Source organism: Haliotis cracherodii, unplaced genomic scaffold (genome assembly GCF_022045235.1).
Source record: "Haliotis cracherodii isolate W230 unplaced genomic scaffold, xgHalCrac1.p SCAF_3, whole genome shotgun sequence".
Lineage (NCBI taxonomy): Eukaryota > Metazoa > Mollusca > Gastropoda > Lepetellida > Haliotidae > Haliotis > Haliotis cracherodii.
This window is the reverse complement of record NW_027266286.1, coordinates 871,226-943,314: the sequence shown is the minus strand read 5'-3', so window position 1 is coordinate 943,314 and position 72,089 is coordinate 871,226. Positions and strand designations below refer to the sequence as shown.

Below are 72,089 nucleotides of genomic sequence, written 5' to 3'. Positions count from 1 at the left end.
AAACTCGTTGAGGACAGGCGCCCAGTCAAATCGCTTTGTGAAGCGACACTCTCATTACTCTCACGCGGCAGTGATCTAACTGCACAACCGCCCACTTCCTCTGCGCAGCGTGCGAACACGAGATATCTGTTTGAGAATTAATCATCTGACTATGGGGTCCCCTGATAACTGTTGGTATCAAGAGGCTGCCTGGGGTTTACAATTGCCATCATGATAAACACATTGCGGTTGTCAGTCTACGTGGCCATTTATTAATTTCATTACGGTACTGTTTCAAAGAAACTCAGTTCTCGCAACATCGAACTGTCGATAAAGAAAACGTTGCAGCAACACAAAAACAGGAGCTAATGTTAGGATATAAAGCACGTGGTGAATAATGCAATACCGGCGACAGAGTGTCCCAGCAAGTTGTGCTTGATGTGCATGAGATGTGCTCGGAAGCCTATCTGTATGCCAGCAGGGCTGTTTATATCCGTCGGAAATGACGGAGGCGACTACGCCGAACTAATTAACAACGCTTGTACAAACACTTGGCATTAACTAGTTCGATATCTTTGTCACCACCTCTCCGTCTTTCAAAGCAACCATTGCTGATAATGCATGTGTGTTAAGTTCTATTGTGAGCGCATTCGGTCAACATCGGCAACAGTCCGTGATTTAAATGAGTCACGGTATGCGCGGATTGTCGTCAACACTCTCTCGGGGAAATTGACATCACAAAATCAATCTTAACGCAATACACAGCGTTTAAAGTGTTAAAGGGCACAGAAAACAAAATATTTGCCAGGCCAAGTGCTTGACATCCAATTACTAGTATTATTTTATGAAGCGTTTCTCGAGTATCTTATAACCAGCCGATCGATGCTAGAGCCACGCGCCCGTTACAACAGAGTTCGGACCATGGAAAAAAGAAATCCAATGTGTAACTAAACCTCCACAAAGCCTCGATTATGCTCATCTTGTTATACACTCCTACTTTTCTAAATCGATGCAGAATGAAGGCATAGCTCTCCGCTCTCTACCCAGTGCAGGTCTAAGTCTGTGTTACTGGGAGCGAGGCCAGGGCGAGAGTAGTACAGTTAATTTAATAAACACTTGAGTTATAAAATGAAACATATCAGCCGCCGGGTAAAATAGTAATTATCTGTATCCGTTTATTGATAAACTGAGTTATTTCCCAGACAACTGGTGCGTGTGTTTGCAGAGGATGATGTTTCAGACGTCCAACATTCAGTTCACAGACCAGCGGAGTATCTGCAACGTGAAGTGAGATCCAAATCTACGTGTTTTAAAACAGCACGAACAATGGGACGAGGGGGTGGTTTGATCTGGGGCATGTGTTCCACGAGGTCATGAGACAAAGCCCGAAGTGATGCAGGTCTCAGACGTTTACCACTTCGGTGAAACCCACGAACACGGCTATGGTGCTGACAAACCTAGAAAACATAATCGGGGCGAACCGGGATTCGAACCTACAATCATAGGTTTCTTGCGTGCCCAAGAGACGCAACTCTGCACAGCGAATCGCGACGCCTTAGACGACTAGGCCACCTTATAAATATGTACCCCAGGTACGTTTCTGTATACACACAACCACCACTACCAATCACACTACCACTACTACCACTCACACAACCACTACCACTACCACTCCCAATGCAAATACAAAGAAAACATTCCATTTCTCATTTTGCTGAGAAAACTTAAAAAAACAGTGCCGCCAAGCTCTATTGTTTATTCCCAGCTTAGGATCACGGGTTTGTCAGCACCACACCCGTGGTAACGTCTCAGCCCTGCGTCACATCGGCACTTACCTCACGTACCAACCATTCAGAGGACACCGAATATATATCTACATCTGGGTTTGTAACCTTGAAGATTGTAGCCCTCAGTTCCATTGTATTGGGAACAAAATGGTTTGGTTTTTTTCATGTTTTTTTATTTGTTGCATTGAGAAAATAATGTTGTAATATATTCCCGATGGCATATATGCAAATAAATCATCTCTAATTCTAAATCTACATCTCAAATATGGCACCTGGCCAAGAAGATTCCATTTTTTGTTCCGTGGAATTGCAAACCGTACGTCTCTATATATTACTCAGAAAAGTCCAATTCAAGTCTTAATATATGTGAATAACGCATAGTCAAACAGTTTCTTGAAATATAAGATAAACACAAGTAGAGTTTTCTTGCATATCATTTCAGACGTAATTTGTAGTCGTTAAAATATTTATTACAATCCACTCACATCTGATACCCAACTCCGGACTAACGAGCAGTAATTATTCTCAACATAACATGCGCTTCTGTAAACGGAAATAGTATTGAAAAGTGATTATTCCTCGGATAAAATTACATCGCGGCTTTCAGTCTTGTTACATGATATTAAAATAATTGAAACGAACAGTTGTGGTAATGTTGCCCCGTGATATGAGCACGGCAGACCGACTGGGTGTGGAGGATGCGAGTCTCCCGGGGAGAGTTCAGGGAAGGGGGAGTTTTGCTTAGAAACAAACCTCTTGGGCGAACACAGTTTGTTGTCCGTGAAGACAGCCATGACAAAACAGATCGACCATCAGATCCCTTTGGATAATGATAAAACGTGTCGGTTAAAGAACACACCCGTAGGGCTTGAGCCGTCTTACACAGAACATACAGATACAACGTCACATGCACTTCCAATACTAGATTATGCTCGATCTTCAAACGAAAGAAATCATTCACCGAAGTCCGAGTCACTTCCTCCGCCGGGAATATCGCATGTCCGTTCCAAACAAATTTTAATTTCCTGAGTGTACAAATATGCAAAACACGCCGAAAGCGAATTATATTTTTGCCGACTGTTTAATAAGTAGTCAGCGCTCCGGGAAAGAGGCATGGCATGAAGTATGGGCCTTGTCTTAAACTGGTTTTCATATGAAAGAGAGGTGCTTTACCCCAGTACTGTCCGTCATCCCACAAATCACAGTTCTAAATGGATTCCTAACCTTTATGGTGTTATTAATTAGTTTGGGCAGCGCAGTTTGCAAGCGGTGTAATGGATACAGAGGACATTGTTCTCCGACTCATGCATATTCTTTCCATTTCCTTCTCCAGGCCAGGATCACATGGTCTCTCCGCTGTGGAATTGCTCCCAGAGCCTTTCAAATACACGTCCGCGCTTCCGTTTGTTGCCAAGACGCTGCGTAGCCAATGAGAGGGGAATGGGGCGCTTTGTGAGGAGAGTGTGTTCTACTTGGTCTTGTCCGGTAGTCGATAACATACAGAATACGACCCAATAAACCATGTTCTCTAAGTTTATAAGGCAAATGTGGCAAAAAAACCATATTACTTTGGCCTTTGAAACAAAGACTGGTAGCGATGGCACCAGATAGGGATGCAGGTCGGGGTTAGGGAGGGACTGCTATTAAAGCAATCTTTATTTAATTCCTCACTTTGATAGGACGTACGGTGTAGACAGAACACTGTGACTGGTTCTATGTCGTGACAGTAACAAGAGCGTCTAAGCGGACACAAAGTGGCTTCGAGAAACGTACAGGACGCTAATGCCGGTTTAAGAGCGTGAACTGGGTACTGGACTTCTTCAACAGGGCAGCATGGTGTCCGAAATAGTGGACAATGTTGTTAGCCTGGTCATACATTCATGATCGCTTCACTTATATTACAGCGTGCTACATTGATAATCCCTTTGAATAATCTATGGTAATACATTCATAATCCCTTTTACGTATATTACCCTGTAAATACAATGGTAATGCCTTTAAATATATTACTGTGGTAATACATTGATAATCCCTTTTACGTGTATTGCCCTGGTAATATGTGGATTATCCCTTAACGTATATTACCCTGGTAATGCATTGATTATCCCTTTACGTACATTAACCTGGTAATACATTGATAATCCCCTTACGTGTATTACCCTGGTAATATGTGGATAACCCCTTAACGTATATTACCCTGGTAATGCATTGATTATCCCTTTACGTACATTAACCTGGTAATACATTGATAATCCCTTTACATGTATTACCCTGGTAATATGTGGATATTCCTTTACGCATATTACCCTGGTAATGCATTGATTATCCTTTTACGTACATTACCCTGGTAATGCATTTATTATCCTTTTACGTACATTACCCTGGTAATACATTGATTATTCCTTTATCAAGCACGGTGTTTCAACCTCCACAGAAACGGCTCTCCTCCGGTGTTCATCCATACATATCCTTTCTGAGTACTCCAACTTCTAAATACCTCTCAAAGATATCATGTACTACTTGTGCTGCACTTTGTGTAGCGCATCCTGGAGATAGCACCAGTTAGCATCACTTGTTGCGTTCAGCTGTGACAGCTGAAGCTTATGTTGTCATCCATTGTATTATGACATTATATAATTCCAGAGTGACAATATACTACCCTGGAACCCCTCGATGTGACACACAATTTACTACACTGAAATCCCTCGATGTGACACACAATTTACTACCTTAAAATGCCTTGATGTGACACAATTTACTACTTTAAAATGCCTTGATGTGACACAATTTACCACACTGAAATCCCTCCATGTGACACACAATTTACCACACTGAAATCCCTCGATGTGAAACACAATTTACTACTTTAAAATGCCTTGATGTGACACAATTTACTACCCTGCAATCCCTCGATGCGACACTCAATTTACTACCCTGAAATCCCTTGATGTGACACACAATTTACTACCCTGAAATCCCTCGATGCGACACACAATTTACTACCCTGAAAACCCTTGATGTGACACACAATTTACTACCCTCAAATCCCTCGATGCGACACAATTTACTACCCTGAAACCCCTTGATGTGACACACAATTTACTACCCTGAAATCCCTCGATGCGACACACAATATACTACCCTGAAAACCCTTGATGTGACACACAATTTACTACCCTGAAATCCCTTGATGTGACACACAATTTACTACCCTGAAATTCCTCGATGCGACACACAATTTACTACCCTGAAAACCCTTGATGTGACTCACAATTTACTACCCTGAAATCCCTTGATGTGACACACAATTTACTACCTTGGAACCCCTCGATGCGACACAATATTCTCGCCCGGAAACCCCTTTATGTGACGCACAATATGCTGTTGTGGGGTACTGTTGTGAACACTGTTGCGAGGTACTGGTTGAGGTAATGTTGTGAACACTGTTGTGAACACTGTTGTGAGATACTGGTTGAGGTAATGTTGTAAACACTGCTGTAATTTTGGTCGCGGAATTGATACTCGTGCCCATGAAACCGATTCAATGGGAACTTTAAGACTTGCAGCGTGAGTGAGGGTCAACCCCCTCCCCCCTCCTCCCCCCCCCCCCCCCCTTGCAGGCGTGCTCCGTCCCCACACATCCCACAGAGTTCACAGCACATCAGAAACCATTTCCTGAGAAAACCTAAAAATGCAAGCAAGAAGCTCAACAAATGAATATGGACCTGAAAAAAACTACTGCGGTTTCGCCATCTCAACTGGACACTTAAAGTCAGACAGTCTTCTGTCACTGACGTTCACAAATTGTCCTCACCATCGACAACATAAAGGATTGCCGTCCAACCAGGCGTCTTAACCCTTCGCGTAACACCTTCCCGGTCAGGATTGTGGACGTGCTATTTCGGGCAAGATCTTTTCAAAATGTCATTCCTTATCGTCACAGTTACCACTTCGGAGATTTGACGCTATTCAAATTATTTCAATGCCTGTCGAAACTGTTGGAAAACACTTTAGAACGCGGGATTTGGGAATCGACTATTTATGACAAGAAACAAGTTGGTCTGGAAACAAAATGTCATCCTACTAAAAGGGGCGATTTCCATTATCTTACATCGATTTCATGTCTGGTATTGTACATTTTAATCACAATCGTTATTTGGGTGGTGTCTCATCTGTTGTTCAATGGCGTTCCTTAATACATAGAATCCCCTCTACAGGAAAATGTTAAATCTATAATATCCCGTCTCAACTTGGTGGCAGTGGGTTATCGGACTTGTGCTCTAGTCGACAGTATCTGGAATTTATCCTGCCAGCTTGTCCGGTGTGGTCAGATCTGGACGCGGGTTAGAATAGGTCTTTAGCATCCATTCTTGCACATCTTCCCGAGGCAAGGGAGTTAACAGACAGTAAAAGTCCAGTTTCCAACCTTGCCGAACTAGGCTCCAATTATGGAATTATATTTTGGCTGGACTAACGAGTCTGTGCATAGTCCAATAAAAATTTCAACGTGCAGATTTCGTTCGACTGCAGTACCGTCATCTTGGAGTCGACAAATATTGTCCAAATATTTTCATGTTTTTAATCAAGGTGCTCACATGATTTGATGCACTTCGCGAAGTAAGACCCGTTTTATTACAATATACGCTCTTCAAAAAAAGAAACGCACAGGTAGATTTTTTAGTACATTCATTGTACCTAACAAAATCGATATATTTAATCTAATATCATAGATTCAAATGTGAAATTTTGGAGCTCGATAGTCACATGTTGTCGTTGTAAAAAGGCATTGAAAATTGTTCATTGTCATGTCACATAAGTCCACGAGGTTGTGCTGAACTCAGTATCTCGTGTGACCGCCCCGGGCAGCAATCACGGCTCTGTATCTCCTCGGCACTTACGTACGAATTCTGTCCTGCTGAATTCTGCGCCATTCTGCTTGTAATGCGTTGGCCAGTTGTGGGAGTGTCTACGGCGTGTTCTGACCTTGACGAACACGTCGATCGAGTTCATCCCAGAGGTGTTCGAATTGGTTGAAATCTGGAGATCTCGGCGGCCAGGGCATTGCGTTGATGTTGTCATTATGCAGGTAGTCTATCGTGACACGAGCTGTATGCTGTGGAGCGTTCTCCAGTTGAAACAGCTCCCTCTGGCGGTAAATGATTGGAAGAAGTTGAGGTTGACAATGTAGAGATCTCGTGGTGTAGGATATGGCCCCCACACCATGACACTACCGCCACCGAAATATTCGAATTCACGTAAACAATGTGGGGCAAAACGCCCATTTTTACGACGATAAACACGTTGTCTTCAATCTCTCCGGTGAAGAAGAAATCGTGATTCATCGCTAAACCACACTCGTTTCCAGTTTCTCAAATTTCAAGGCTGTAAGGTATGACACCAACGCAAGCGGCTTCGCTGTCGATGGAATTGTTGCAAAACAGGGACGATAACTGGTCTTCTGGGTCAGATTCCAGATTCGCGAAGATGGGTCCTAAAAGTCTGGTCCTATATCATCTTCAAACCAGGGATGCGGCCTGCAGTCTCCGAAGCTGTGGCATTCCCACGACGTAGGTGGAATGTAACGATCCTGTGCAGGGGTGGTAACTCTTGGTCGATCGGTCTGCAGTTGAATTAAACTGTGTGTACCGGTCCCAGAGGCGGCAAATGGTGCTGTGGTGGACGTTGAAGTGGCGTGCAACAGAAGACTGAAATTCCCCTTTTTAACACGTCCTATGGCGATTTTCCGATCGGCCACGCGGAGTCTCGGCATTTTCGAACTTGAAAAATGTTGAGAATTGAATGACAAATTATTTGTTTATGCTTGCCATTACCACGAGTTACGAAGGTCATAACTTGCACGTGCATTTTGCTTAACTGTTTTCCTCCATGACATTTTTGAACAAGTGTGAAAACAATGCCGTTTATGACAGTGCAAGTCGACAATGGCTGCGTTTTGACGCACCGTTTGTCGAATATCAGGCCACCAACATTTTTCAATAACATATATCTAATTTATATACCGGAATTTTTGTGTAGTCAGGTTCCATGAACTACATGCTACCTGTGCGTTTCTTTTCTTAAAGAGTGTATATCTTGATCATGGATCAGATCGTCTTGACTGTTTGAAGCAAATGCAAGTGATATGAGAGGTGGAATCTGAATGGTCAATAGCAGGGGCATAGAAGGGACATAATTTGTAAGAGCCACTGGTTCGAGCCTGGTTCGGCAAGGGTGGAAACTGAACTTTTACAGTCAGTTAACTCCCTTGCCACGGGAAGATGATTCTTGTCGTAAGAGGCGACTAACGGGATCGGGTGGTCAGGCTCGCTGACTTGGTTGATGCATGACATCGTATCCCAATTGTGTGGATCGATGCTGATGATGTCAAGCACTGGATTATCTGGCCCAGACTCGCTTATTTACAGACCGCCGTCATATAACTGGAATATTGCTGAGTTAAACAACAAAAAACAAACAAACAGACAAACAAGCAAATACATTTGGACCAGGCAAAACACTGATCGACATAGCATCACACACTAACAATGGTACAATCATTAGAGGGTTATATCCACTTCTCCACATAGCATCACACACTAACAGTGGTACAATCATTAGAGGGTTATACTGACCGACATAGCATCACACACTAACAGTGGTACAATCATTAGAGGGTTATACTGACCGACATAGCATCACACACTAACAGTGGTACAATCATTAGAGGGTTATATCCACTGACCGACATAGCATCACACACTAACAGTGGTACAATCTTTAGAGGGTTATATCCACTGACCGACATAGCATCACACACTAACAGTGGTACAATCTTTAGAGGGTTATATCCACTGACCGACATAGCCGTGGAGGCATACTGAGATCATGCGTGCAAAATTTCAGTTTCACAGGTCTTGTTGTTTCAGAGGAGATGTCGAGTTGACAAACGACACACAATAACCAACGCTATAAGCTCAAAGGACTAAAAACAGGATTTAACAAAAGGTTGATACTCCTCTTGTTAATGCACGTTTTCCTTGTTAAAAACGGCTCGTGTCGTCAAACATATGTGTAACCCATCCAGTAAACAACAACCCAGGAACAAGTTGTCGTTCCCCAAGCTGCAAAAAGTTGTGAAGATTTATCACATCTGGTAAACTACACAGTTGTGAGAAGTAGTACATTTTATCCTGTCCTTGTTCCCCAGGAGTCACCATCAATCACCCCCCCCCCCCACCCCCCACCCCCCCCCCCCAATCGTATATACAGAGTTGGAACACAGTCACTCGGCACTCCCCGGTGCTACTGCCTCGTCGCTGCTCGTTCAGAGGGGGAAATGAAGATATCACAAAGCACAATGAGACAAATTTATTCATTACAATTTGGCTGATCAGTTTGGAAGAGAAATGACTGATGCAACTATGGTTATGATGCTCTGTGTGGCTCTGAATCACAGATTGGGATGAGTCACAGATCATGTTCATTATCTGTACTATGTGTGTGCAGTTTTTAATCTGTGACTCGTCCCACTCTGACGAGCCGCTTGTTAGTGCCACCAGCTCCCGTCAGTAAGCTAACGCCGTGCAATCCCCCTCCCCCCTCCCCGCGGCTTACCAACTTTTTATTACCCAGAGTGAAGTTACAGACAGCACATGACACGTAATCTATGAAATGACATGTGAAATAAGGTCCCGGATTATTTTCCGATGCGTAAAACTACATGTGTAAAACAGAGAGGAATCAAGTCTGAACAGATGTTCGTGTGCCAGTAGATTCTTTGTAAACAGTTTTTTTACCAGTTAGATCTGAATCAGTTATAAAACAGGAGCACGATGTCAGATTTGTGACAAATAAAAACACCATGTAAGTAGGTGAATGTGTGAGTGAGTGAGTGAATGCGTGAGTGCGTGAATGCGTGAGTGCGTGAGTGAAAGTGAGTGAGTGAGTGAGTGAGTGAGTGAGTAACCCAGGCCTTCACGAGCGAAACCTTTCATCACAAGGCTATTCCAGTGTCCTGTAACTTCACAGGTCTTGCAATCTAATGAAAATCCAGTCTTTTACGTCTAGGAAATCTCGACACGTGAACATCAGGTGACATTTCCGTACACGTCCGCAACTGAGCGAACTATGGCCGCCCAGTCTTAAAGAAATATCAGTGGGTTCTTCAGCCAATAATGTCCACCTCAATTCGGAAACTGATTCCTGTGGAGGTGTCCTCGCGTCTCCACACAGAGACCGGGGATTTCAGCCTGTTCACCTCACCTGCCGGACAAAAGCACGCATACAACCACTTTTGATGGTGGCTAAAATGAAGAAACCAACAAGAAATGGTTATTCGATGGTTAAATAAATAATAAGGACATTTATATAACGCTTATTTCCACGCCACCCAGGGGCATGCTCAAAGCGCTATTAATACCCCAGTTACTGGATCAGTGTGCACTCATTCTCAGCTCCCTGAGGAGTATACAGCTCCATCTGCCTGTTAGGTGCATGAATGCTAACAACCACATTGTCACACCATCCTACCGGGTACCCATTCATGATATATATGCATATAATTCGTGTTGTGTTTTGTCGTGTCGTGTCGTGTCGTGTCGTGTCGTGTCGTGTCGTGTCGTGTTGTGTCGTGTCGTGTCGTGTCGTGTCGTGTCGTGTCGTGTCGTGTCGTGTTGTGTTGTGTCGTGTCGGGTTGTGTCGTGTCGTGTCGTGTTGTGTCGTGTCGTGTCTTGTTGTGTCGTGTCGTGTCGTGTTGTGTCGGGTTGTGTCGTGTCGTGTTGTGTCGTGTCGTGTCGTGTCGTGTCGTGTCGTGTCGTGTCGTGTTGTGTCGTGTCGTGTTGTGTCGTGTCGTGTTGTGGACCTCGGTTGTCCGTTTCTCACACGTTTCTTATTTGCAGTTTATGTTACAGGGTGATTGAGTGAATGAGTGGTGCAGCAATATTCTGACAACTATATATATCTGTGGGTCTTATCGTTCAGAAAAATAATTAAGAAGGTGAAACATTTTGTCGACAATGGTAATTCTTCCTACATCCGTCCTGTCAGGGGCGGTGGGGTAGCCTAGTGGTTAAAGCGTCGGCTCGCCACGCCGAACACCCGGGTTCGATTCCCGAGATGAGCACAATGTGTGAAGCCCAATTTCCGGTATCCTCTAGCCGTGATGTTACTGGAATGTTGCTAAAAGCGGCGTAAAACTATACTCACTCACTCACTCTGCCAGCACAATGACTGGTTGCCTGTACAGGAGTTATTGGGGCATGGGGTGGTAGATAGGAGCAATTCCTACTTACCGGGACTAAAACCTAATCTGGAAACAAACATGGGACTACAATTCAGTGCCTTATTGTTTTTGAAAATTATATTCATGTTTTCCTTTTAAATGTCGATTTTCAATTTTGGACAAACTTGCAACATTATCTTCAGCAGTTCCGTGCCATTAGAGAACAGTTTGTTGAGTGATGGAGACCCGGAAATAATGAAGTCTTCACTTGACCGAGTGGTTGATATCATGAGCAGTATCCACGCAATGAACTAGATCACCATGGTAAACCATCTGAACCTAGTGTTATAGTGCAAACCATTTCAATACTTTCAGTTGGAATTTGATGTATCCAAAATACCTCATTGTTTCAAATGTTTCCAAAGTACGCCTAAATTGTATCTCCTTTGTCTGTTTAATGTATATAACAAACATTCGGCGTATCCCCTCTATTCATTCATTAGCCCCCTCCGTGCAGGACCCTGAATTCCCAGCGCAATCTATTAACGTCAGGCCACACCTCCTCATGTCGCCGGATCTTACGTACATACATGCACGTGGGTCGCTGAGCTCGCCCCACGTTATGTAATACCTCTGTCTACACAAGCTGACCTACTTACATGGTCAGCCAGGGAGACGGGCAGAAGCTGTATGTATGTGACAGAGCGGATCTCCCCGGGAACATTGGCCACTCGGTCCCGGTGTGCGTTCTGTCAAGTTATTATCAACCCGTACCCTTTCGAGTTATTTCAACCTGCAACAATAAACATAGTTGCTGCTATATTAAACATCCCCCCTGACTTTTGTCTTCCGTCACTACACTGAGCTACCATTTGAGGGCACAACTAATAACACTTGCATGGCAGTGGTCAACCAGGTGAGCGTGTCCTACCAACGACCGCGCGCACCAGTAGCACATACATGTTCACCTGACCAACATCAGGTGTTCACCTGAACGAAAAAAATGTTCACCTGACCAAAATCAAGTGTTCTCCTAAACAAAATCAAATGTTCACCTTGTCAAAACCAAATGTTCACCTGATCAAATTCAAATACTCACCTGAACAAAATCAAGTGCTCACCTGAATAAACACGGAATATGGTTCATGTAGTAAAAGTAAACAGGGAATTGCATCCGGCATCATTTTGGTCACTGAAACGTCAAGTTTGAAAATGTCCTCCACGTTTAAAAGGCCTTGAATTTTGAACCCTTATCAAATAATTATTTCAGCAATGACGTTCTATCGTATTGTTCGAAGTGAATCTTGTCCTGGTCTCGTGTATACTGTATTGTTCGATATAAAGGGGAAGCTGAAGTGAATCTTGTCCTGGTCTCGTGTATACTGTATTGTTCGATATAAAGGGGAAGCTGAAGTGAATCTTGTCCTGGTCTCGTGTATACTTGTCCTGGTCTCGTGTATACTTGTCCTGGTCTCGTGTATACTGTATTGTTCGATATAAAGGGAAAGCTGAAGTGAATCTTGTCCTGGTCTCGTGTATACTGTATTGTTCGATATAAAGGGGAAGCTGAAGTGAATCTTGTCCTGGTCTCGTGTATACTGTATTGTTCGATATAAAGGGGAAGCTGAAGTGAATCTTGTCCTGGTCTCGTGTATACTGTATTGTTCGATATAAAGGGGAAGCTGAAGTGAATCTTGTCCTGGTCTCGTGTATACTGTATTGTTCGATATAAAGGGGAAGCTGAAGTGAATCTTGTTCTGGTCTCGTGTATACTGTATTGTTCGATATAAAGGGGAAGCTGAAGTGAATCTTGTCCTGGTCTCGTGTATACTGTATTGTTCGATATAAAGGGGAAGCTGAAGTGAATCTTGTCCTGGTCTCGTGTATACTTGTCCTGGTCTCGTGTATACTGTATTGTTCGATATAAAGGGGAAGCTGAAGTGAATCTTGTCCTGGTCTCGTGTATACTGTATTGTTCGATAAAAAGGGGAAGCTGAAGTGAATCTTGTCCTGGTCTCGTGTATACTTGTCCTGGTCTCGTGTATACTTGTCCTGGTCTCGTGTATACTGTATTGTTCGATATAAAGGGACAGCTGAAGTGAATCTTGTCTTGGTCTCGTGTATACTGTATTGTTCGATATAAAGGGGAAGCTGAAGTGAATCTTGTCCTGGTCTCGTGTATACTTGTCCTGGTCTCGTGTATACTGTATTGTTCGATATAAAGGGGAAGCTGAAGTGAATCTTGTTCTGGTCTCGTGTATACTTGTCCTGGTCTCGTGTATACTGTATTGTTCGATATAAAGGGGAAGCTGAAGTGAATCTTGTCCTGGTCTCGTGTATACTGTATTGTTCGATATAAAGGGGAAGCTGAAGTGAATCTTGTTCTGGTCTCGTGTATACTGTATTGTTCGATATAAAGGGGAAGCTGAAGTGAATCTTGTCCTGGTCTCGTGTATACTTGTCCTGGTCTCGTGTATACTGTATTGTTCGATATAAAGGGGAAGCTGAAGTGAATCTTGTCCTGGTTTCGTGTATACTGTATTGTTCGATATAAAGGGGAAGCTGAAGTGAATCTTGTCCTGGTCTCGTGTATACTGTATTGTTCGATATAAAGGGAAAGCTGAAGTGAATCTTGTCCTGGTCTCGTGTATACTGTATTGTTCGATATCAAGGGGAAGCTGAAGTGAATCTTGTCCTGGTCTCGTGTATACTGTATTGTTCGATATAAAGGGGAAGCTGAAGTGAATCTTGTCCTGGTCTCGTGTATACTGTATTGTTCGATATAAAGGGGAAGCTGAAGTGAATCTTGTCCTGGTCTCGTGTATACTTGTCCTGGTCTCGTGTATACTTGTCCTGGTCTCGTGTATACTGTTTTCTTCAATATAAAGGGGAAGCTGAAGTGAATCTTGTTCTGGTCTCGTGTATACTGTATTGTTCGATATAAAGGGGAAGCTGAAGTGAATCTTGTCCTGGTCTCGTGTATACTGTATTGTTCAATATAAAGGGGAAGCTGAAGTGAATCTTGTCCTGGTCTCGTGTATACTGTATTGTTCAATATAAAGGGGAAGCTGAAGTGAATCTTGTCCTGGTCTCGTGTATACTGTATTGTTCGATATAAAGGGGAAGCTGAAGTGAATCTTGTCCTGGTCTCGTGTATACTGTATTGTTCGAAATAAAGGGGAAGCTGAAGTGAATCTTGTCCTGGTCTCGTGTATACTGTTTTCTTCAATATAAAGGGACAGCTGAAGTGAATCTTGTCCTGGTCTCGTGTATACTTGTCCTGGTCTCGTGTATACTGTATTGTTCGATATAAAGGGGAAGCTGAAGTGAATCTTGTCCTGGTCTCGTGTATACTGTATTGTTCAATATAAAGGGAAAGCTGAAGTGAATCTTGTCCTGGTCTCGTGTATACTGTATTGTTCGATATAAAGGGGAAGCTGAAGTGAATCTTGTCCTGGTCTCGTGTATACTGTATTGTTCGATAAAAAGGGAAAGCTGAAGTGAATCTTGTCCTGGTCTCGTGTATACTGTATTGTTCGATAAAAAGGGAAAGCTGAAGTGAATCTTGTCCTGGTCTCGTGTATACTGTATTGTTCGATAAAAAGGGAAAGCTGAAGTGAATCTTGTCCTGGTCTCGTGTATACTTGTCCTGGTCTCGTGTATACTGTATTGTTCGATATAAAGGGAAAGCTGAAGTGAATCTTGTCCTGGTCTCGTGTATACTGTATTGTTCGATATAAAGGGAAAGCTGAAGTGAATCTTGTCCTGGTCTCGTGTATACTGTTTTCTTCAATATAAAGGGGAAGCTGAAGTGAATCTTGTCCTGGTCTCGTGTATACTGTATTGTTCAATATAAAGGGAAAGCTGAAGTGAATCTTGTCCTGGTCTCGTGTATACTGTATTGTTCGATATAAAGGGGAAGCTGAAGTGAATCTTGTCCTGGTCTCGTGTATACTGTTTTCTTCAATATAAAGGGGAAGCTGAAGTGAATCTTGTCCTGGTCTCGTGTATACTGTATTGTTCAATATAAAGGGAAAGCTGAAGTGAATCTTGTCCTGGTCTCGTGTATACTGTATTGTTCGATATAAAGGGGAAGCTGAAGTGAATCTTGTCCTGGTCTCGTGTATACTGTATTGTTCGATAAAAAGGGAAAGCTGAAGTGAATCTTGTCCTGGTCTCGTGTATACTGTATTGTTCGATAAAAAGGGAAAGCTGAAGTGAATCTTGTCCTGGTCTCGTGTATACTGTATTGTTCGATAAAAAGGGAAAGCTGAAGTGAATCTTGTCCTGGTCTCGTGTATACTTGTCCTGGTCTCGTGTATACTGTATTGTTCGATATAAAGGGAAAGCTGAAGTGAATCTTGTCCTGGTCTCGTGTATACTGTATTGTTCGATATAAAGGGAAAGCTGAAGTGAATCTTGTCCTGGTCTCGTGTATACTGTTTTCTTCAATATAAAGGGGAAGCTGAAGTGAATCTTGTCCTGGTCTCGTGTATACTGTATTGTTCAATATAAAGGGAAAGCTGAAGTGAATCTTGTCCTGGTCTCGTGTATACTGTATTGTTCGATATAAAGGGAAAGCTGAAGTGAATCTTGTCCTGGTCTCGTGTATACTGTATTGGTCGATAAAAAGGGAAAGCTGAAGTGAATCTTGTCCTGGTCTCGTGTATACTGTATTGTTCGATAAAAAGGGAAAGCTGAAGTGAATCTTGTCCTGGTCTCGTGTATACTTGTCCTGGTCTCGTGTATACTGTATTGTTCGATAAAAAGGGAAAGCTGAAGTGAATCTTGTCCTGGTCTCGTGTATACTTGTCCTGGTCTCGTGTATACTGTATTGTTCGATATAAAGGGAAAGCTGAAGTGAATCTTGTCCTGGTCTCGTGTATACTGTATTGTTCGATATAAAGGGAAAGCTGAAGTGAATCTTGTCCTGGTCTCGTGTATACTGTATTGTTCGATATAAAGGGAAAGCTGAAGTGAATCTTGTTCTGGTCTCGTGTATACTGTATTGTTCGATATAAAGGGAAAGCTGAAGTGAATCTTGTTCTGGTCTCGTGTATTCTGTGTTGTCACTGTGGATGCGAATGAACTCATACACCTGACAAATTGATCTGTATTGTTTTATGAATGTACACATGTTGACAATATGTATCAAAGATTGCATGCTTTTGTAACACAATGTATTCCATCCAAAACTGTATGTATACTTCCCACAAACATCTGTATTATGAAAGTGGACGGGAAACGTTAATAGAACGAAGGTCTTCAGCAAACCATTCTTGCCGTGAGAGGCGACCATGCTTCTCTTAAGAGGCGACCAACGGGATCGGGTGGTGCGGCTCGCTGACTTGGTTGATGCATGTCATCGTACCTCATTTGCCACTTACATTATGATTGATACAGAATAGAGATACAAAGTGGTAATCTCACTGAAAACTCATTTTGTTCTTCTTTTAGTGTCTATTGTAAGACAATCTGTCAATAATTATTCGGGACATTTTACAGAACGCCGGGAACAATGTGATATTAGATTTCAGTTTGACGGAAACGAATTTTTGTCCATTTGCGAAAATCAACATATCTCTGAGGCAGTGCAAGTGTTTATGAGTCATACAAAGAGATTCGGTTGACTCATAAATGTAAATACTCGTCTTTCTTTACTTTCCTCGTGTATCTTCTTGTCTGTCTTTCCTGTAAACATTTACTCTACAAGTTTTTGTTAATACCATAGAGAGGTAGTCCTTGTCGGATAACTTGTTCCTAATCCATCTGAATAAAATATGTTTTAACCAAAATCGCACCCTGAATCTAAATATATGTTACTGGCACTGTGTACAATGAATTGCGACGGCTCGGTTACACTGTACACTGTACACCCGGCCCAACCCCCGCCCCAACCACCACCTCACTGACACATGTGAGACGACAGTTTCCACTGTAAAAACTTACATAAAGTTAGATAATTCAGTTACCTTTGAAATATTAACTGTCAAAGAAAATAAAAAGATCTCGTCCAATAATTAAATTAGCTGAAACGTGAAAATTCCATATAGAATGAAATCGACATAATTTCTCGAGATTGACAGAGACAGTGGTCGGTTTTATTACTTTTGTTGCACGTCTTCTCCCAGTTGGGTGTCATCTCAACTGCCATTATGTCGGAATCAACACCAGATCTGATTAATCACACAACTCCCAAGAGCCTGGCACAAACACTCACTGACAGTGACACCTTGGACATTCGCTTGACCTTTCCATTGTGTTTTCTGACCAACGGCTCTCATTCCTTCTGACAGTGGAGAGGTGTCTGTGACACATGACAGACTCACAGCGCCCTCTAGGGAGTGTCGGATGACCAGTGGGTATCACTGAAACTATATTCAGTCAGGGCAGACGTGATACAAACAAAGACGAGTGCTGGAGAAGTCCAGCAGGGGACCGAGAGCCCCTTGTAACCCCGACATGTCGCGATCAAGGGCTGTTGTCTGTGATGATGTGCAGGCGTGTGTGTCAGGGTGTGTTAGCATCCAGGCCGGTGTGTCGTTACTGCTGGGACAGGAGTCTTGTTTAAATGCAAATGGTTATTTGCTTAATGTAAATCAGGGGTTTCGATGATTACTGTCGGTGACGGGGATTATTGCTTTGAACACTCTTAGAAGAAGGAATGTTACTGACATTTTAGAAGGGTGTTCCCGAAAAACATGAAACTATTTCTATAGGAGGTGAACTCAATTGTCAATTTTATCAGTCCCATATACGACACGTTACAGACACGGAATCCCCATTCAAACACACAACACAATCAGAAGACATTCTGTTAGCTGCAAACAAAACAAAGGCAAATGTTCACGAACGCAAGTAATCTAGCGAGATTGCACCTTCATACTACAGTAGTTCATTTCTCTATCCATGTTGCAGACACAACAGAGTAAGGTACAAATTGATACCTTGTCTGGGACTGCCTTGCACGGTGTCAGGGTGAAAGTTCTTGAATGGCACTTAGGAGTGATATACATTGTATTGTCAACGTCTTTATTATGAGGAACACAACGTTTCGGAATAAAAAGTACTCCTTTATTCACCTAACAAGGACGGAGGTAAGTACAACACCTCGGCTGGTTTGGGCGGAGGCGGGTGGGGTGTGTATCTAACTGTGGCGTAGCTAAGACATTTTACAAGTTTTGGCAAGTTTGGAGATACAAATTGCGATCAATTTACTCTAGCGAGGACACTAGTCTAGCGGGAACAGTTTCCATATTTGTGCTTGTAGACCTCTGTGGCTTTGACCTCTGTTACCTCGACCCCAAATACCTTTTCCCCAAATAAAAACAGTTGCATTTGGTCGAAATATGTCCTAATTTTAACCTTGTTCTGCCTGTCTTGTCTGGCCATTGCCCAAGGATACCGGCGGAATTAGTGCTTCCAGCCATTGTCCATGGATGCCGGCGTAATAAGTGCTTCGAGTCATTGTCCATGGGTGCCTGCGGAATAAGTGCTTCCAGCCATTGTCCATTGATGCCGGTGGGATTAGTGCTTCCAGCCATCGTCCATGGGTGCCGGTGGGATTAGTGCTTCCAGCCATTGTCCATGGTTGCCGGCAGGATTAGTGCTTCCAGCCATTGTCGATGGGTGCTGGTGGGAGGGGTGCTTCCAGCCATTGTCCATGGGTGCCGGTGGGAGGGGTGCTTCCAGCCATTGTCCATGGGCGCCGGTGGGATTAGTGCTTCCAGCCATTGTCCATGGGTGCCGGTGGGATTAGTGCTTCCAGCCATTGTCCATGGGTGCCGGTGGGAGGGGTGCTTCCAGGCATTGTCCATGGGCGCCGGTGGGATTAGTGCTTCCAGCCATTGTCCATGGGTGCCGGTGGGATTAGTGCTTCCAGCCATTGTCCATGGGTGCCGGTGGGATTAGTGCTTCCAGCCATTGTCCATGGGTGCCGGTGGGATTAGTGCTTCCAGCCATTGTCCATGGGTGCCGATGGGTGCCACTGTCCACGGATACCGGCTGTAGGAGGGCAGATAATGTGATGCTCACAGCGCTCTGTCAGAGTCAGCAGACCAACTCGGATTTATTGGTGATTCTCACCACAACTGTACCTGTAATCTCATCAACAGACATCAGACATATGGCAGGCATAGCCCGGAAGCTATTTCAAGCAAAATGGAAACTTTATCATTATTATTGATCGGAAGTGACTGGTAAAGTGCATTATCTCAACCATTTAGTATGTACACTGTGTTCTCCATTAGCGTCTCAAATACACTTATATATTACCAGTAATATGGCAAGAACAGGATAGATTCACTGGGATGAGGGGCTTATTTGAGAATCAATATGTTGGTGAGTGTCTGTGTATGTCTCCATATTATACTGGGGAGGTATAAGAACAAATGTTGGGAATTTAGAATTACCACAATTTTGACGATAAGTCAAAACAAATAAAAATGATAGTGTTTGAAGTCTAAAATTTGACAAATTCGTATACAAGGAAGAAACCGTAGTTTATATTTGAATGTGTTGCTATTTCAATCCTTCAACCTTTATGACAGTAACAAGGTGAGCACATCCTGCCCAACGTTGTCACCCACCACAAACACAGGCAGAGGCAAGTCAATTGTTCTCCTGAAAAACAAAAAAAAGGGAACATGATACAAATTATATGAGGAAATTGCGGACACCATTTGTGTCACTAATGTGTCAAACAAATGGGCGTGACCAGTGAACGCTTTAACCACTGGGCTACCCTACCGTCCCTCCCTCCTGAGTGAGTGAGTTAAAAATAATCCAGCAACATCACTCCGGAAAATACCGGAAATTGGCTTCACACATTGTACCCTTTTGAAGAATAGAACTTGGGTCCTCAGAATGACGGACGAACGCTGTAACCCCAAGGCTACCCCACCGACCACCACGTTATGAGGGAGAGTGTTTTATCCAACCTATGACCCTCTCAATGCCCTAGGCTACCCCACCGACCACCACGTTATGAGGGAGAGTTTTTTATCCAACCTATGACCCTCTCAATGCAAAAAATACCATAAAAAGTACACCTCATAGTATAACAATACAATTTTTCGAGGTATAGAAGGAATTCGACCAAAGGGTAGTTTTTCAGTTCAAATGTAAAAACTCTGAACTCACTTGAAAGTACTATCTCTTACAAGGTTACTATGAGACAGGAAGATTCCAACAATACTATAGGCAAAAGTGGCAGTATGTTTATAAGTCTGCACAACGAACAGCGACGAAATCACTTGGTCTGCTCTGCCCCGAAGCAAACATCATTATCTAAACACATGGAGTCGACACATGAGGTGTGGGTGTAGATGCTGATGGAGGGGAGGATCATGGCAACTAAAGAATACCCAATCATGGTGGAGAGACACCAGTGAACCTATCGGAGAGATATGGCAAATTACTCCCAGACAAGGGAGATCACTCTTCCAGGGAGGTCACCTTCACTTGATGGGTTATCAACCTTGATGGGCATGCCAAGCAGCGGGATTCCCCTGGGCTGGGATAACCATGTTATAATGTAGACACATTACATATTTGTGACAGTTGTTTTTCGGTCTGCGTCGCGTGTAATCCCCCTCGCGGGACGCTACCATTACTGAAGTTGCTCTCATCAGTTAAACGATGTCAACTTTTTCACATTTCTCTGGAGCGGTGGAGTTGATCACTGTCTGTCGGAACAAGCCTACTTACTTTCAGTCTGTAATTGATGAACAACTTATTTCTCAAACTGGCTTTATTATTCAAGGAGTGAAATATTATTGGTGTCGACCACAGTATTAGCCTGGACGCTGGGTGAGTGATAGGTCCTGAACCTCGCATTGAAAGACTTGGCCTGACGATATGTGCCAACCATGTTGCAGGAATTTTAGCCAGGTTTCGTAAATGTCCTTCTCTTGGCTGTCTACAAGCTTTTCCAAGGTTGCTATGACGTCATTGTACGAGTCGAAATGGAAACCTGGAAGTCTGACGGAGCCAGGCCAGCAGTGAAATGTAACAATCATAGCAATTATGGGATGTTGTTTGGAGACTCGATTGTTTAACCTACGGATGCATAACCAGATATTTTTTAAATAGGATATTGGCCACACCCACCCAAACCTTGTAACAATTTCATTTCTCTGCCAGAATAATGTTTTTCAAACAGTCTGATGCATAATGCTTTTTTTCACAGAATTTTGTTTTTCGATCTGATTTTTCTCTCCCCCTCACTTCCCCTTCCCCTGACGCAATCCTTCAACGTGAGGCTCACAACTCTGCCTCGTAAAGAAGATATCAGAGAATTTCAAGATTCTGTTCATCAAGATTACTTTTCAAATTTTCATAGAGAATAATATCTAGTATATTTTGTTCAGGATGCAGAAATTCTGCTGTCACCATTCTGTCCCATAAACCTCCGATATAAAGGGACACGGAAACAGTCTTGTTTTGTTTGAGATAAGAATATCTTTTAGTCAGCGCTTGAAAACATACAATTGTTTTCTATTTCCTTTACAAGAACACATTATTTTTCATGCAGCATGCGCAGTGAAATTGCACAGTTACATTTTTCACTGACCCCGGGCACAAGTAGCCAGCATTTTCGGGAAGAGTAAAACTTTGGAGAAACAGTCCCTTGTCCCCTTGTCCCAGAATACCACAAGGTCGGCCACAGGATCTGGGAGCAGTCTTAGGGGCCTGGAGCGGTTGTACCTCGTACAGGGGAATCACGTCAAAACCTAGATACTGTCTTCAGGGCCTGGAGCGGTTGTATAGAGTACAGGGGAATCAAGTCAAAACCTAGGTACTGTCTTCAGGGCCTGGAGTGGCTGTACCTCGTACAGGGGAATCACGTCAAAACCTAGATACTGTCTTCAGGGCCTGGAGTGGTTGTATCTAGTACAGGGGAATCAAGTCAAAACTTAGGTACTATCTTCAGGGCCTGGAGCGTTTGTACCTAGTATAGGGGAATCACGTCAAAACCTAGATACTGTCTTCAGGGCCTGGAGTGGTTGTATCTAGTACAGGGGAATCAAGTCAAAACCTAAGTACTATCTTCAGGGCCTGGAGTGGCTGTACCTCGTACAGGGTAATCAAGTCAAAACCTAGATACTGTCTTCAGGGCCTGGAGAGGTTGTACCTAGTACAGGGGAATCAAGTCAAAACCTAGATACTGTCTTCAGGCCCTGGAGCGGTTGTATCTAGTACAGGGGAATCACGTCAAAACCTAGATACTGTCTTCAGGGCCTGGAGCGGTTGTATCTAGTATAGGTGAATCACGTCAAAACCTAGATACTGTCTTCAGGGCCTGGAGCGTTTGTACCTTGTATAGGGGAATCATGTAAAACCTAGGTACTGTCTTCAGGGCCTGGAGTGGCTGTACCTCGTACAGGGTAATCACGTCAAAACCTAGATACTGTCTTCAGGGCCTGGAGTGGTTGTACCTAGTACAGGGAAATCTAGTGAAAACCTAGATACTGTCTTCAGGGCCTGGAGCGGTTGTACCTAGTATAGGGGAATCACGTCAAAACCTAGATACTGTCTTCAGGGCCTGGAGTGGTTGTACCTAGTACAGGGGAATCATGTCAAAACCTAGATACTGTCTTCAGGGCCTGGAGTGGCTGTACCTCGTACAGGGTAATCACGTCAAAACCTAGATACTGTCTTCAGGGCCTGGAGTGGTTGTATCTAGTACAGGGTAATCACGTCAAAACCTAGATACTGTCTTCAGGGCCTGGAGTGGCTGTACCTCGTACAGGGTAATCACGTCAAAACCTAGGTACTGTCTTCAGGGCCTGGAGTGGTTGTATCTAGTACAGGGGAATCACGTCGAACCTAGGTACTTTCTTTAGGGCCTGGAGCGGTTGTATCTAGTACAGGGGAATCTAGTCAAACTTAGGTACTGTCGTGAGCACTCGGAGCGGTTGTACCTAGTACAGGGGAATCTAGTCATACCTAGGTACTGTCGTGAGCACTCGGAGCGGTTGAACCTAGTACAGGGGAATCTAGTCATACCTAGGTACTGTCTTTAGGGCCTGGAGTGGTTGTACCTAGCACAGGGAGATTACGTCAAACCTAGGTATTGTCTTTAGGGCCCGGAGTGATTGTACCTAGTACAGGGGAATCTAGTCAAACCTAGGTACTTTCTTTAGGGCCTGGAGTGGTTGTACCTAATACAGGGAAATCTAGTCAAACCTAGGTACTGTCTTCAGGGCCTGGAGTGGTTGTACCTAATACAGGGGAATCTAGTCAAACCTAGGTACTTTCTTTAGTGCTCGGAGCGGCTTACACTTCGAGCTCCATCACAGGTTACAGGAAGATGGCTGTCTCATCCTTTCCAAGAGTTATAACGCTTCTAACATGTGTCCTCATTTAGGCCTATTAATGTATCTATTCAAGTACTAGCATTCAACAAATTAATCATTGGAAACAGCAAAAAGGATTGAAATGAAAATATTTTCAGGAAATTGTCAAAAATATGCTCGGTTAGGCGATACCCAGTTAATCACCATACATCATTCCACTGCTTTTGTGAAAAACACCTGGTCGTCAATCTTGCAATATACCCGCATGTACTAGATCTGTTCTTACCTATCGTCGTTTATTTCAAGGATTACGAAGTAATTAGATACAGATACAGCGACTTCCTTGTCAGGACATCTGCACGGAGCGCACAGACTGAGGCCTCCGCGGTTGATGCTCACGAACACCAGGACAACACAACAAAGCAGCTGGTCTCATATTCCACAATTTGCATCATTATGAGAAAATAGAATCAAGTAATATAAACTTTATGCTGGGATTGGGAAAAAAACTCGAATCGTGCACAGGTTTCGAGATAAATTTGCAAGAACATAAAGAGAGATGGTCTCAAGTTACCTGATTTCCATAGTAATAGGCATGTGTGCTTTCTCTAGGGCAGATTGTATGTTTTTGTAGTGGTGTTTCATGGCAATAAGAACTCATTATTTGAGTTGAACAATAACTCATTGGACGATATCACTTGAGTCTCTCATGTGGAATCCTAGATATGGTAACTGACAGGGATTGAGAGAGTCTGAAGAGTGGGGCCATCTGTTTATTCTTCTACTTTAGGGATGCTGGAGTCATCTCCTGCTGTGCAGTCTTGCGTACCGTGATGGTGATGCAGAAGGACAGACTAAAGCATCAGGGAATACTGAGATTAAATAGTTAGGACATAATGTCTCAAGTAATATCTTCAACTTCAGACAGGGCATGTGGGGTAGAGCATCTTCAGGTCAAGAACATGTATTCACATTATACCATGTGCATAACGTGTTAGAGATAGGGATCAATAAAATAAGACTTTTATAAGAGGCAATTCTATAAGGATATTTCTTTAATTGTTCTGTTATAAAGATAAGGACCTGATTGTTTATGAATTGGAGTCAATATTGTGTGGAACAGTCGAGCCATATCACGCCAGCCAGTAAACAGATCTGGGACAGACAAACCTACTGTCTGAAATAGGGTGAAATAGGGTTTAACGTCTCGTCCAAGATCATTGCACTTATATAGCGATGTACATGCACGTGTGTGTGTGGCTGCTTGTACTAGTCCGGATTTTATAGTGCTAGCACACTGAGATACCATGCCGCAATTTAACACGAATACCCCACTCAGACACAGTATACTGACTCCGAGCCTATCAGTACTTGTTTTTGCCCCTAAATGCCGAACGCCAGGTAGAGTAACAAAAAGTACCATCTTAAACGTCTTTAGGTGTGACGCGGCCGGGAATCGAACTAATATTTGGAAATCATTTGTCCTTAAACATGAATGTTCTCAGTGTCTCTATGAAAGGCTGAGTGGGAAAGTCTTCTGTCCTCTGCTGCGTGTTCAGCCAGGGAGTCCATACAGTCTCCCTGGTTTAGTGGACACAGTACAGGTCCAGCATTTGGCAACAGTTGTTTCGTTGAAACAATATACATGGTGCGAAGACAGATTGCCAGATTGTTTTTTATCATGGAATTCTTATGATTTACAAATACTCACACCAAGGTGATCACCTGGACTATAGACCTGCGATATACGATACACAACTTGGCAAAATGTAGTGATGAGTAGAAATTATCGAACATGTAAATTACAGACCTGTTTATTGCTGGGGAAAGTAGGACAAATTAGGAGAAAATAGGACGAATTTGACGAAAGGTGGGGAAAGTAGAACAAATTAGGGGAAAATGGACGAAGTTGAGGGAAGATGGGAAATGTAGGACAAAACAGGAGAAAGATTAGGAAAGTAGAGGAAAGCAGGACAAATTAGGGGAAAATAGGACGAAATTGACGGAAGATGGGAAAAGTAGGACAAATTAGGGGAAAATAGGGCAATGTTGAGGGAAGATGGGAAGTGTAGAATAAACTAGGAGAAAATAAGGCGAAGTTGATGGAAGATGCGAAAAGTAGGGGAAAGTAGGAGAATATAGGGCGAAGTTAATGGAAGATGGGAAAAGAAGGTCAAATCAGGAGAAAATAGGGAGATGTTAAGGGAAGACAGAAAGTATGGAAAAGTAGGACAAATTAGGGGAAATAGGGCGACGTTTGAGGGAAGATGGTAAAAGTAGGGAAAAGTAGGACAAATTTGGAGAAAATAGGGCGATGTTAAGGGAAGACTGAGAAAGTATGGAAAAGTAGGACAAATTAGGGAAAATAGGGCAACGTTTGAGGGAAGATGGGAAAAGTTGGGGAAAGTAGGACAAATTAGGGGAAAATAGGGCAAAGTTGAGGGAAGATGGGAAAAGTAGGACAAATTAGGAGAAAATAGGGCGAAGTTGAGGGAAGATTGTAAAAATATTGAAAAGTAGGACAAATTAGGGAAAAATAGGGCAATGTTGAGGGAAGATGGGAAAAATAGGACAAATTAGGAGAAAATAGGGCGAAGTTGAGGGAAGATTGTAAAAGTACGGAAAAGTAGGACAAATTAGGGAAAAATAGGGCAATGTTGAGGGAAGATGGGAAAAATAGGACAAATTAGGAGAAAATAGGGCGAAATTGAGGGAAGATGCGAAAAGTAGGGGAAAGTAGGACAAATTAGGAGAAAATAGGGCGATGTTGTGGGAAGACGGGAAAAGTAGGGGAAAGTAGCGGTAAGTAGGGGAAAGTAGGTGAAGTAGAGGTAAGCTGTGTAAGTAGAGGTAAGCTGTGTAAGTAGAGGTAAGCTGTGTAAGTAGAGGTAAGCTGTGTAACTAGAGGTAAGCTGTGTAAGTAGAGGTAAGCTGTGTAAGTAGAGGTAAGCTGTGTAAGTAGAGGTAAGCTGTGTAAGTAGAGGTAAGCTGTGTTAGTAGACGTAAGCTGGTTAAGTAGAGGTAAGCTGTGTAAGTAGAGGTAAACTGTGTAAGTAGAGGTAAGCTGTGTAAGTAGAGGTAAGCTGTGTAAGTAGAGGTAAGCTGTGTAAGTAGAGGTAAACTGTGTAAGTAGAGGTAAACTGTGTAAGTAGAGGTAAGCTGTGTAAGTAGAGGTAAACTGCGTAAGTAGAGGTAAGCTGTGTAAGTAGAGGTAAACTGTGTAAGTAGAGGTAAGCTGTGTAAGTAGAGGTAAACTGTGTAAGTAGAGGTAAACTGTGTAAGTAGAGGTAAGCTGTGTAAGTAGAGGTAAGCTGTGTAAGTAGAGGTAAGGCGGCAATTGAGGAAAGTAGGGGAAAGTAGCGGAGGATGCGGAAAGTAGGGGAAAGTAGCGGAGGATGCGGAAAGTAGGGGAAAGTAGCGGAGGATGGGGAAAGAAGGTGGAAGTAGGGGTAATCAAAGTATTTTTACAATAAAATACAAACATCCTTGCATTGACATTGCAGCAACTTTTCTTACAGATCTAGGCTTGATCTTAAAACGAGGAAATAAAGATATGTTTTCACTATTGTAGTCCAGGCCACACTTCCTGTACTGAACATAGAGCTTACTCCAACTCATGTATCAAGTATCATCATCAGTTCATCTTAGTTATGGGTGAACCATTCAGTTCCATTAGTTAGCATCCTCTACACGTCATACTAAGTGAAGGCAAGAGATGCCCGTCATCTTACGCCAATCACAGACAAATAGGCACGTGCATTAAAACAGGGGCTGCTTTACGTGAGCTCTTTGAGGTTGAAAACGGAGAATTTTGCATTTTGTGATTATCCAATGAGAAACGTCTGTCTGAATTTACAGAAAAAACACACTTACAATGAAAGAATGATGACATCACAAGAATATATTCAGCAAAAACAACATAGTTGACATGACCACAAAAAAACATTTGAAATTGAACAATTCATTTTGAACATTTAAATCCCCACCAGGAACTTAAAGACAATCATTTAGAGCTTAAAACATTTGACAGCGACATCAATTACAACTTAAACTTTCAAGTCTCTGAATGCTAATTCCCCGCATTGAAAACATGGCTCTTGTGAGTTTGGCTCAAGTTCTGTCAGGTCAGATGTACATGTTGTTCAGGTCTGTAAGGCCTGTGTAATGTTGGTCATAGTGAATATCTGATCCACTCAGACTGTCCGCCAACTGGGGGTCCTACGATTTCCGAAATGCCATCATGATATTGCTGGGAAGAAAGGGAATAAAACAATCTCTTTCAATCACGCACTTTTGAGTGAGTGAGTAAAATTTAAGACGATGTTTTCTTGTATTATAACCTGCCTTCTTTTGACGTGGGACTTCCCTGCTGTTTAAAAGAGTTTTATTATAGTTTGTTTTTTTGTTATCTGCAAGATGACAATGAAAATTTTTCTCAAAGGATACATCATCCAAATGAAAATAAATGCTCCTTTGGAATGTTTTGTGAACATCGTGGTTACAAAGGAAATGCAAATACATCTATTATTACCAGCTTGAAATAATTCCTGTTCTGAATGAAATGTTATGCAAAAACCGATCTCGTTACTACCCATAGATCCAGCACTGAAGTTCCAGGGTTTGTGAATGTGGCGTCTCCCTCATTTAACTCACAGGTTCTTCATCTTATTGCTCAATGATCACAAAGAAGTAGGTCTTTCAAAAATGAACGAAGTTCTTGAAAGAAATCTTTCAATATAAATGGCAGGTTACACGTTGAAGAGCAAACATGGACAATCTGAGCTTTGATCCCATGCTGTGAAGACTCAATATGTGACAGAATATCAAAGGAGACAGAGTAGCATACAGCGTGTGCCCATACTGCTGCACAATTCACTGAAGTGGAGTCACATAGGCGATGACCCTCATCTCTACAGGAGCCGAGACACGTGATACACATCATAATGTCACTACAAGCAAGTACTTCAGGACACTTCAGATACACATCATAATGTCTGTACAAGCAGGTACTTCAGGACACTTCATAAACACATCATAATGTCACTACAAGCAAGTACTTCAGGACACTTCAGATACACATCATAATGTCTGTACAAGCAGGTACTTCAGGACACTTCAGATACACATCATAATGTCACTACAAGCAGGTACTTCAGGACACTTCAGATACACATCATAATGTCACTACAAGCAGGTACTTCAGGACACTTCATAAACACATCATAATGTCTGTACAAGCAGGTACTTCAGGACACTTCAGATACACATCATAATGTCTGTACAAGCAGGTACTTCAGGACACTTCAGATACACATCATAATGCCTGTACAAGCAGGTACCTCGGGACACTTCATAAACACATCATAATGTCTGTACAAGCAAGTACTTCAGGACACTTCATAAACACATCATAATGTCTGTACAAGCAGGTACTTCAGGACACTTCAGATACACATCATAATGCCTGTAAAAGCAAGTACTTCAGGACACTTCAGATACACATCATAATGTCTGTACAAGCAGGTACTTCAGGACACTTCAGATACACATCATAATGTCTGTACAAGCAGGTACTTCAGGACACTTCAGATACACATCATAATGTCTGTACAAGCAGCTAATTCAGGACACTTCAGATACACAGCATACAAGCATCAACAAGAATACATGAGATAAATAATATACAGGAAGGCCTCATGAAGCTTAAACACTTCAAATTCAGTTAAGAAACATATTTTGTAAAGATACTTTTTTAATTCAGTCCGATTCCTTAAAAATCCTATTCCACGAAGCAGCATTTCCTGACAAGTAAATCAATCATCACCAGGAACCAGATTCAACAGACTTATTACGTGATCTATAACTCGTGAGCATGCTGAGGGATATTTAGAGAGGTCTTTCCAGTACTGGAGCGTTTGTCGTGAGGAAGTGTCAGAGTATGGATGTAGGCCACTTTCAGCAATACCACAGCAGGGATCACAAATTGGTTTCACACACTGTACCCGTGTGGGGAATCAAACCCAGTCCTTCGGCATAACGAGCCACACTTTAACCGCTGTGCTATCCAACCACCTTTTGACTGTTTGTAATTGTGTACTATTGACAAATAGGGTTATAACTGGGATAAGTATAAGATAGTATTTGGAGAAATATGAAATGGAAGCCCATGAAATAACCAGATTATAGCACATAGACATAGGGTGTAGCTAACCTGCCGTTTGAAACAACACACCTATAGAACTAGAACCTGCTGCCATCAGAGAGGTATATGTCACTGTTGGTACAGTAACTGTACAACACTAAACCTGCTGAGTCAGCGTGAGGCTTGATGACATCATGCTGGAGCCATGACACTGTAGCTCACCTGGTATATTCTGGTTGATGGATTCTGTTAAAGCAAACAGCTACTCATGACACTGACACTTAAAGGTCATTCAAGCGAAACAGCAGCCTTGGACATTCAAACATGACGCTGACACGGTCAGAAGACTACAGGGGAGTAATAACTCACCTAATCTTAAATACAGCTAAATCAGGGTTACTGACGATCACGTTTGACTGTAAGTCATCATGTCCAGTGCAAATATGTAAATATCTGTGAGTATAATTACTGAATTTAGTAAATGATTTAAATTTAATGTTTATCCATTAATGGCACAGACAAAACATAATTAATGTTGGTATCTTGAAATAGGTTTTGTCCCCGAGGCTCGGAACAAAAGGTTTAAGTTTTTTCCATCGAAAGGTTCCCAGGTGCTGACAAACAACAACATACCATATCAACATAACAACATAACAACATGACAAATTAAAGTGAGTGAGGAAGTATGGTTTTACGTCACTTTTAGCAATGTTATAATATTATCGCAGCAGGGAACGCTAGCAATGGGCTTCATACATTGTAACTGTTTGGGGAATCGAACCCGGGCTGTTGGCGTCACAATCGAACGCTTGAACCACTGGTGTAGTCCACCAATGTTTTAGCAGGCCAGACAACATACTTCTTACGATCAACGACTATCTCCATGGTGACACAGTATGCCGACACCGAGCCGACAAGTGCAGACAGCATCACCCTAAAACCGAGCAACAACAGTAACAACGTGTTTTGGTGTGACGCTAGCGGGGATCGAACCCTGGCCGTCCACTCTCTGGGCAGACGCTCTATCCATTACACCACTGGGCTGTCCTAACACCACAGTGAATGTTGGCGTGATTTGCCATGTAGTGTCATTGTCTAACTACTCACTGACAGTGCTCCTAGGTAACTGTGTGTGTTTAGACGGATGGCTGGTACAGACCTTCTCCCATGTACACGAGGAAAAGTTTTCCACACAATAAATCAATATATGATTCTGCGTAGTGTCTAATAAAACCAGAAGGGGAAATTATGTTCAAATAAGTACGGTCTACAGAAATATAAATATGAATATGGATAAATGACTTATGACAAATAGAAATATGAACAATCAAATTAAACTGTTGGTCATATATCTGAAATCGAGTGAATGAGTGAGTGGGTGAGTGGGTGAGTGGGTGAGTGAGTGAGTGAGTGAGTGAGTGAGTGAGTGAGTGAGTGAGTGAGTGAGTGAGTGAGTGAGTGATGTTCGCGCCGCATCAACTCTTGTGACATTTAACATATGTCAGCTATTCACGGCTGATGCACAACAAGGGGTCACTGAGCCGAACAAGTTTATTGCCAACATCATGACAGCAAAACCGTTGTAAGAGTTAACTGACAGGCACTCAAGTGGGACCCGAACTCATGATTTGTTGGGGAGTGATCACATTGAGTGCTGGGCTACATCAAGACACCAGTAGCAAAAACGCAGGGACGGAGGGGATAAAACAACGCTACTTTCAGAAATGTTCTGGACATGAAGGTTAGTGACACCAACATTGGATTATGTATTTTTCCAACGTGGAATTCCATCCTGTTCAGCTGTTGTGTGACAAGTCAGTGCTGTATCTTCTGAGCTGCCCACTGATGAACTACAAAACGTTGCGAGTCAATCTACGGACTTCACAGACCCGAGTAAGTCTGACATAATTTAGTTGAAAGTTAGGAGTAATGTAATCACTTATTTGTTGATGGGAGGAACAACCACGCAGATGCGTCGGACACGCCCACATCACCCTTTTATGTGTGTCAGATTGCATTTCAAGAATTGATTGCTGCCAAATGCAACTAAAATTGAACAATTAGAAAAAATCGTACAATTCCTAGGCAACGAACCTGAGAAGGAATTCCAGTGAGAAATGGAGAAGATATGCCCATTGAACACTATTTAATAATGCACATATGGAAACCCGGTTGACGGGACACATGAATTACACTGGAGACCCGGACAGTTGGTGCAGGAACATGCATGGGGCACATATCGGAACGTACAAGGCCCACAGAAAAAAACTGAACAAAAAATCTTGTTTATCGGAATAGCAAATGTTGCAAAGTTTGGACACCAATGAACCCTAACCTAACTAGATTTCAATCTCATCCTGAAGTCAATCATTTTCAGATTCAGACAACCCCGGCAGTCATGCAGAATCAGTCAACTTTTCTTCACCTCTCTCTTCCGTTCCTCCCAGTCGTGGTTCGCGTCACAGCCGCGTGGTATACTTAGCGGCAATATTTCATCATTAGCGCACCCAAACCACACAAAAACATGGCCACATTTTTTTCCTGTCAGATATAAAAATGCTGCCCATCGCGCGAATCATAAATCAGCTTCAAATAATTGAATTACCCCATGGTGAAGTGCCAGGAAACTTAACTCCATTATCTCCGTGTTTATGGGGACGGTGGGAAGAGAGGTGTTACAATGAGGCACAAGTGTCTTCATGTAGGAATAAACTATTGCGCTGGCAGCATAATTTCATCCATTACAGAAACTATCAGCTCTAAACTTGTCATAAACAGCAGGCGTGTTATTTCTGCAATATTTCCAATTACCCACAAAGTTCTTTTTGTTGATGGCAATAGCAGGCAAAAAGCTTGTTAGCATCTGACAGCGCGGTTATTGCTTGTAGTAAAATATCAAACAGTTTGTGATTTATCACGACCGCAAGAAACTCGCTGAGACAGGTTTGTCAGAAAAATAATATTTTTGGACCAGCACCATAAAGAGTTATCCCTTGAGCCCCAGACTGCCGATGACAGGCCTAAAGCGCCATTATCGCGGCGTGTTTGTGCAGCTCCAAAAACTGAAGATAACACCGTATTTATGCAGCCAGCTTTAACCACATATAAGACACACGATGACGGAACTAAATTCCCCATGAAAACAGCTTCAAACTGATAGTGTTTATTCAACACAAGGCCGTCCAAACAAAAGTGGTTTTAGGTCGATTAATTGGAGTAGTATCTGCTCGATCGATTTCCAGAAAAAACTGTAGCTACAAATGATGGCGGGTTTTGTCTGGTGCCCCCGTGACAGAGCGGCGGAATGCAGTATTATGAGGGGAGTGGGGAACTGAGCCAATATTATCGCTACAGTATCCCCTCCAGTGTTGGCGGAGCTATTGGCCCTCGGCGGTCGCCGCAATGACAGATGTGCACAGAGGCGACATACACGGCTTCCGTATATTGATCACCATCCTCAATCACTACATTGTCTCCTACATTGTCTCCTACATGGGCGTGTTACATGGGTGTGTTACATGGGTGTGTTATATGGGTGTGTTACAGATGTTTGTTTCATGGGTCTGCTTCATGGGTGTGTTACATGGGTGTGTTTCATGGGTGTGTTACATGGGTCTGTCAGATGGGTGTGTTACATGGGTGTGTAACATTGGTGTGTTACATCGGTGTATTAGATGGGTGTGTTACATGGGTCTCCTACATGGGTCTGTTAGATGGCTGTGTTACATCGGTGTGTTACATGGGTCTGTTAGATGGGTCCGCTATATGGGTTTGTTACATGGGTCTGTTAGATGAGTGTGTCACATGGGTCTGTTAGATGGGTGTGTTAAATGGGTCTGTTACTTTGGTGTGTTCGATGGTTCTGCTTCATGGATGTTTTACATGGGTCTGCTTCATGGGTTTGTTACATTGGTGTGTTACATCGGTGTGTTACATGGGTCTGTTAGATGGGTTTGTTACATTGGTATGTTACATGGGTCTGCTTCATGGGTGTGTTACATGGGTCTGTTAGATTGGTTTGTTACATCGGTGTGTTACATGGGTCTGCTTCATGGGTGTGTTACATTGGTCTGTTAAATGGGTGTGTTACGAGGGTCTGTTGGATGGGTGTGTTACATGGGTCTGTTGGATGGGTGTGTTACATGGGTCTGTTGGATGGGTGTGTTACTTGGGTCTGTTAGATGGGTCCGCTATATGGGTGTGTTACATTGGTCTGTTGGATGGGTGTGTTTCATGGGTGTGTTACATGGGTCTGCTACAAGGGTCTGCTTCATGGGTGTGATAGATGGGTGTGTAACATGGGTGTGTTATATGGGTGTGTTACATTGGTGTGTTACATGTGTCTGCTACACGGGTGTGCTACATGGGTGTGTTACATTGGTGTGTTACATCAGTGTGTTACATGGGTGTGTTATATGGGTGTGTTACATGTGTGTGTTTCATGGGTCTGCTTCATGGGTGTGTTACATGGGTGTGTTACATGGGTCCGCTATATGGGTGTGTTACATTGGTCTGTTAGATGGGTGTGTTACATGGGTCCGCTATATGGGTGTGTTACATTGGTCTGTTAGATGGGTGTGTTACATGGGTCCGCTATACGGGTGTGTTACATTGGTCTGTTAGATGGGTGTGTTACATGGGTCCGCTATATGGGTGTGTTACATGGGTCTGTTGGATGGGTGTGTTACATGGGTCCGCTATACGGGTGTGTTACATTGGTCTGTTAGATGGGTGTGTTACAAGGGTCTGTTGGATGGGTGTGTTACATGGGTCTGTTGGATAGGGGTGTTACATGGGTAAATATGTGATATTCTTAATTATATATTGAAGGGGTGAGATGAATTTAGTCCGGAATTAATGTATCAGAGATTTTTGTTGTGATTGCTTACAGTGGCAGTAGTCGGAACTGGGGGTGGGCGTCTGGTGGCTGCTCTATCCTGGCTGAGTTTGGATCTCTGCATCTGGAGTTCGCCTACCTGTCGGCCATTACGGGGGATGATACATACCTTAAGAAGGTGAGCTGACATTGCAGTTTCAGTGTTGGAAACTAAACAGTTAGGAGTCCCTGGACACTGATGCCTCAGCACTAGACCAAGGGGGGAACCAAGTGGCACAGTGGGCACAGTTGTCTTAGGTGTAATGGTCGTGGGTTTGTATCCCGGTATTATGTTTAATGTTTGTCAGCACCATACCCGTGTTAATGGCTTCACAGGAGTGTAAACATCTTGAGACCTGCATCACTTCTCCCACACAGCTGACACTCTATGATAGAACAAGAAGACTGTTCAAAGCAGCATTAAACCAGACTTACTCACTCACCCACTTGCAGTAGACAGTGACAGCCTGTTGTTTGAAGCAAGGGGTCTGACATGTACCAGGGATTTATTAGCACAGGCTGACAATGATCATTTTGGCTTTGTAATTGTAGTGGTGACTGATATAAAGGAACAGGTGTTTTTGCTCACTATTATATCTATTTTATTTGCAGTGAAAATTGAATGCAATGTTAAAATACCTCTAAATTATATTTTGGAACAAAACAATGTATTTTCTAATCATGTTTAATTTGGAATCCTATAAATCTCCCTGTATACTTGTAATGGGTGGATCTTGTTCCAATAGATGTATTGGTGATCAGGCTGTAGACAAATTTATACATGCATTGTGATCACGACAGACTGTAATGTAAGCTTCCTGACTGATATTGAGATAACATGTATTCATGCGGCTATGTTGTGTGGTGATTCTGTCAGCAGGTCTTGCCACCATGTTGTGGTCCAGCTGGCCTGTGTTTGGAATTAAGTTCCGTCTGGCATGCTTTAGGCATTGTGCAGTTTGAAATGCAGTAGGTATATGGCCATGATGGTGTGCACAATAACCAATAACATATGTTGCACATGATTTTTGACACTTGATATTATCATTATGTGACCTGTTTACGAGTTCCTGAGCATCTTCAGCATCTTCTGCCAAGTTTTTCATCTGTTTCGTAATTTTCCATCGATGGCCCACACGTCCTGTTTACAGCTGATCAGCTGTTTTTAGATGGTGGGTGTTTATTTCAAGGCATCCATTAAATAAAACAACATTTAATGATTGACAAACGCGCAGATTACCAAAGCTACAGACATGGTTCTCGCCAGCGGTGATAACGTCAATTCTAACCACGTCACTCAGTGCGGTAAACTGGGTATTTGTCAACCTCCATTTAACACCTGTACAGTTTGTTCAGGAAAAAAACACATTGGTGAACTGTTTGGGCTTTGTATGTTCTGAGCATTTGGCACAGAGAGCCTGTGATGTGATCTTCACTTCAGTTGAGCTGCATGTATGGTATTTCCTATGATTGTGTATGTTTATATAGTCAATAGCAGGGATTTATGTAGAGCGGCTCAAATATTAAATATCACATCTTCATGTTGATGTGGTTGTAATTAATGTGATGACCTTTACTTCACTCAAGCAGAGCCAGCAAAGAGGGAGATGCTTTCATGCCTATTGTAATGTGACATTAATGCATTGAATGCAATGATAGAATACCTATGAGTTTGATGTAAGTAATGTGTAGGTCTTTTAGGGACATGTGTTTATCTCATGTTGGACATAAACCTCACTTATGGATGTTGATGAACATGTCTGATGTTGATGAACATGTCTGATGATGTTTACGAACATGTCTGATGATGTTTACGAACATGTCTGATGATGTTTACGAACATGTCTGATGTTGATGATGAACATGTCTGATGTTGATGGTGATGATGAACATGTCTGATGATGTTTATGAACATGTCTGATGTTGATGTTGATGTCTGATGTTGATGTTTGGTGGTATTTATGAACATGTCTGATATTGATGTCTGATGGTGATGATGAGCATGTCTGATGATGTTGATGAACGTGTCTGATGGTAATGTCTGATGATGTTGATGAACATATCTGATGTTGATATCTGATTTTGCTGAACATGTCTGACGATGTTGATGAACATGTCTGATATTGATGGCGTTGATGAACATGTTTGATGGTGTTGATGAGCATGTCTGATATTGATGGCGTTGATGAACATGTCTGATGGTGTTGATGAACATGTCTGATGATGTTGATGACCATGTCTGATGTTGATGAACATGTCTGATGGCGTTGATGAACATGTCTGATGGTGTTGATGAACATGTCTGATGATGTTGATGACCATGTCTGATGTTGATGAACATGTCTGATGTTGATGAACATGTCTTATGATGTTGATGAACATGTCTGATGTTGATGAACATGTCTGATGTTGATGGTGTTTATGAACATGTCCGATGGTGTTGATGAACATGTCTGATGCAGGTTCTGAAGATCCGGGAGGTGCTGCGACAGCTGGAGAAGCCTAACGGGCTGTACCCTAACTACCTGAACCCTCGGACTGGCAAGTGGGGGCAGCGTAAGTGCATTGTCATGGAGTTGAGATCCTGATTGTTGTATGAACAAATGTGATATTGTGCTTCTCTTGTGTTGGTTCTTGGAGTCTGACACCCTGACAGTGCTGGAACAATGCTGAAGAGACACAAACACACAGCCTGTACCAGTCACTGTATCACGCACAGTAGTTGTTGTTGCTCATTAATCACTCCCATCCATGCTGAATCTGGTGTAGAAAAGGTCTCCAGAAAGCCAAGCTTATCATAAGAGGTTCAGTTCAGTGACCCTGACAGCACTGGACCTTGCCCATGATATCGATCACTGGTTTGTTTGGTTCACACTCGATTATTTACAGTCCGCTGTGAGATTGTTGGAAAACTGCTGACTGTGGCATAAAACAGATATGATTCTCCCGTGGCTGACCTTGCGACAAGGTCTGCTGGAACATTCAGCTAGTTTTTATTTCATTGGACAATAGACAGCAGACGAAGCTTTGGATTGTTCTGGCAAATACTCGGGGTACCAATATAACTCATATGTGTGACTATGATTAACGACCCGTGAAGATCTGGTTTTGGATAGGTCTTCAGCAACCCATGCTTGCCATAAAAGGCGTCTTTGCTCGTTGGAAGAGGCGACTAATGGGATCAGGTGGTCAGTTTAGCTGACTTGGTTAATGCATGTCATCGTATCCAAATTGTGTGGATCGATCTTCATGGTATCAATCACTGGATTGTCTTGCCCAGACTCGATTATTACAGACCGCTGTCATATAACTGGATTATTGCTGAGTGCGGCGTTAAACAACAAACAAACAAGACAATGAATATAAACTTTATGATCCTGATGTATTTTGTGTTGCAGTGGCGGTGTCAGTTGGGGCTCTAGGAGACAGCTTCTACGAGTACCTCCTGAAGCAGTGGATCATGTCGGGCAAGACGGACACAGTTGCCAAGGACATGTACGACGAAGCAGTGAAGGTAACGAGCCTTATACGTGTCGCAGGTTATGTTGTCATAAATCAGTTGCAAGTGATTCCATTTAATTACCTAACTAAGCAGTTCTTTATGTGTTTATGTATCCATAAACCGAAAATAAATTAGGTCTGCTGTTTTCTGATTGGTTGATAATGGAATGGTGTGGGTGTTTGGTCTATGCTATTCACTATTCAACCTATTGCAGCATGTATGTAATTGTATCTGTCTCTTTTAGTCTCAGATTAGGACTTGAGACAAAGACTTACAAAGTTTGTTGGGCAAGAGGGATAGTAAATGAATTTTCAATATCAATTCAGCAATGGAAATGTGCCCTTTTTGTTTAAAACCATTGTCATAAGGATCGTGTGGATGTAGTGGATCTTCAGCCTGAAGGTTTCCCCAGTATCTCACTGTAGCAAGGTCTTCCAGCTGCAGCATCCATGTTGGTTTCTTCGCTATCCCGCCGGCATATAATGCATATAGTCGCTGCGCCGTCTGTCCGTCCGTCCGTCCGTCGGTCTGTCCGTTATCATTTTGTTTCCGGAGCACAACTAAAAAACAATTCAATATCTTCAACAAAAATTGGCAGATCCTGAAATGGTGCCATTTGCTATTTGCGGATATTTTGCATTTTTATTTTACTTGGTATCCATGGAATTAATTTGGACTTAGTCTCATAAGCCGGTGGAGTTCGTTTTCATTTCCGGGGCAGAACTTCAAAACTGTGGAATATTTCTAGATGAAACTTGCTATGCAGATCAGTCTAGTGGTGAACTGGTGCCTTTTGATAATTTAGGTTTTTGAAAAATACTGAACAGCATTAATCTTTTTTTTCTCTGAACTAGAGATATCAAAGGCGGATCCAACATTTTTAAAAGGGAGGGGTCCAAAATATCAAAGTGCTATGTGAGATAATTTGACTGCCTACATACTACATTTGGTTTTCAAAGGGGTGGGGTGGGGGAGTAAACCAAAAGTGGGGTATAGGTAGCCATGGATTGTTAAACTCTCCATGCGTCCAGCATTGTACCTCATAGTTGTCCTGCAGGGTATTGACTGTTTCCAGGCTTTGATATTGCTGGAATACTGCGGTGTAATACACATTCACCATGTACTGTTGTCATGCAGGGTATTGACTGTTTCCAGGCTTTGATATTGCTGGAATACTGCGGTGTAATACACGCTCACCATGTACTGTTGTCCTGCAGGGTATTGACTGTTTCCAGGCTTTGATATTGCTGGAATACTGCGGTGTAATACACATTCACCATGTATTGTTGTCCTGCAGGGTATTGACTGTTTCCAGGCTTTGATATTGCTGGAATACTGCGGTGTAATACACACTCACCATGTACTGTTGTCCTGCAGGGTATTGACTGTTTCCAGGCTTTGATATTGCTGGAATACTGCCGTGTAATACTGCAGTGTAATACACACTCACCATGTACTGTTGTCATGCAGGGTATTGACTGTTTCCAGGCTTTGATATTGCTGGAATACTGCGGTGTAATACTGCAGTGTAATACACACTCACCATGTACTGTTGTCATGCAGGGTATTGACTGTTTCCAGGCTTTGATATTGCTGGAATACTGCGGTGTAATACTGCAGTGTAATACACACTCACCATGTACTGTTGTCATGCAGGGTATTGACTGTTTCCAGACTTTGATATTGCTGGAATACTGCCGTGTAATACTGCAGTGTAATACACACTCACCATGTACTGTTGTCCTGCAGGGTATTGACTGTTTCCAGGCTTTGATATTGCTGGAATACTGCCGTGTAATACTGCAGTGTAATACACACTCACCATGTACTGTTGTCCTGCAGGGTATTGACTGTTTCCAGGCTTTGATATTGCTGGAATACTGCGGTGTAATACTGCAGTGTAATACACACTCACCATGTACTGTTGTCATGCAGGGTATTGACTGTTTCCAGGCTTTGATATTGCTGGAATACTGCGGTGTAATACTGCAGTGTAATACACACTCACCATGTACTGTTGTCATGCAGGGTATTGAGGACAAGCTGATCCAGACGTCCAGCGGAGGCCTCAAGTACTTCGCTGAATACAAGTCCGGGCGTCTGGAGCACAAGATGGACCATATGTCCTGCTTTGCTGGTAGCGAGGAAACTTATAGTCTCACAGTCTCTCTTGAATGTACTGGCCCAAACTAGCTCTTGAATGTATTAGCCTAAACTAGCTCTTGAATGTACTTGCCCAAAGTAGCTGTTGTATGTACAAGCCCAACTAGCTCTGGAATGTACTAGCCCAAACTAGCTTTCGAATGTACTTGCCCAAACTAGCTCTTGAATGTACTAGCCCAAACTAGCTCTTGAATGTACTAGCCCTAACTAGCTCTTGAATGTACTAGCCCAAACTAGCTCTTGAATGTACTGGCCCAAAGTAGCTCTTGAATGTACTAGCCTAAACTAGCTTTCGAATGTACTAGCCTAAACTAGCTCTTGAATGTACTAGCCCTAACTAGCTCTTGAATGTACTGGCCCAAAGTAGCTCTTGAATGTACTGGCCCAAACTATCTCTTGAATGTACTGGCCCAAACTAGCTCTTGAATGTATTAGCCTAAACTAGCTCTTGAATGTACTTGCCCAAAGTAGCTGTTGTATGTACAAGCCCAACTAGCTCTTGAATGTACTAGCCCAAACTATCCCTTGAATGTACTAGCCCAAACTATCTCTTGAATGTACTGGCCCAAACTAGCTCTTGAATGTACTAGCCCAAACTAGCTTTCGAATGTACTAGCCCTAACTAGCTCTTGAATGTACTGGCCCAAAGTAGCTCTTGAATGTACTGGCCCAAACTATCCCTTGAATGTACTGGCCCAAACTATCTTTTGAATGTACAGGCCCAAAGTATCTCTTGAATATACTGGCCCAGACTATCTCTTGAATGTATTTGCCTGAACTAGCTCTAGAATATACTGGCCCCAACTATGTCTTAAATGTACTGGCCCGAACTATCTCTTGAATGTACTGGCCCAAACTATCTCTTGAATATACTGGCCCAAAGTAGCTCTTGAATGTACTGGTCCAAACTAGCTCTTGAATGTACTGGCCCAAACGATCTCTTGAATAAACTGGCCCAAACTATCTCTCGAATGTACTGGTCCAAGCTATTTCTTGAACATACTGGCCCAAACTAGCTCTTGACTGTACTGGCCCAAGGTAACTCTCGAATGTACTGGCCTATACTAGCTCTTGAATGTACTGGCCCAAACTAGCTCTCGAATGTACTGGCCCTTGAATGTACTGGCCCAAACTATCTCTGGAATACTAGTATACTGGCCCAAACTATCTCTTGAATGTACTGGCCCAAACGATCTCTTGAATAAACTGGCCCAAACTAGTATGGTTTATGGTCCTGTCATATTCTGCTATAACCAGTGTGATGAAGCCACCATTCTCTTTTGATGATCAGGAAATAAACTGCATTTTCTCATGACATTAGATTACAACTTTTTCATGCTACCTATTGTAATTAATTGGTTTGTAACCTGTACATGTTGAATGTGATTTGTCCATTTACCTCTGGCGATAGCTGTGGTACATCTTTTAGTCTTAGGATGGATCAATGCTTTTAGGCAATATAAATCACTACAGAGTTGCATCCCTTTGTCGTATGAGGATATGCATGTGGTGGGTTCAATCGCTTGATTGGCATTCTAGTTGGTAAGTGTGTTGCATGGGTCTACTACATGGGTGTGTTACATGGGTCTACTACATGGGTGTGTTACATGGGTCTGCTTCATAGGTGTGTTACATAGGTCTACTACATGGGTGTGTTACATGGGTTGGTTGGTTTGTTGTTTAACGCCGCACTCAGCACTATTCCAGCTATATGACGGCGGTTTGTGTTACATGGGTGTGTTACATGGGTCTGCTTCATGGGTGTGTTATATGGATGTGTTACATAGGTGTATTACATGGGTCTGTTACATGGGTGTGATACATGGATCTGCTACAGTGGTGTGTTATATGGGTCTGCTACAGTGGTGTGTTATATGGGTGTGTTACATGGATGCGTTACATGGGTCTGATACATGGGTGTGTTAGATTGGTCTGCTTCATGGATGTTTTACATGGGTCTGTTATATGGGTGTGTTATATGGGTCTGCTACAGTGGTGTGCTAAATGGGTGTGTTACATGGGTGTGTTACACGGGTCTGTTACATGGGTGTGATACATGGATCTGCTACAGTGGTGTGTTAATATGGGTCTGCTACAGTGGTGTGTTATATCGGTGTGTTACATGGATGTGTTACATGGGTCTGATACATGGGTGTGTTAGATTGGTCTGCTTCATGGATGTGTTACATGGGTCTGTTATATGGGTGTGTTATATGGGTCTGCTACAGTGGTGTGCTAAATGGGTGTGTTACATGGGTCTACTACATGGGCGTGTTACATGGATCTGCTGCATGGGTGTGTTACATTGATCTGCTACATGGGTGTGTTATATTGGTCTACTACATGGGTGTGTTACATGGATCTGCTACAGTGGTGTGTTATATGGGTCTGCTACAGTGGTGTGCTATATGGGTGTGTTACATGGATGTGTTACATGGGTCTGATACATGGGTGTGTTATATGGGTCTGCTACATGGGCGTGTTACATGGATCTGCTACATGGGTGTGTTAGATTGGTCTGTTACATGGATCTGCTACATGGATGTGTTACATGGATCTGTTTCATGGGTGTGTTAGATTTGTCTGCTACATGGATGTGTTACATGGATCTGCTATATGATTGTGTTACATGGGTCTGCTGCATGGGTATGTTACATGGGTCTGCTGCATGGGTCCGTTACATGGGTATGTTACATGGGTCTGTTACATGGGTCTGTTACATGGGTCTGCTGCATGGGTATGTTACATGGGTCTGCTGCATGGGTATGTTACATGGGTCTGCTGCATGGGTATGTTATATGGGTCTGTTACATGGGTCTGTTACATGGGTCTGCTGCATGGGTATGTTACATGGGTCTGCTGCATGGGTATGTTACATGGGTCTGTTACATTGGTCTGTTACATGGGTCTGCTGCATGGGTATGTTACATGGGTCTGTTACATGGGTATGTTACGTGGGTCTGTTACATTGGTCTGTTACATGGGTCTGTTACATGGATCCGTTACATGGGTATGTTACATGGGTCTGTTACATGGGTCTGTTAGAACATGTTGTAAGAAGCCAACTTCCATTTATTCATGCGCCTTTGCTTTGCTACACAGATTAAGAAATGAAGCATATGTGACCCGGAGTTCATTAACCCTTGTAATCAACATGAAACAACCTAATTTTATGTTGCCAACTCAATACTGTGTCTTAACGTTTCTAACACCTAAGAAGTTGACAGCGGATCCTTGCTGATTCCATCGTTCCAGATGAGGCTGTTCCCCTACAGCTAATTACCCAACACATGGAGTCGGCCTGTACATGGGAGCAAAAACATCTTCGAGAAACCCAATCTGTTGTTGATGATATAGTTCGGATATTAAAGGTAAATATTTTACATTCTATAGAAAATATCAAAGGTATAAAACTTTGCAATAGGCTATTGGTGCCTGAATGGCCATTCTCAGGTCACATGACTGTCTAAACCAGATTGATTAAACTACCACGTGACTGGAGGAGAGACGAGAAGTTTTCCATGCATTTCTCCTGGGACAAGAAAAAGCTGGCATAAATTCACAGAGGCTGATTTGAAGGCTTACACAGTGTTCTGACACGTGGGAATTGAAAAGGAAATTACACAGTGCCAAAAATAAGACACTAGATAAATGTTGCACAGTCCATTAAATTAAATGCACACAAAAATAGTTGATTCAGAGCCATCTTCAATTACATCAAGGCAAGAAGTTTCTGTTTCCAATTTCAACATTTAAAATTCTTTCAAATCTCTAATTTTAATGAGGACAAATAATACAATTTAAACCAGAATTGTGAAAAATGTGTAGCAATGTCAAGGACGATGGAACTAATGAAACTAAATGGCGTCACACTTATAAAGCAACGCTGTGCAGAGACAGGGAAACACTTCCATTGTGACTCCATACTACCTCAGTGACATGAGGGGGAGATTAGTGAGTGACATCACTCAAAAAGTGGTGTTTGCTGTTGGTTGCTTTGTTCATGAGGACGTTCCTTTCGACGGAAGAAACCTAAGACGTGGTTAAAAGTAACAACATGTCATTTGAAGAAGTGTTGTTCCTTTTGACGTTGCGCACTGCAGACATTGTGTCTGTGTAATAAAGGTAATTATACACTAATCCATGGCTATACATCGTGAAACATGAATAAAACAGAATTCATGTTGCCCAAACTGACATTTTGCTCCACACCCGTCCTCGTCCATTCCTTCAACTGTCCTCCATCTGTCCTCCATCTGTCCTCCATCTGTCCCCCATCTGTCCTCCATGTGTCCTCCATATGTCCTCCATCTGTCCCCCATCTGTCCTCCATCTGTCCTCCATCTGTCCTCCATCTGTCCCCCATCTGTCCTCCATATGTCCTCCATATGTCCTCCATCTGTCCCCCATCTGTCCTCCATATGTCCCCCATCTGTCCTCCATCTGTCCTCCATCTGTCCCCCGTCTGTCCTCCATCTGTCCTCCATCTGTCCTCCATCTGTCCCCGTCTGTCCTCCATCTGTCCTCCATCTGTCCTCCATATGTCCTCCATCTGTCCTTCATCTGTCCCCCGTCTGTCCTCCATCTGTCCTCCATCTGTCCTCCATCTGTCCTCCATCTGTCCCCCATCTGTCCTCCATCTGTCCTCCATCTGTCCATCTGTCCCCCGTCTGTCCTCCATCTGTCCTTCAACTGTCTCCATCTGTCCTCCATCTGTCCCCCGTCTGTCCTCCATCTGTCCTCCATCTGTCCTCCAACTGTCCTCCATCTGTCCTCCATCTGTCCTCCAACTGTCCTCCATCTGTCCTCCATATGTCCTCCATCTGTCCTCCATCTGTCCCCCATCTGTCCTCCATATGTCCTCCATATGTCCTCCATCTGTCCCCCATCTGTCCTCCATATGTCCCCCATCTGTCCTCCATCTGTCCTCCATCTGTCCTCCATCTGTCCCCCGTCTGTCCTCCATCTGTCCTCCATCTGTCCTCCATCTGTCCTCCATCTGTCCCCCGTCTGTCCTCCATCTGTCCTCCATATGTCCTCCATCTGTCCTCCATCTGTCCTCCATCTGTCCTCCATCTGTCCTTCATCTGTCCCCCGTCTGTCCTCCGTCTGCCCTCCATCTGTCCTCCATCTGTCCCCCATCTGTCCCCCATCTGTCCTCCATCTGTCCTCCATCTGTCCCCCATCTGTCCTCCATCTGTCCTCCATCTGTCCCCCGTCTGTCCTCCATCTGTCCTTCAACTGTCCTCCATCTGTCCTCCATCTGTCCCCCGTCTGTCCTCCATCTGTCCTCCATCTGTCCTCCAACTGTCCTCCATCTGTCCTCCATCTGTCCTCCAACTGTCCTCCAACTGTCCTCCATCTGTCCTCCAACTGTCCTCCATCTGTCCTCCATCTGTCCTCCATCTGTCCCCCGTCTGTCCTCCATCTGTCCTTCAACTGTCCTCCATCTGTCCTTCAACTGTCCTCCATCTGTCCTCCATCTGTCCTCCATCTGTCCCCCGTCTGTCCTCCATCTGTCCTCCATCTGTCCTCCATCTGTCCTCCAACTGTCCTCCATCTGTCCTCCATCTGTCCTTCATCTGTCCCCCGTCTGTCCTCCGTCTGCCCTCCATCTGTCCTCCATCTGTCCCCCATCTGTCCCCCATCTGTCCTCCATCTGTCCTCCATCTGTCCCCCATCTGTCCTCCATCTGTCCTCCATCTGTCCCCCGTCTGTCCTCCATCTGTCCTTCAACTGTCCTCCATCTGTCCTCCATCTGTCCCCCGTCTGTCCTCCATCTGTCCTCCATCTGTCCTCCAACTGTCCTCCATCTGTCCTCCATCTGTCCTCCAACTGTCCTCCAACTGTCCTCCATCTGTCCTCCAACTGTCCTCCATCTGTCCTCCATCTGTCCTCCATCTGTCCCCCGTCTGTCCTCCATCTGTCCTTCAACTGTCCTCCATCTGTCCTTCAACTGTCCTCCATCTGTCCTCCATCTGTCCTCCATCTGTCCCCCGTCTGTCCTCCATCTGTCCTCCATCTGTCCTCCATCTGTCCTCCAACTGTCCTCCATCTGTCCTCCATCTGTCCTCCATCTGTCCCCCATCTGTCCTCCATGTGTCCTCCATATGTCCTCCATCTGTCCCCCATCTGTCCTCCATCTGTCCTCCATCTGTCCTCCATCTGTCCCCCATCTGTCCTCCATATGTCCTCCATATGTCCTCCATCTGTCCCCCATCTGTCCTCCATATGTCCCCCATCTGTCCTCCATCTGTCCTCCATCTGTCCCCCGTCTGTCCTCCATCTGTCCTCCATCTGTCCTCCATCTGTCCCCGTCTGTCCTCCATCTGTCCTCCATCTGTCCTCCATATGTCCTCCATCTGTCCTTCATCTGTCCCCCGTCTGTCCTCCATCTGTCCTCCATCTGTCCTCCATCTGTCCTCCATCTGTCCCCCATCTGTCCTCCATCTGTCCTCCATCTGTCCCCCATCTGTCCTCCATCTGTCCTCCATCTGTCCATCTGTCCCCCGTCTGTCCCCCATCTGTCCTTCAACTGTCTCCATCTGTCCTCCATCTGTCCCCCGTCTGTCCTCCATCTGTCCCCCATCTGTCCTCCAACTGTCCTCCATCTGTCCTCCATCTGTCCTCCAACTGTCCTCCATCTGTCCTCCATATGTCCTCCATCTGTCCTCCATCTGTCCCCCATCTGTCCTCCATATGTCCTCCATATGTCCTCCATCTGTCCCCCATCTGTCCTCCATATGTCCCCCATCTGTCCTCCATCTGTCCTCCATCTGTCCTCCATCTGTCCCCCGTCTGTCCTCCATCTGTCCTCCATCTGTCCTCCATCTGTCCCCCATCTGTCCCCCATCTGTCCTCCATCTGTCCTCCATCTGTCCCCCATCTGTCCTCCATCTGTCCTCCATCTGTCCCCCGTCAGTCCTCCATCTGTCCTTCAACTGTCCTCCATCTGTCCTCCATCTGTCCCCCGTCTGTCCTCCATCTGTCCTCCATCTGTCCTCCAACTGTCCTCCAACTGTCCTCCATCTGTCCTCCATCTGTCCTCCATCTGTCCCCCATCTGTCCTCCATGTGTCCTCCATATGTCCTCCATCTGTCCCCCATCTGTCCTCCATCTGTCCTCCATCTGTCCTCCATCTGTCCCCCATCTGTCCTCCATATGTCCTCCATATGTCCTCCATCTGTCCCCCATCTGTCCTCCATATGTCCCCCATCTGTCCTCCATCTGTCCTCCATCTGTCCCCCGTCTGTCCTCCATCTGTCCTCCATCTGTCCTCCATCTGTCCCCGTCTGTCCTCCATCTGTCCTCCATCTGTCCTCCATATGTCCTCCATCTGTCCTCCAACTGTCCTCCATCTGTCCTCCATCTGTCCTCCATCTGTCCCCCGTCTGTCCTCCATCTGTCCTTCAACTGTCCTCCATCTGTCCTTCAACTGTCCTCCATCTGTCCTCCATCTGTCCTCCATCTGTCCCCCGTCTGTCCTCCATCTGTCCTCCATCTGTCCTCCATCTGTCCTCCAACTGTCCTCCATCTGTCCTCCATCTGTCCTTCATCTGTCCCCCGTCTGTCCTCCGTCTGCCCTCCATCTGTCCTCCATCTGTCCCCCATCTGTCCCCCATCTGTCCTCCATCTGTCCTCCATCTGTCCCCCATCTGTCCTCCATCTGTCCTCCATCTGTCCCCCGTCTGTCCTCCATCTGTCCTTCAACTGTCCTCCATCTGTCCTCCATCTGTCCCCCGTCTGTCCTCCATCTGTCCTCCATCTGTCCTCCAACTGTCCTCCATCTGTCCTCCATCTGTCCTCCAACTGTCCTCCAACTGTCCTCCATCTGTCCTCCAACTGTCCTCCATCTGTCCTCCATCTGTCCTCCATCTGTCCCCCGTCTGTCCTCCATCTGTCCTTCAACTGTCCTCCATCTGTCCTTCAACTGTCCTCCATCTGTCCTCCATCTGTCCTCCATCTGTCCCCCGTCTGTCCTCCATCTGTCCTCCATCTGTCCTCCATCTGTCCTCCAACTGTCCTCCATCTGTCCTCCATCTGTCCTCCATCTGTCCCCCATCTGTCCTCCATGTGTCCTCCATATGTCCTCCATCTGTCCCCCATCTGTCCTCCATCTGTCCTCCATCTGTCCTCCATCTGTCCCCCATCTGTCCTCCATATGTCCTCCATATGTCCTCCATCTGTCCCCCATCTGTCCTCCATATGTCCCCCATCTGTCCTCCATCTGTCCTCCATCTGTCCCCCGTCTGTCCTCCATCTGTCCTCCATCTGTCCTCCATCTGTCCCCGTCTGTCCTCCATCTGTCCTCCATCTGTCCTCCATATGTCCTCCATCTGTCCTTCATCTGTCCCCCGTCTGTCCTCCATCTGTCCTCCATCTGTCCTCCATCTGTCCTCCATCTGTCCCCCATCTGTCCTCCATCTGTCCTCCATCTGTCCCCCATCTGTCCTCCATCTGTCCTCCATCTGTCCATCTGTCCCCCGTCTGTCCTCCATCTGTCCTTCAACTGTCTCCATCTGTCCTCCATCTGTCCCCCGTCTGTCCTCCATCTGTCCCCCATCTGTCCTCCAACTGTCCTCCATCTGTCCTCCATCTGTCCTCCAACTGTCCTCCATCTGTCCTCCATATGTCCTCCATCTGTCCTCCATCTGTCCCCCATCTGTCCTCCATATGTCCTCCATATGTCCTCCATCTGTCCCCCATCTGTCCTCCATATGTCCCCCATCTGTCCTCCATCTGTCCTCCATCTGTCCTCCATCTGTCCCCCGTCTGTCCTCCATCTGTCCTCCATCTGTCCTCCATCTGTCCTCAATCTGTCCCCCGTCTGTCCTCCATCTGTCCTCCATATGTCCTCCATCTGTCCTCCATCTGTCCTCCATCTGTCCTCCATCTGTCCTTCATCTGTCCCCCGTCTGTCCTCCGTCTGCCCTCCATCTGTCCTCCATCTGTCCCCCATCTGTCCCCCATCTGTCCTCCATCTGTCCTCCATCTGTCCCCCATCTGTCCTCCATCTGTCCTCCATCTGTCCCCCGTCTGTCCTCCATCTGTCCTTCAACTGTCCTCCATCTGTCCTCCATCTGTCCCCCGTCTGTCCTCCATCTGTCCTCCATCTGTCCTCCAACTGTCCTCCATCTGTCCTCCATCTGTCCTCCAACTGTCCTCCAACTGTCCTCCATCTGTCCTCCAACTGTCCTCCATCTGTCCCCCGTCTGTCCTCCATCTGTCCTTCAACTGTCCTCCATCTGTCCTTCAACTGTCCTCCATCTGTCCTCCATCTGTCCTCCATCTGTCCCCCGTCTGTCCTCCATCTGTCCTCCATCTGTCCTCCATCTGTCCTCCAACTGTCCTCCATCTGTCCTCCATCTGTCCTCCATCTGTCCCCCGTCTGTCCTTCAACTGTCCTCTATCTGTCCTTCAACTGTCCTCCATCTGTCCCCCATCTGTCCTCCATCTGTCCTCCATCTGTCCTCCATCTGTCCCCCGTCTGTCCTCCATATGTCCTTCAACTGTCCTCCATCTGTCCCCCATCTGTCCTCCATCTGTCCTCCATCTGTCCTCCATCTGTCCCCCATCTTTCCTCCATCTGTCCTCCATATGTCCTCCATATGTCCCCCGTCTGTCCTCCATCTGTCCTTCAACTGTCCTCCATCTGTCCTCCATCTGTCCCCCGTCTGTCCTCCATCTGTCCTCCAACTGTCCTCCATATGTCCTTCAACTGTCCTCCATCTGTCCTTCAACTGTCCTCCATCTGTCCTCCATATGTCCCCCGTCTTTCATCCATCTGTCCTTCAACTGTCCTCCATCTGTCCTCCAACTGTCCTCCATCTGTCCCCCGTCTGTCCCCCGTCTGTCCCCCATCTGTCCTCCATCTGTCCTCCATCTATCCCCCATCTGTCCTCCAACTGTCCTCCATCTGTCCCCCGTCTGTCCCCCGTCCGTCCTCCATCTGTCCTCCATCTGTCATTCATCTGTCCTCCATCTGTCCTTCAACTGTCCTCCATCTGTCCTCCAACTGTCCTCCATCTGTCCCCCATCTGTCCTCCATCTGTCCTCCATCTGTCCTCCATATGTCCCCCATCTGTCCTCCATCTGTCCCCCATCTGTCCTCCATCTGGTCTCACACCTTGACACACTGCTTCGCTGGTCATCAAGTTTGGGGGCACTACAAACCCATTGAACCTTGCTACCCCATAATGCAACAGCTTAATGCCCCTTTAAGTTCGGATATATCTAAATTCCATCCTAACACTTGGTAAACACGACACTCTTTCCGCCAAAACCCGATCCGAGGTATCACGGCAGATGAATCATCAAGCCACTTCATTTATAAACATGAAGACGGAGTCCCATCGCCCCCGGCAGTGACGACCTAAACTTCGTCTTCTGCTGTACAAGCTAGTGACCTCCCTGGTGACCTTCACGCCACTAGTACCGCGATAGTGTAGATGTCTGACAAGCCATCAGACCCCGGTCTCCGATCTCACCTGATTACTGTGGAATCATCAGACAACTTGCTGATGTCTGTCGGTAGGAACTGGTTGATTGGAGAGATACACAATGTCCACGACTAAATACCCACGAGAGGGAGCTGCAATATATTGCCACAGATTTACATTGGACATGTTTGAATGCAATAGTGTGGACGTTGTTGACTGTATCAAATTTACCTTCATACAAATCTGGTCCCACGTGATCTTACACTGAGACACCAACTACAACAGTTGTGAGGAAGTATGATTTAGTTAATAGATTTGAGTTTGAGACAGAATATGTTACTGCTTCAAAACACGCAATGCGTGACTGTGAAGGGAACTGTTTAATAGGCGTTTCTAAGAAGTTGACGGATGACAAAGTAGACACAATTTATGGATAACAACTCCTTTATTTTACTGTAATGGCGAAGTTTCGGCATAGATCCTTATACCGTTGTCTTGCTTTACAACAGTATTAGGATCTATACCGAAACTTTGTCACATGGCAGCGTCCTATTAACGACGTCATCAAATTGCGAGCGCACGTTCGAAATTCCAGAAATGACGTCACGACCGAACACTGTTTTATCATGAAATGAAACACGCTTCGTTCTTCATTGTTCTTGGAGATTTATCGCGTAGGTGTCTTATATAGTAAAATAAAGACGTTGTTATCCAGCAAATAAGATTATTCATTTTTTATTCAAGTTAACTTTCACAAGGAAAAATGTTTCCGTAAAAAATCCAGTCGGGGGGCAACTGCCCTCCCAGCAATATTCCACCTATATGGAGGCGGTCTATAATATTCGAGTCTGGACCAGACAATCCAATGATTGACATCATGAGCATTGATCCTCGCAATTGGGAAACCATTACATGCATCAACCAAGTCAGCGGGCCAGACCGCCCGATCCCGTTAGTCGCCTCTTACGACAAGCATAGTCGCCTTTTACGGCAAGCATTGGTTGCTGAAGGCCTATTCTACCCGGATCTTCACTGGTCTGTGAGCCAGGAAATCCCATAAGTCAGAATAGCTTGTTAGTTAGGAAATCCCGTTAGTCAGGACAGCTTTTTAGTCAGGAGATCCTGTTAGTCAGGAAACCCCGTTAGTCAGGACAGTTTGTTAGTCAGGAAAATGTCGTTAGTCAGGACAGCTTGTTAGTCAGAAAAAAAACGTTAGTCAGGACAGCTTGTTAGTCAGGAAATACCGTTAGTCATGACAGCTTGTTAGTCAGGAAATCCCGTTAGTCAGGACAGCTTATTAGTCAGGAAACACCATCAGTCAGGACAGCTTGTTAGTCAGGAAATCCAGGAAATGGCGGTAGTCAGAAAACCCCATTAGTCAGGACAGCTTGTTATTCCGGAAATCCCGTTAGTCGGGAAACCCCGTTAGTCAGGACAGCTTGTGATTCAGGAAATCCCGTTAGTTGGGAAACCCCGTTAGTCAGGACAGCTTGTTATTCCGGAAATCCCATTAGTCGGGAAACCCCGTTAGTCAGGACAGCTTGTTAGTCAGGAAATCCCGTTAGTCGGGAAACCCCGTTAGTCAGGACAGCTTTTTAGTCAGGAGATCCTGTTAGTCAGGAAACCCCGTTAGTCAGGACAGCTTGTTAGTCAGAAAACCCCGTTAGTCGGGGCGGCTTGTTGGTCAGGAAATCCCGTTAGTCAGGACAGCTTGTTATTCAGGAAACCCCGTTAGTTGGGACAGCTTGTTATTCAGGAAATCTCGTTAGTCGGGAGACCCCGTTAGTCAGGGTAGCTTATTAGTCTGAAAGCACTCCCTTCCAAACAAGTAGACAAATACTGAACATTAATCTGTATTAATAATGTGCTACTTTGTCTGGATCGTGTCTCTTGTATCGGCTCCATAAGGATTAACATAGTTTCCTTCTGCCCCATGCCTGTGATGCGATCACCTGTGCCAACATACAACATCAATACACAAGAAGGACCAGTCTTCACTAGCCGCCGACAAAGATTCCCCTGCAAGACAGCTGTGGAAATTGAATTGAAAGTGAATGAATCACTGAAACTCAGTGATGACACCAAGTGTTCGCGTCACCCGGACGGGGTGAAACTCAGTGATGACACCAAGTGTTCGCGTCACCCGGACGGGGTGAAACTCAGTGATGACACCAGGTGTTCGCGTCACCCGGACGGGGTGAAACTCAGTGATGACACCAAGTGTTCGCGTCACCCGGACGGGGTGAAACTCAGTGATGACACCAGGTGTTCGCGTCACCCGGACGGGGTGAAACTCAGTGATGACACCAAGTGTTCGCGTCACCCGGACGGGGTGAAACTCAGTGATGACACCAAGTGTTCGCGTCACCCGGACGGGGTGAAACTCAGTGATGACACCAGGTGTTCGCGTCGACCGGATGGGGTGAAACTCAGTGATGACACCAAGTGTTCGCGTCACCCGGACGGGGTGAAACTCAGTGATGACACCAGGTGTTCGCGTCACCCGGACGGGGTGAAACTCAGTGATGACACCAGGTGTTCGCGTCACCCGGACGGGGTGAAACTCAGTGATGACACCAAGTGTTCGCGTCACCCGGACGGGGTGAAACTCAGTGATGACACCAGGTGTTCGCGTCACCCGGATGGGGTGAAACTCAGTGATGACACCAAGTGTTCGCGTCACCCGGACGGGGTGAAACTCAGTGATGACACCAGGTGTTCGCGTCACCCGGACGGGGTGAAACTCAGTGATGACACCAAGTGTTCGCGTCACCCGGACGGGGTGAAACTCAGTGATGACACCAGGTGTTCGCGTCACCCGGACGGGGTGAAACTCAGTGATGACACCAAGTGTTCGCGTCACCCGGACGGGGTGAAACTCAGTGATGACACCAGGTGTTCGCGTCACCCGGACGGGGTGAAACTCAGTGATGACACCAGGTGTTCGCGTCACCCGGACGGGGTGAAACTCAGTGATGACACCAGGTGTTCGCGTCACCCGGACGGGGTGAAACTCAGTGATGACACCAGGTGTTCGCGTCACCCGGATGGGGTGCAGGGGGGCATAGAAACAGAAAACCATTTCACAACGCTGGTCAACTGTTTGTAATTAACAAGACCTTAGGGTGATATTGTCACGTGACAGTCACTACCAAACTCTGTGTGTGTGTGTGTGGGGGGGGGGGGGGGGGGGGGGGGGGGGGGGGGAGGGGGGGGGTAGTTATACATAACTCACTGTCGAGAGAGGGTCGCCAACATTGGGTCTGACCAACACTCTGAATTACGGTCTTTGTTACAACAACAATGTTACATTCATAAAGGGTGAGTTGTTGTCATCTTGTAAGAAGAGGGTTTTAAAATGATCAAAGTCACTGTAAATTCGGTTACTAACAAATAATTAATATGTTTTTTTATTAAATACGTTGCCCTTTGAGGTTAATAAATGTAATTCATGTAATCCTATGAAAGGAGATAAGATGTGTTTGAGATTAGAAACTGTTTAACTGATGAGATCATCATTATTTTGTGATCACACACATATGTATAAATATTGTATGAATTGCTTTTACGTCATTCACAATCATGGCTCTGCGACTTGTAGAATACGTTACGTCAGCCCGCGGAACCCAGCAGGTTCTCTTTGAAGGATACTTGTTCAAGAAGAATGCAAAAAGACAGACAGCACAACACTGGCGTTGTGTAATTAAATCTTGCTCCGGCAAGTGCACTACTGTTGGTGATTTTGTGAGGAATGTGTCGGAGCACAACCACCCTCCAGAGAATTCAAACCGAGTTCGTTTTGTCAGCAACATGAGGAAGAGAGCAAGAGAGGAAACAACCCCGATACAACTGCTCTACAACCAACAGATCGCTGAAGAAGATGATGACCAAGCCCAAGCCCTCCCTGCCTTCCCCAGCATGTGCAGTGCCCTTTGCCGCCACAGACGGAAGACCATACCCGTCCTGCCTTCCCCAGCATGTGCAGTGCCCTTTGCCGCCACAGACGGAAGACCATACCCGTCCTGCCCCAAACCAGAGCCCACGTGGACCTAGATGATGCCTGGAGCCATACATCAGATGGGGACCACTTCCTCCTATCCCCAAGATCCTTGCCTTTGTCACAGTTGAGCAGCTACAGATCCTACAAGGTGCTGTGATTATATACATGGATGGTACCTTTACCGCCTGCCCTGCCCTTTGGGATCAAGTGTACATACTTCACGTCAGAAGTGGATCTGCCAGCTATCCTGTAGTTTATGCTTTGCTACCCGACCACCAGATGACAACGTACAGAAGACTGTTCAGCCTTTTGAAGACCCATGTTGCAGACAACCTGAACAGAGAACTTGCCCCCACTCGCCTGCAGACAGATTTTGAACAAGCAGCAATCCGTGCCATCCAGCTGGAGTTACCCAACGCTGAAGTCAAGGGCTGCTTCTTCCACTACAGCCAAGCTATATGGAGGAAGACACAAGACCTCGGGTTGGATGTAGCCTATAAAGAAGATCCAGCAGTGCAACAGCGGATTACTTTAGACTAGCGCTTCTCCCTGCAGATGATGTCCAAGACGCCTGGCTAGAAGCGATGCAGCACACACCTGATCTACCAAGAGCTGAGACCTTCAACGACTACATGGTACTGACTTGAGTAGATTCCCAATCGGGAATCGGGAGATTCCGATTCTCCTATGAAATCATCATGACACCACTGGCCCGAGGACAACAACCTGGAAGACTTCCACAACAAGCTGAACAGAAGTCTTCCTCACCAACAAACCAACATCTACCGTCTGATAGAAGTCTTCCAAATGAATGAGAAAGCGGACCGTGAGGTTGACAATAGACTCTAGAGAATGAAAGATCAGCTGACCCAAGGGAGGAAAAGTCCAATCCAGTTCCTTGATGCTGCAGGTCACCTATTGAAGATTGGATAGCCATTATCCGCCGTTATGATGCTTTGAATGTTGAATTACGTCATTAATTCTTGTTAAACATGGTTCAAATTTATAATATTATGTTTAATAAACCATACTAATTTATTAAATTCTTTTCTGCTTTAAAATTTGTTTTCTTACAATCTGCAAATGAATTAGCACAAGATCATTCATAATTCCATCTTGAAGGTTTCCACAACGGCCTGAAGAAGAGAATGCCGAGAGCCCATCCCAACATCTTTCAGTTTGTCAAAGAACTCAAGAAGATCGAGACAGCAGAGAGACGGTCAAGAAGGCAGATTGGACTGGGTGGTGCCATGAGACCTCGTGCTCGTGTTGACAGAGACCGATCGAGAGACTGAATAAGCAGCTTGCTACTGGCAGAAGATCAGTGATCCAGTTTCTGGATGCAGTTGGACATTTCATCAAGTTACAGTAATTTTGTTAGTAATGATGTAGTGCTAATGTTATAAAACACGAAGATGATGTATATAAATGTACAGTGCTATGATAGTACATGTGTATTAATGATATTTGATGTTGTGAAAACATTTGAGTTGTGAAGATGATCTCATATACAAAATGAAATTACAGTATAAAAAGTCATTTACATTCTTTGTTATCTTGTTGGAAAAGTTCATTTTACTTAAGGGATAAGAGTACAAGTGTGATGTGCACTCATCCGTACATTTGTTTTGATAGTAGTGTAGGTGATATGAGGTGTAGGCCAGATGAGGACGGGCCAGATGAGGACAGGCCAGATGAGGACAGGCCAGATGAGGACAGGACAGATGAGGACGGGCCAGATGAGGACGGGCCAGATGAGGACGGGCCAGATGAGGACAGGCCAGATGAGGACGGGCCAGATGAGGACGGGCCAGATGAGGACGGGCCAGATGAGGACGGGCCAGATGAGGACAGGCCAGATGAGGACAGGCCAGATGAGGCCAGGCCAGATGAGGACGGGCCAGATGAGGACGGGCCAGATGAGGACGGGCCAGATGAGGACGGGCCAGATGAGGACGGGCCAGATGAGGACAGGCCAGATGAGGACGGGCCAGATGAGGACGGGCCAGATGAGGACAGGACAGATGAGGACGGGCCAGATGAGGACGGGCCAGATGAGGACGGGCCAGATGAGGACGGGCCAGATGAGGACAGGCCAGATGAGGACGGGCCAGATGAGGACGGGCCAGATGAGGACAGGCCAGATGAGGACAGGCCAGATGAGGACAGGCCAGATGAGGACAGGCCAGATGAGGACGGGCCTATAAGCTGTATGACAAATGGCCTGTGTGACTGATGGGAGGATGCCTGCATGACAGCTGGCAAGTCGCCTGGAGCGTCAATCAGCAATCCTTAATTACAAATGACGGACACAGTCACAAAGTACGGACAGGCCAAGCTGTGCCATTTCATTATCTAATAGTACTTGTAGTGTGTGACGTCAGTGCACCAACTGTGCTAGACGATAAGGTATTACTTTAATGTATATTTCTAACTTTATATTTCTTTATGCTTATGAATCATGTTATTCTGTATGTGCATTTTATAAATGTTTTCACATAAAACTATCTGTATGATAATATACTTGGAAGTGAGGCACATATCCTAGAATGGCTGGCTTGTTGATCACTGTGGGTCATCTTGTTATAGTGTGGTTTCCTTTGGATAACGTTACATAACAACAGCACTGCTGTGACGTATCCACTGACATGCCGGCGGCGGGTGTGTGATTGAGGCTACTACATGACAACAGCACTGCTGTGACGTATACACTGACATGTCGGCGGCGGGTGTGTGATTGAGGGTACTACATGACAACAGCACTGCTGTGACGTATACACTGACATGTCGGCGGCGGGTGTGTGATTGAGGCTACTACATGACAACAGCACTGCTGTGACGTATACACTGACATGTCGGCGGCGGGTGTGTGAGTGAGGCTACTACATGACAACAGCACTGCTGTGACGTATACACTGACATGTCGGCGGCGGGTGTGTGAGTGAGGCTACTACATGACAACAGCACTGCTGTGACGTATCCACTGACATGTCGGCGGCGGGTGTGTGAGTGAGGCTACTACATGACAACAGCACTGCTGTGACGTATCCACTGATATGCCGGCGGCGGGTGTGTGAGTGAGGCTACTACATGACAACAGCACTGCTGTGACGTATCCACTGACATGCCGGCGGCGGGTGTGTGAGTGAGGCTACTACATGACAACAGCACTGCTGTGACGTATCCACTGACATGTCGGCGGCGGGTGTGTGGGTGAGGCTACTACATGACAACAGCACTGCTGTGACGTATCCACTGACATGTCGGCGGCGGGTGTGTGAGTGAGGCTACTACATGACAACAGCACTGCTGTGACGTATCCACTGACATGTCGGCGGCGGGTGTGTGAGTGAGGCTACTACATGACAACAGCACTGCTGTGACGTATACACTGACATGTCGGCGGCGGGTGTGTGAGTGAGGCTACTACATGACAACAGCACTGCTGTGACGTATCCACTGACATGCCGGCGGCGGGTGTGTGAGTGAGGCTACTACATGACAACAGCACTGCTGTGACGTATCCACTGACATGTCGGCGGCGGGTGTGTGAGTGAGGCTACTACATGACAACAGCACTGCTGTGACGTATCCACTGACATGTCGGCGGCGGGTGTGTGAGTGAGGCTACTACATGACAACAGCACTGCTGTGACGTATCCACTGACATGTCGGCGGCGGGTGTGTGAGTGAGGCTACTACATGACAACAGCACTGCTGTGACGTATCCACTGACATGTCGGCGGCGGGTGTGTGAGTGAGGCTACTACATGACAACAGCACTGCTGTGACGTATCCACTGACATGTCGGCGGCGGGTGTGTGAGTGAGGCTACTACATGACAACAGCACTGCTGTGACGTATACACTGACATGTCGGCGGCGGGTGTGTGAGTGAGGCTACTACATGACAACAGCACTGCTGTGACGTATCCACTGACATGTCGGCGGCGGGTGTGTGAGTGAGGCTACTACATGACAACAGCACTGCTGTGACGTATCCACTGATATGCCGGCGGCGGGTGTGTGAGTGAGGCTACTACATGACAACAGCACTGCTGTGACGTATCCACTGACATGCCGGCGGCGGGTGTGTGAGTGAGGCTACTACATGACAACAGCACTGCTGTGACGTATCCACTGACATGTCGGCGGCGGGTGTGTGAGTGAGGCTACTACATGACAACAGCACTGCTGTGACGTATCCACTGACATGTCGGCGGCGGGTGTGTGAGTGAGGCTACTACATGACAACAGCACTGCTGTGACGTATACACTGACATGTCGGCGGCGGGTGTGTGAGTGAGGCTACTACATGACAACAGCACTGCTGTGACGTATCCACTGACATGCCGGCGGCGGGTGTGTGATTGAGGCTACTACATGACAACAGCACTGCTGTGACGTATCCACTGACATGTCGGCGGCGGGTGTGTGAGTGAGGCTACTACATGACAACAGCACTGCTGTGACGTATCCACTGACATGTCGGCGGCGGGTGTGTGATTGAGGCTACTACATGACAACAGCACTGCTGTGACGTATCCACTGACACTGACATGTCGGCGGCGGGTGTGTGAGTGAGGCTACTACATGACAACAGCACTGCTGTGACGTATCCACTGACATGTCGGCGGCGGGTGTGTGAGTGAGGCTACTACATGACAACAGCACTGCTGTGACGTATCCACTGACATGCCGGCGGCGGGTGTGTGATTGAGGCTACTACATGACAACAGCACTGCTGTGACGTATCCACTGACATGTCGGCGGCGGGTGTGTGAGTGAGGCTACTACATGACAACAGCACTGCGGTGACGTATCCACTGACATGTCGGCGGCGGGTGTGTGAGTGAGGCTACTACATGACAACAGCACTGCTGTGACGTATCCACTGACATGCCGGCGGCGGGTGTGTGATTGAGGCTACTACATGACAACAGCACTGCTGTGACGTATCCACTGACATGTCGGCGGCGGGTGTGTGAGTGAGGCTACTACATGACAACAGCACTGCTGTGACGTATCCACTGACATGTCGGCGGCGGGTGTGTGAGTGAGGCTACTACATGACAACAGCACTGCTGTGACGTATCCACTGACATGTCGGCGGCGGGTGTGTGATTGAGGCTACTACATGACAACAGCACTGCTGTGACGTATCCACTGACATGCCGGGGGCGGGTGTGTGAGTGAGGCTACTACATAACGACAGCACTAGTACTGTTGTGACGTATGCACTGACATGTCGGCGGCGGGTGTGTGAGTGAGGCTATTACATGACACCCTGCAATAACAACAAAATATGCAATAAGTACTCCTAACTATCACAAAAACATATATATCAATTAAATATTGCATAAAGGACAATTAAAATTTCATTGTCAGGTCAATGCATACGTATACTGAACCGCAAAAGAAACGTCACCATGGATAGATATATGAGAAACAATATTTGTACAAACACTATAAACATACTTTGAGACATATTAAAACGATGAAACTTGTCAAAACTTATCAAAGTTGAAAGTAAAGTGTCAAATGTTCTTAAAGTGAAACACAACACTAGTCTCTGAGAAATCTCTGTCTCTGGCATCACATGTCAGTATCTTGTGTGTCCTCCATTTGCATTGATGACTGCCGTGCCACGTCGATACATGGAATGGATGAGGCGGTTGATGAAGGCCACAGGCACTTGAGCCCGCACTCTGAGGAACGCCTGACGCAGTTCAGCTGCAGCTGTCGTCCTTGGTCGGACGTCATTCAGCCGTCTTTGAATCTCGTCCCACAGGCGCTCAATGGGATTTAAATCGGGACTGAGGGCAGGCCACTGCGTGGTTCTGATGCCATTCTGCTGGAGGAAGTCTTTTGTTGCTCTCAGTATGGGCACGGACATCATCATGCTGAAACTCGTGGTTGCGTCAGCGTGCCAAATAAGGTATGGCGTGTGGTCTCAAGACTTGATCAATATACCGAGCTGCTGTGACACCATTGCCTCTCCCTGGACCGATGTTCTGGAAGACCACAGGGCCGACCCTCAGTGCAAGGACAATTCCAGCCCACACCATGATGCTCGGACCACCCCACGAGTCTCTCTCAACAACACAAGCATCCGAATAATGTTCCCCACGGCGTCGCCAGTCTCTCTCTCTCTCTCTCTCTCTCTCTCTCTCTCTCTCTCTCTCTCTCTCTCTCTCTCTCTCTCTCACTCTCTCTCTCTCTCTCTCCCTCTCTCTCTCTCTGTGTACCATCTGCTGTTGGGATACAGTAACGGCTCTCGTCTGAGAAGAGGACTCTTCTCCACTGTTGGTGGCGCCTATGCTGGTACTGTGTTGCCCACTGAAGAAGGTACCGGCGATGACGTGGTGTCAGAATAAGTCCTCGGTGTGGCCTGTGACAGTGGAGGTGTCTGCTCGTCAATCGTCGACGCACGGTGTCCGCACTAATGTGTCGCTGGTGTGTTCCCATGGTCTGTCGAGCAGTTTCCGCAGCAGTAACAATGCTGGGAATTCACTGGGAACAGATCAGTACTGTGGTACAAGCAGTGATGATGACAAATGATGACAGGAGTAAAGATGGCTGGTGACATAGATATTCAAATTCACCAATCAAGACAACGAACAAGGCTTCAGCTCTTGATCAAGACAGGGACACAACGATGGTATAATGGAATAACGTGACTACCCTTAAATCAAGAATGAACTGACCCTGTAACCTGCTTAAGTTATGACAGTAATAAACCTGAAATAGAGGTAAACGGACAGCTTATTATAACACTTGTTTTACCCATTCTGCTACACGAGATGTTTTCCCCATTAATATTAATACATCTATTCTCCCTACATTGTATCATCTTCTGTATGCTATGTTTCCTACATTGTATCATCTTCTGTATGCTATGTTCCCTACATTGTATCATCTTCTGTATGCTATGTTTCCTACATTATATCATCTTCTGTATGCTATGTTTCCTACATTGTATCATCTTCTGTATGTTATGTTCCCTACATTATATCATCTTCTGTATGCTATGTTCCCTACATTATATCATCTTCTGTATGTTATGTTCCCTACATTGTATCATCTTCTGTATGCTATGTTCCCTACATTATATCATCTTCTGTATGCTATGTTCCCTTAATTGTATCATCTTCTGTATGTTATGTTCCCTACATTATATCATCTTCTGTATGCTATGTTTCCTACATTGTATCATCTTCTGTATGCTATGTTCCCTACATTGTATCATCTTCTGTATGTTATGTTTCCTACATTATATCATCTTCTGTATGCTATGTTCCCCACATTATATCATCTGCTGTATGCTATGTTTCCTTCATTATATCATCTTCTGTATGCTGTTCCCTACATTATATCATCTTCTGTATGCTATGTTCCCTACATTGTATCATCTTCTGTATGCTATGTTTCCTACATTATATCATCTTCTGTATGCTATGTTTCCTACATTGTATCATCTTCTGTATGTTATGTTCCCTACATTATATCATCTTCTGTATGCTGTGTTCCCTACATTATATCATCTTCTGTATGTTATGTTCCCTACATTGTATCATCTTCTGTATGTTATGTTCCCTACATTATATCATCTTCTGTATGCTATGTTCCCTACATTATATCATCTTCTGTATGTTATGTTCCCTACATTGTATCATCTTCTGTATGCTATGTTCCCTACATTATATCATCTTCTGTATGCCATATTCCCTACTTTATTTCATGTGATGTATTGCACATCCCCTACGTTATATCATCTGCCGTATGCCATATTCCCTACTTTATGTGATGAATGCCATATTTCCTCCATGATGTCACTGTTGTACTTGGGAAGTATTGGCACCCTTTGTGTGAGGGCTTTAGAGCCTTATGTGTGGTCACAGGGAGGGTTGTACGTTTGAGCTGGTTTCGTAAACAAAGCATATATACAACTGGGGACAGTCACCACAAACCTGATCTATATTCATACGAGTGTTGATTACATATGAATTTTATTTGGTGGAGGAAAATAACATATTTTTTTATGAGAGCTGCAAAAGAAAAGACATACGTCTTAGGAAGGGTGCCCTAATTAAAAAAATAACCTGCGCATCACTTTTGAATAAAGGGATAAGCAAACTGTTCCATTCTGACTACCACTACATGTATTAGTTATTGTTGCACAGAAAGAAACACATCTCTGTATGGTTATCTTGATTCAAGATTTTTAAATTCGAATTACAATCTTCAAGAACAATAAGTACTTAGCCTGATGCAAGAAATACGAAACATGATCACCTGATCTAATAATCAATGCTAATGGTTCTCTAAAAGTGGAACACATACCATCTGATGTGTTGTACAATGTTCTTCCTTTCATTGGTTGTTGCAGAATATGTTGCCATGTCAACTGGTCCAATCTGCCTTTTCCATCCCAGTGGAATGTGCTTCGGAGGGTAATCAAGATTAGTTGTGCTCTGACGTTATATGTTACCGTATTTCCTGATTTACACGCCCAGGTGTCTGTCTATTCTGACTACATTGGCAACACACTACCCTACTGAATCCCAAACTCTACAATCAAACAGGGAAGCACATGTTACCCTGCGAGTCTTAGAGTCCCCGGCTTCTAGTTCTGGAGAGAGTTATGACCTAGCGTCAATTGGAAGGCGGCGTGTTTTGTAGGTTCTTCCTATAATAGAGGAAATACGGCATATACAGCTGCTTTAACACGTACTCAAAGACACTGGTTTAATTTGTTGATTTTGGAGATATGGAAAAGCCCACATTAAATATCTTTTCTTCTGAAAAACAACGTCTTCTGATAAAAAAATTAAATTTTGGCCCAATAAAATCAATTCAGGCGAGAATGAAATATTTGATGAATCAAGCTTTTATCTATCATTGCACCTGTCAAAAGAATAACAACAATAGCACCGAGGCTCTATTACTCCAGAGGTACTTTCAAAGAGAGCTGAATATTTTGTGCAGTGAAATCGTTAGCCTGTGTAATGCGATCTGATGTTTGGAAGGTCGTATGTAATGATCCAAATTTAATATTCTTCAAACGTGAGAGAACGTTGTTATTGTATCAATTACAAAAAGTATCACTGTATAATTTGTATTTCAGTTTCCGATATAGGTATGGTGGGCGAGAGAGGACATGGCTTTTTCGCATTCAACTACGACAGCGAGAAAGCGATGTTCGTCTTGTGCTAGCGCTTTCTGGTCTCGCGTTATCGCTTTGTAGTCTCGTGTTATGGCTTTATCGCGACCGTAATTGAAAGCGAGAAAGCCATGTCCCCTCTCGTCCACCATATACAGATCATGTTTTATTAACGGTACATTGGACAGTGGCGTAAACATGATGTGCTAAAATTAACCTAATACAATTAAATGGTGAATGTAGATCTGCTAAACGTGCCTGCAGGAAAGCACTTCGACAGTTCAGACGACATAGAAATGAACGTTCCAGAAAACAATATTGTGCTGTTAGGAATAAATATAAGCAAACATGTCGGAGGTATGAATTTCAAGTTCGGCAACATAAAGTAGATAAATTATGCAAATCTCTCGGTAACCCCCCAAAAATTTGGAGAGAGATTCGAAATATTAACTCCAAGTCATATATCATTTGCCAAATTAATCCCACCGAATGGTCAAGTCATTTCAAAGATGTCTTCCATACTGCTGATATGTTTGAGAACTTAACCAGTTCTGATGCAGACACAGATATATGTTATCATGAGCATTATACTGATATTGATCGATGTATTCTTGATGCCAAAATCACTGTTGAGGAAATTATTGATGCAATGTATTCTCCGAAGAATGGGAAAGTCCCCTGGACTAGATAATGTTCTTGTTGAAATGCTCAAATAATACTGCCGTTTTTGGCGAAATATTTTAATAAGATATATTCAAGTAGCCGTTTCCCTAATATGTGGTCGAAAGCTATCAGTGTATCTCTCCACAAAAAGGGTGATCCTAATAATCCAGATAACTATAGAGGAATCCCCCTGAATAGTACACTTAGTAAAGTCTTTACATGTATTTTAAACAAGAGATTTACCATTTGGGCAAATATGAGATACAAAATTGCGGAAACGCAAGCTGGTTTACGAAAACATTATTCTACTACTGACCACATGTTTACACTTTATGTCATTGTTCAGACATATCTATTCAGGCGTAAGAAGAAGCTTTATGTAGCATTCGTTGACTTTAAGAAAGCGTTTGATTCTGTTAATGAGTAAATTATGGCTTTGTTTGAAAAATACAGACATGAATGGTACAATGCTACATATGTTAAAAAGTATGTGTCAATTAACAGACTTTTATCATTTGCCCTCTTGGTTTGAAACAAGGCTGCTTATTAAGTCCTATGCTGTTCTCATTTTTCATTAACGAGTTAACATACGATATTGTCAGACAGGGGAAACACGTGTTCAGCTGTACCCAGATATTTTAGAGTTATTCATGCTATTGTTTGCTGATGATGTTATACTTGTATCAGATACAGTGGTAGGGCTTCAAAACCAGCTGAATATCTTAGAAAACTTTACAGATGAATGGAAACTTACAGCAAACCTAGATAAAACAAATGTGGTTGTGTTTAGGAGAGGTGGTCAACTGGTTTTACAAAAACACCCCAGTTAGTCTTGCAGATGAATATATATACTAATACTTTGAATTTAGGAAAAACTGTCCACAATTTAGCTGTAAGGGCCAAGAAAGCAATGGTCATATTACTTACCACTGTATCTAAATTAGAAACCTGTTCCACCTAGAGATTATTTTAAGCTTTTTGATGCCCAAAAAAGTCTATCCTTTTATACGGCTCAGAACTTTGGGTTAGTAAAAATTATGCAACAATAGAGAAAACACATTTGTATACATGTAAAAAGCTTTTGTAGACAGGAATAAACACTCCAAACTGTATGGCTTCTGGCGAATGTGGAAGATATCCGATGTACATTAATACATACATCCGTTGTTTAAAATACTGCTTTAAAATGTTAGAAATGCACGAAGACCGCCTGCTAGAAAAGCATACAAAATGCTACTTAATCTTGACAATTATAGGTACACAACATGGGCATCAAATATTCGTTACATGCTACTTTATCACGGTTTCGGTTATGTGTGGTTGTATCAAGTGTCGGCAATAAACATGATTTTTTAATGATGGTTTGGCCTCCTTTTGGGGATAATTTCCGTTGAATGGAAGTTTGACGCCTGGTCTTAATCGTGAACTTGTATCAGTAAAAACCAAGTGTAGATCCCTCTCAGAATTGGGAATAAGCTGTGGATCACCCTGCGCAACGGAGTGTTGTTTCTTGTCTGTAATTCATTTTATAGTCCAAATCTTACTGAATGATTAATATGTTCGCTCACGAATTGATATAAATGTATATATCTTAAAAGTGTTCACCCATTACAGTGTATGTGAACAGAGTTCACAAATTAGTGGTGCCGTTATATTTTGTGAGATATTCACCATATGACTTGTCTTATGTGAGATGCGCCCCTTCATCCCCTATTGTCTTACTTTACCCATCACCGCGCTTGGGTGCACATGTACCCACAACAATAGGTGCTGGACAAACAGGAAGACCCCAACAAACCACCAGCCAGACTAGGCGCCTTACATTAAAGATAACTATTTAAAGAATATAGTACTTAAAGACATTGCAACAAACCGAATAATCAGAGGGGACACTTTATACTGAGGGGGGCGCGAAATATATCCGCCCGGGGGAGATTTTATTTCGGAACCGGGGGAGACTCTGTATCGGTATAAAATCTCGGAGAATTTGTAGGGGGGACACCGGCCGACCGTTGTAATTGTACAGCGCGTCACACACCGGTAACTTGTTTTAATCTCCACAGATTCTGTCTGACGTTTATCATCCGCTCCCCCTTTTTCAAATTAAATTTCGGTCATCCATTTGTGATTTGGTATCCCCTAAAATATTTAAGTATTTTGCTATGTTGACTTATTTGCCCTCCAACCGCTGTTAGAGCTTTTCACATTCATAGTGTGAGTGAGTGAGTATGTTTCTACTCCGCTTTTTTTCAATATTCCAGCAATATCACGGGGAACACCAGAAATGGGCTTCACGCATTGTATCCATGTGGGGAATCGAACCCGGGTCTTCGGCGTGACGGGCGAACGCTTTAACCACTAGGCTACCCGACCGTCCCTCCACACTTAAGCCACATTCGACCCCTCACGTATGTAGTACGCACTGTCGTCTGTTCATAGTGAGAATTTGTGTTGCAAATATTGACATATGACAGCTACACATAACTACAATATTGGTTTGCTGTTACTTTTTTGACAGCTGTTATTTCAATTTTGAATGTGTTCTTGACTCATAATGCAAGATGCAAAAGAAAATCATGTCTTACGTTTAAGTATTCGTCTCTCGTTCCATTTGTGACTATTGTTTTATTAAACTTGTGATATTCATTCTTACTATCATGTAAATTTAAATGACATGTTACTCAATAAAATAGCCAAAATTCGGAATTATGCCCTGACCTTTAAAACGTGCAGTCCCGAAAGAAGCTTGTCGAAAACATTCTAGAATTTGCCCCGTGTATGAACAAATCTGAATCAAATCGTGTTGAAATACTTACATTTCCCCGGACTTATCGTTTTCTTTAAACATTTTTCACAATCTTGATTTTCCTTTAATTAAAAGAAACAAAAGCACTTTAATAATGTTCTTAGTTTAATGCCACAAATAATCTGAGTTGGAATTCGATACCAGGCGTCCTTCCAAGTCCATACTTCCAAGTCCATACTTCCAAGTCCATACTTTCAAGTCCATACTTTCAAGTCCATACTTCCAAGTCCATACTTCCAAGTCCATACTCCCAAGTCCATACTTCCAAGTCCATACTCCCAAGTCCATACTTTCAAGTCCATACTTCCAAGTCCATACTCCCAAGTCCATACTTCCAAGTCCATACTCCCAAGTCCATACTTTCAAGTCCATACTTCCAAGTCCATACTTCCAAGTCCATACTTCCAAGTCCATACTTCCAAGTCCGTCCTTTCAGCCGGTTCGGAGAAGTCGAAAGTTAACAGACACATTTCAGATGAAGAGGGCACGAGTTAAGAATGTCTCTTGACTAAAGTTAGCTTCATCACATCACATTACAGGAGGAATCCATACCTTCACAGTTTATATTTGATTCAGTTACCAAGAGGCTGATGGGGTCAGTGTCGTATAATGTGATGCATTTACTAAGGGTATAGGAGTCTGAACGTCGGAGCTCGTAATGACGTATCTACAGCATTGGGCCTTCACTCCTGGAAGGTCCACGCTCAATATACTCACACAAAGTGAAAGGCAGTTCTCATAATAATCCGGGCGGTGAGGGTAGCCTAGTGGTTAAAGCGTTCGCCCCTCACGCCGAAGACCCGTGTTCGATTCCCCAAAGGGGTACAATGTGTAAAGCCCATTTCTGGTGTCCCCGCCGTCATATTGCTGATATATTGCTAAAAGGGGCGTAAAACAATATTCACTTACACATTTTTGTATATATACCTCGAAAGATGTCGACAGAATGTTATTCAGTACCTGTGACTTCATGCGTACACTGCGAGCAACACAACAACCATCTGTGTAGCGGACGTGAGTGGATGTATGTGTGCTCAAGTTGGTCTTCAGGAAAATGTCTCTTGATAATTACCCGACGTCAGTCACAGTTACAGTGTGTAGTAATACATATATACTGAACCAAATTAAAAACGTCACAATCCTAAAATTTTAACATGTTGACCAGTTATCATTGTGGGTCCTTATTGTGTATTTAAACAGTAATGGCCACGTATTGTCTTCAGATAACACACGTTTTTGTGCAGGTGAATCGATCAAAATCATGTGCACAGCACTATAGTGGCAAAAGTGTTTTTTCACGTGCAACTGGTCACGTGGCCATAATACCGCACGTGCTTTCAGCCATGCTTGTTAGCAGTCATTAACAAAAAAAGAAAAACACAAGAAAACAAAAGTCTTTACGGCCATTTGTCATGCCATGCCTTTCAAATGTGCAACGTGAACGTGCCATCGGCATGTTGCAGACGGGAACATCCGTAGCTGAAGTCGCAAGGACGATGGGTTGTAGTCGACGGACTGTTTATGATTTACAGACGCGTCTACAGCAAACGGGTACCACCGCTGATCCCCCTCGGCCAGGTCGACCACGTGTGACGTCACATGCAGAGGATCGTCAGATTGTCTTACGTCACCTCCGTAACCGAGTTTTGACAGCTACATCAACCAGAAATGAACTGTTTAGGGGTAGAGTGAGTGCGAAAACTGTTTGAAACCGTCTGAGAACTGCTCACCTTCAAGCATGACGGCCTCAATTACACAGACGTCAACGTCAATTGTGGGCACAGCGACACTTACGATGGACTCAGAGGAATTGGAATCAAGTCGTCTTCAGTGATGAATCCCGATTTAATCTTCGATTTGCTGATGGTAGGGCGAGGGTGTGGAGGTGCCGTCATGAACGTTACGCCCAGTGTTGTGTACAGGAAGTTGACAGATTTCGAGGTGTGTCATGGTGTGGGGTGCTTTCTTGTCATCCGTGGCAACCTAAACGCTGCTGCTTACCGCGACCAGGTACTGGCACCAGAACTTCTGCCTTTTCCGGCAGCACATGGACCCGGTTTGATCTTCCAATACAACAATGCCAGACCCCACACAGCAATTTTGACAAAGAATTTCCTTCAGAATGCGGGAGTCAACGTCATGGAGTGGCCGTCAAGGTCTCCCGACCTCAATCCCATCGAACACGTCTGGGATGCTCTTGGTAGAAGTCTGCGCACTCTCCAGAACCAACCACAGAATTTGCAAGATCTTGGCACCATTTTGCAGCAACAATGGCGTCGTCTTCCCAATCATGTGTTCACAAGCATCACAAGGTCCATGCGGAGGCGTTGTGTGGCAGTTGTCAACGCACATGGTGGCCATACATGCTACTGAACTTGTGTGCCATCAGATTCCCGTGCTTGGGACTTATGATTTAAACTGTTGATGTTATTACCGAATACCGTAGGTGCTTGGAACAACTTATGGTTACCACCGTTAATTAAAATCCTTCTTTGGACATTAATGATTAAAAATTACCTTCTCTGATACATTTGTCCGTTGTATATCATATATGGGATTACTTTTAAAAATGTGAAGTTTTTAATTTGACTCAGTATACAAGCCCTTGACGTCAACTGGCCGACAGCAGCGACGTAACGGGGTCGATTTCCAAAGTTTGTCAAAGAACCTGTGGTGATTAAGTGTTGGTCATCATTGGTCAATTAGCCTCGGTCGATCATTGAGAGGAGATTATACACATGTTGCCAGGAGATGCGATACTGAAATACATTCATAGATTGCTGCAGACTGTTGATGTCGGTCACTTTTAGTCTAGGCACAGATCGAGTCCTTAGTTTTCAGTGCATTTCTTCATTTTGATCTTGGGATGGGTCGCAGCGAGGATATGTGATCATGGACATGCAATCACACAGTCGGATCTTTTTCAAATATATGCGAAAAGAATTGTTGAAACTTAAATTGTCTAAATGATCAGAAACTGAACACTTCTGAATATATTCGTGCTGGGGATTTCCCCACAAACATGGCTCCCAAGTAGTCCGTCGGTGTTTACGTCATTTGTAGAATACAGTCTGTGAAAAACGTATGAACTTCAAATTTGTCCTTCATAGGCTGATATAAAGTCAGTTTCGCGGTGACCAACCTCTCGTAGAGTGTTCAAAACTTCACACTAAACAAATAATGCGATGCACCAGGCTTACAGTGCACACATGTTTTTATCACTTATTTAATCTCAGTGATAGAATCCATTTGATTTACCTAGTGCTCAATTTGAAACTTCCTATCCTTGAAAGTTTGACTTTTAACCTATAGTTCGCAGCCTTATCACGTGATATCGGTTACAAACAGGCATTAGCATTGTGTTTAAACATGACAAAAAGTTGTGAACCTGATATCACGAGGAGACTTCGGTCAACAAGATGCAGGCGATGTAGCCAGTGTAAGAAAGGATGCAGCTGATTATGTGAAAACATTCATCTAGGGTTCATCTATTACAAGAACCACTTTCTGTCAATGAGGGACGAGGGGATGTGGTGATATTACACACAGGAACTCTTAAAAACAGGTAAATTCTTGCCATAAAATAACAAGTTTCCAACAAAATGGGTGAAAATAAGCAGTTGTTCAGGAGCAAATTGCATGTTATGGCGTGTATCTTGACAAGTAGGCCATTGATCACCAGCAGCCGTGATAGATGAAGGTGATGGGAGCTCCGCGGGACATCATTGCCAGGCTCCCAGCTCGGCTCCCCATCACTCTCCCAGGACACTCGCGTCATCCATCTTCCGGAACACGGTCCCTCGGTTGTATTCAGACAGTGGCAATACATTGGTAGGAAAACAGTGTTTTGTCCGGGCCAACACTCAGGTTATACTTCATCAGGTCTGATTGGGTTCGCAACTTGACAAACATTATTTTAGCACCCACAGATTCTCATTCCACTCGGAGATTTCAAGGCCGTGTTGTTTTTATTCTTTGGTTAACATAGATTCAGCTTGACGTTTTAATCCCTGTTTATATTCCTGCCTAATATATTTAATGCCTCGATGGTTAACAAAAACACGAGAATTCTAAACTGACTCCCCCTTCCCTTCCCCACCCAAAACTTTGTTGCAAAACGAATATTTTTCTTGAACCTGTTTCTTTTCTTACAAGCAGCAGAATATCTGCACGTGTACACAGCAGACGTAATTCAAAATTATCATATTGTTTTTACTAGTTTCAACAAAATCAGTAAATGCACTATCGTGTCGCTCGATTTCTGGTTAATCGATCACTTGATTGCCTGGTTTGTAGTCTGTAGGCTGACGTAACATGGCAGGAGTACTGTAATAAATACTTACCTTTTTTTATACAAATTGTGTGAATGGCGGGTGCTAACGGTAGGGCAGGACTTGCAAAACCTTTTCGCGAACATCTGGTGTCATCAGTGATTTTCAGTGATCCATTCATATAATTTTCACAGCTATTCTGCCCTTTATGCCAAATGGAATCTCTTTCGACGGATAATCGAATCTGTTTGCATAGGCAATTTCCATTAAGTTTTGTTGATAGATCCGATGAGACGATTTGGAATTGATTTGACTGGTTCATAGGTTGATATTCACGTCTTTGTGTTAAAGTGTCGGGTCAATCTTGCTGCAAAGAGCATCGTTCCAGCTATTTCACAGTGGCCCTTAGATAACAGAGCCGGGGTCAGGAAACGAGTGGTCGATTGCATGAGCAATGATCCCTACCCAGGGGGCGTGATGACACACAATCAGCCAGATCGCAGATACTGACAGCTCATCTCCTTTCCTGTGAGTATCAGTTTCATGTAGAATATGTGTGGCGTCGTTCCGGAACTGGAACCGACCACAAAGCCTCCGCGAGTTTGTCATTAATTGTTTGGTGGAAACGCATTGGTGCTTTCCTGATACGGCGTTCGTTGAGTGGGAATTAAACATTTCTTGTTTGGGAAAACAAAAATCTTGCATCACTGGTATCAATTAATTGGTTCGTTTTAACAAGGTCCATGGAGGTGCTGTACGGGACTGTGGCTACACTGAGTG

At 44.4% G+C, this 72,089-nt stretch overlaps 3 protein-coding genes across 3 annotated transcripts; all 3 read left to right on the top strand.

Annotated features, from left to right (window-relative positions):
• The first annotated feature begins 27,375 nt into the window (after positions 1 to 27,375).
• Positions 27,376 to 39,998, top strand: LOC139474097 (mannosyl-oligosaccharide 1,2-alpha-mannosidase IA-like). Its single transcript, XM_071256965.1, has 5 exons — positions 27,376 to 27,431; positions 34,319 to 34,442; positions 36,766 to 36,859; positions 37,702 to 37,817; positions 39,834 to 39,998. Exons 1-5 carry the CDS (start codon positions 27,376 to 27,378, stop codon positions 39,996 to 39,998), a joined length of 555 nt encoding a protein of 184 aa, XP_071113066.1.
• A 12,342-nt stretch (positions 39,999 to 52,340) lies between these two features.
• Positions 52,341 to 53,516, top strand: LOC139474092 (thioredoxin domain-containing protein 2-like). The gene has a single exon (XM_071256958.1). It carries the CDS (start codon positions 52,341 to 52,343, stop codon positions 53,514 to 53,516), a length of 1,176 nt encoding a protein of 391 aa, XP_071113059.1.
• A 473-nt stretch (positions 53,517 to 53,989) lies between these two features.
• On the top strand, positions 53,990 to 54,460 carry LOC139474091 (uncharacterized). The gene has a single exon (XM_071256957.1). It carries the CDS (start codon positions 53,990 to 53,992, stop codon positions 54,458 to 54,460), a length of 471 nt encoding a protein of 156 aa, XP_071113058.1.
• Positions 54,461 to 72,089: the final 17,629 nt, after the last annotated feature.

Coding starts and splice junctions, on each gene's coding strand:
- LOC139474097 (XM_071256965.1), top strand. CDS start 27,376: ATGGCTCTTGTGAGTTTGGCTCAAGTTCTGTCAGGTCAGATGTACATG. Junction 34,443..36,765: donor ATGATACATACCTTAAGAAG/GTGAGCTGACAT, acceptor TGTCTGATGCAG/GTTCTGAAGATCCGGGAGGT. Junction 36,860..37,701: donor GACTGGCAAGTGGGGGCAGC/GTAAGTGCATTG, acceptor TTTGTGTTGCAG/TGGCGGTGTCAGTTGGGGCT.
- LOC139474091 (XM_071256957.1), top strand. CDS start 53,990: ATGGCTCTGCGACTTGTAGAATACGTTACGTCAGCCCGCGGAACCCAG.
- LOC139474092 (XM_071256958.1), top strand. CDS start 52,341: ATGCCTGTGATGCGATCACCTGTGCCAACATACAACATCAATACACAA.